The 67,174-nt window shown below is 50.3% G+C and overlaps 2 protein-coding genes across 2 annotated transcripts; both read right to left on the bottom strand.

Annotated features, from left to right (window-relative positions):
• Positions 1 to 11,284: 11,284 nt before the first annotated feature.
• SOAT2 (sterol O-acyltransferase 2) lies at positions 11,285 to 45,448 on the bottom strand. Its single transcript, XM_038752657.1, has 15 exons — positions 45,327 to 45,448; positions 43,363 to 43,418; positions 42,528 to 42,670; positions 37,811 to 37,870; positions 37,268 to 37,375; positions 33,820 to 34,111; positions 31,433 to 31,502; positions 30,207 to 30,291; positions 28,315 to 28,360; positions 28,077 to 28,206; positions 24,033 to 24,130; positions 19,608 to 19,706; positions 14,509 to 14,644; positions 13,102 to 13,247; positions 11,285 to 11,428 (listed from the first exon to the last, which is right to left on the bottom strand). The coding sequence occupies exons 1-15, from the start codon at positions 45,436 to 45,438 to the stop codon at positions 11,378 to 11,380; spliced, it is 1,632 nt and encodes a 543-aa protein (XP_038608585.1). The 5' UTR covers positions 45,439 to 45,448; the 3' UTR covers positions 11,285 to 11,377.
• A 4,855-nt stretch (positions 45,449 to 50,303) lies between these two features.
• On the bottom strand, positions 50,304 to 64,797 carry IGFBP6 (insulin like growth factor binding protein 6). The gene is made up of 4 exons (XM_038752131.1): positions 64,485 to 64,797; positions 61,115 to 61,227; positions 59,691 to 59,807; positions 50,304 to 50,621 (listed from the first exon to the last, which is right to left on the bottom strand). Exons 1-4 carry the CDS (start codon positions 64,795 to 64,797, stop codon positions 50,499 to 50,501), a joined length of 666 nt encoding a protein of 221 aa, XP_038608059.1. The 3' UTR covers positions 50,304 to 50,498.
• Between the last annotated feature and the right edge of the window lie 2,377 nt (positions 64,798 to 67,174).

The raw sequence follows: 67,174 nt of genomic DNA, 5'->3' as shown, positions 1-67,174 counted from the left end.
TCAGTACGGAGCGATGATTGATGGCTACGGAGGGGGCGGGACGGGACGGGCACAAAGCCGAAGAACTACTTTTCCCCTATTTTTTTTTTTTTTTTGCTACTTGCTAGGCGCTTACTATGCCCCAGGCACTGTATATAATGATTGCATTTGTTAAGCCCTTACTATGGGCCAGGCACTGTATACAAAGATATTGCATTTGTTAAGCGCTTACTATGGGCCAGGTACTGTATAGAATGATTGCACTTGTTAAGCCCTTACTATGGGCCAGGCACTGAATATAAAGATATTGCATTTGTTAAGCGCTTACTATGGGCCAGGCTCTGTATTGTTGTCCACAGCGGACTTGGCATGACTGACTCCATCTTGTGCATATCAACAGTAACACTTAATTTTGTGCAGACCGAAGCACTCCAGTGTTTGTAAAGTAACATTAACCAAAGTGGCCCCTCTCTGTCTGGAATGTCCCCATCCTGTGTTGACCATTATCTCCTGATAACATCTTGTAAACAGGGATTTTAACACTAACCAAACCATGACAAACAAACGGTTGTACTTTAACTTGGGATCTTGGAATGCCAAGGCCTCACGTACGGCACTACTCTCAGGAATCCTTTGTGTAGCTCGGATTTGAAACCCAATAAAAGAGGAAGAAGCGGCTGGGATCGGGGCTGCTTGTCACTCGTACCTCTCCCGGGAGGTGAACGGGCGGGTAGCCACTTTCCTTCTTTGCTGCTCTGTCTGAACTCATGTCTCCGAGTCATTTTTCCTATCTGCATCACCACCCTGGGTTCAAGAACCCTGCGGCCGATTTACACTGATTAACCTATTTTGCACCCTACTTGTCGATAACAGTAACTTCTCTGGCGACCACGAAGGGACCCTCGTGCTGTGATCTGGATAGGAACAACCTCCGTGGGTGAGAACAGCTGACTCCACCGAGCTCGAATAATCCGTAAGTAAGGATCCGCTTTTAGGGTCTGAGTCTCTCCCCTTCTCTCCTTCTGGGTTGTTAATTTGGAGCGCCCGGTGGTGTTCCGGGTTAGCGGTTTCTCCCCCCTTCGGTTAGAAGGGGCGGGGGGTTTCTCCTCCTGGGTTAGGAGTTGGTTTGTTCACCTCAGAAGACGTTCTGAGGGGGCCTAGGAGACGTCCTAGGTGTTCTTTCCGGGTTGAGCGGAAAGGGGGTTCAGGTTGTTGGAACTATGGGCGCGAGTCTCTCTAAGACTAGTTGGTGCCTGGCTAAAGTTCTCCAATCATGGGATGAGGGTGACTTGCCTGTAACTAAAGGAATGTCTAAAAAACAACTTGTAGGGTGTCACAAGGCCTGGCCTAAGTTCCGGGACCAACAGGGTTATTCTTTCTGGCCCGAGGGAGGGTCTTTTGATCCTCAAACTCTTCGCAAACTCTGGGAGGTTTTATCTTGTTCTCGGTCTGATGAAATGTGCTATTGGTATTGTTGGGCTGAAGTTAGTAAGAATCAGTCCTCTCAGACTGAAGTAGCAACATTGTCACCTGTGGCAGAAAAGGCTGCGTTGCCTTCAGTCCCGAGTCTGCAGTCCCACTCAGCGGACCTGATAGGTACCCCAGTTCCTATCCCCCCCCTGCTTATTTACCTCCGGTACCACTTCTAGCCCCTGTTCGTGAGAACTACCAGCAGATCCCAGGGGCAGGCGGGAACATCGTAGTAGCCGGAATAAGGGCTCATGTCCCTTTCAAGCCCCAAACCCTTATAACCTGGCAGCAGAATACTCCACCCTTTCAAAAAAATCCTCAGGAAGTGTATCGAAGGGTCCTGGGAATTTTTAGAACCCATTTTCCTACTTGGGCGGATGTAGAAGAGCTGCTTGAATTGTTTTTCACTTCTGATGAGCGCTCCTGTCTCAGAGCCTTGACTGTAAAGTTAGAGAACAATGGTCAGCCTCCTGTGGCTTGGCCAACAATTGAGCCTAATTGGAATTTAAATGTGGAAGCAGATTGGAGTCGCCTTAATCTGGCGCGGCAGACTCCCCTGGCAGCCATCCAAGAATTGGGCCGTAAACCCCCTAATTGGGACTCCTTCCATGGGATGATCCAGAGGGAAGGGGCAACCTCCGATGACTTTTTCACTCGACTTAGCGAGGGAGCAGAGACGCTTGTACAGTTGAATCTGAATAATGAAAGAGACGCTAGAGCCCTAGCTACTGCCTTTGTGAAACAGGGGAGGTTCGCCAATTATTTTGATAAGTATATTCCCGGGTGGGCAGCAAAACCTCTGTCAGAGCTGCGAGAGATTGCGCGTCATATACAAAATATGAAACCCACTAATGCTGCAAAGGTCCTGCTTATGGGCAACTCCTACTCCCTGGGGCGTTGCTTTCATTGTCAACAAGAGGGTCATTTTAAGAGAGATTGTCCTAAATTGCGTGGAAATAAGCGGGGTAGATACCCACGGGTTTTTCCCCCAGGTTGCCCGAACAGTACTAGACCCAATCAGGGTCTAGCCCCGAGGAATGGACCTCGTATGCCCCCAACCCAAAACACAGGTCCCAACTTTGGCCCCTTTGGACCTTGGGACCCAGAGGGACCCCAATGACTCTCAGTTCCCCTCTCATTTCCCCCAAATATGCGATCCCCTGGGCATGAGTATCCCGATGTGCATTCCCTACTGGCTGGATGCTCCCTGGGGATTGATTTCCCCGATCTGAGCCTCTATGATGAACCGCGGGTAAAGCCATATGGCATGGCTCCCGTGGTGACTGATGACCGGCTCGTCACCCGTTCCCCTGAGTCGTTCTGTGAATTGCCCATTAATACAGAGTCCTATAAATTGCTAGTTGATACGGGTGCAACCTATTCAGCGCTCCCTTCCTTTCCTCCTGGAGCCCGAGGAAAGGAAAGGATAAGTATAGTAGGGGTAGGTGGGAAAGTTCAAACTGTTTCTAGAACACAGCCCCTACAGTGCTGGTTACAGGGGATTTACATTCACCACCCGTTCCTAATCATTCCTTCCACTCCATCTCCTTTAATGGGACGAGATCTACTATGCCGTTTGAATGTGACTTTGGTTTGTGATCCGGAAGGAATTGCCTTGACTCTAGGAAGCCTCCTGGGTAAACCTGATCCAGTGCGCACTCCACCTGAACAGCTGAGTTCCCTCATGGGACTCCTGGATGCATCTCCCTGCACAGATGATCCCACTCTAAGGACATTGCCCCTGACACTGTGGAGTCGTGGTCCGTCAGATGTAGGTTTTCTTCATCGGGCAGAGCCAGTTACAATTACAGTCAGGAAGGACCGGGCACCTCCCCAAGTCAGACAGTATCCAATGTCTGCAGAAGGTAAAGCGGGTTTAGAGCCCTTGATATCTGCCTTTTTGCGTGAGGGAATTTTAGTCGAATGTCGTTCTCCTTGTAATACTCCTGTGTTGCCTGTGCGAAAACCAGGCTCCCCTCTGTCCTATCGGTTAGTCCAGGACTTGCGTGCGATTAACTCTTATGTTTTGCCTATGCATGCTGTGGTTCCTAGTCCTACAGCAGTAGTTAGCTCCGTGAGCCCTGAAGCAACCTGTTTTACTTGTATTGATCTAACTGGTGCTTTCTTTACTATCCCGGTGTCCTGTGAGAGCCAGTACCTTTTTGCCTTTACCTGGGAAGGTCGTCAACTAACCTGGACGAGGCTTCCCCAGGGTTTTGTTCATTCCCCAACTATCTTTTCGAGAGAATTGTGCAGAGCCTTATCTCCCCTCAAATTACCCGAAGGGATCAGTATGTTCCAGTATGTGGATGATATCCTTATTGCTGGTGACACGAAGGATCTGTGTAGGTCAGGTTCCCTCCAGGTCCTAGCATGTTTGCATCAGCTTGGTCTTAAAGTTAGTCGTGAGAAACTGCAGTGGTGTCAGCCCCAGGTAAAATATCTTGGGTTCATGTTGCGGGCGGGAGAAAGAGCAATCGCCCCCAAGCGAGCAAGCCTTATTCAATGCATGCCTCGCCCCACTACTAAGAGAGCCTTGAGAGGTTTTCTAGGTGCGGCTGGGTTTTGTCGAGCTTGGATTCCAGAATTTGGGTTGTTAACCAGACCCCTCTTTGAGCTCCTAAAATTGACTTCCCCAGAGCCCCTGGACTGGACTCCTGAGGCTGTAGAAGCCTTTCGGACACTAAAATCATGCCTGAGTTCAGCCCCTGCCCTGGGACTCCCTGACTACAGTAAGCCGTTCTATTTGTACATTCATGAACGCCGTGGAGTGGCCTCAGGTGTTTTGTGCCAAACTCTTGGTCCTCACTATCGACCAGTAGCCTATTATTCAGGTGTCCTTGATCCTGTCATTCTAGGTCAAATACCCTGTATCCGCTGCATAGCTGCGGTGGTAATGCTGCTTGAAAAGTCTCAGGATATCCTCTTAGGACATCCCGTTGTTGTTCGGACTCCGCATGAAGTTGTGCGCCTCCTTCGTGGAGCAGCCACCCAAGCCTTATCTGTGGCACGCCTGACTAAATATGAGGTTGCTTTATTGGAAAATCCACAGGTACATGTGGAGCGCTGTGGCTCCTTGAATCCAGCTACCCTGCTTGAGTCTTCTCCTATGACTGACCAAATTCACGATTGTGATGAAGTAGTTCGGGAAACTGTCGCTCCTCGATCTGACCTTCGCGATGAGCCTTTGTCCTCTTCTGATCTAACTTTGTTTACAGATGGCTCCTCCTTTATGGACCAAGGGGTGCGCCTCACCGGCGCTGCTGTTGTTACCCTAACCTCTGTGCTGTGGACCGGCTCACTCCCAACTTCTTGCAGTGCGCAGGCAGCTGAGCTTGAAGCCCTTACACAGGCATTATTACTCGGTAAAGGGAAGCGTGTGACCATCTATACAGACTCTAAGTATGCCTTTGGGGTCTGTCATGCTACAGGTGCTCTGTGGCAAAGTTGTGGGTTCCTCACTTCAGCGGGTCGTCAGGTTGCTAATGGGGATCGTATAGAACGCCTATTACAGGCCCTCTTGCTCCCAGCCGAGGTGGCTGTCGTCCATGTGCATGCCCACACCCGAGGAAGTGATTCCCCGAGCTTGGGCAATCGCCGAGCCGACGAGGCCTCTCGTTGGGCAGCTCGGCATGCCCCCCCTTGTATGTGAAGCTCCTGTTATGACCCTGGCCCCCACGTCTATGCCTGGCACTCTGTTGCCCTCCCTGATTACTGATAAGGAAAGAGCTGAGTGGCCTCGGCAATATGAGGCACTGGAACGGGACGGACTCTTTTGGGTCCCTGATGGACGCCCTATTTTGCCTGCTGCTGCACTGCGACCAGTTTGTCTGGGTCTTCACCAGGAGACTCACTTTGGTGCAGATGCCCTGGCAGCCACAGTTCTTCGAGTTTGGTTTGCCCCAGGTATCCATATCTGAAATCTATCGATCACTTGGAATCGAACGTTCTTTACATGCACCCTACCATCCCCAGAGTTCAGGGAAAGTGGAACGTGCTAATCGTGAGTTAAAAACCCTTTTGGGAAAGCTTTGTATGGAAACTCATCTCAAATGGCCCGAGGTTCTACCTCTAGCCCTTTATCGTCTACGATGTCGCCCCCAGGCTCCTTTAAATATATCTCCTTATGAGATGCTATTTGGTCATTCCCCGTATTGGGGAAGCCTTTCAGATCCCCGACCTCCTCCGACCCTACAGGTGGGCGATGATGCCCTGCGAGCCTATGTTTTGTCTCTCCAGGTAATTCTAGCTGAGCTGCAGGCTGCTGGAATCCTTCGTCAGCGCGTCCCTCTCACCGATCATCTGCATCCATTCATCGCCGGAGATTGGGTTTGGGTTAAGCGCATGGTCGGTAACGCTTCACTTAAGCCATCCTGGGAGGGACCCTACCAGGTTCTCTTGTCTTCCTTTTCTGCAGTTCGTGTTGCTGAGCGTCCCTCATGGATCCACCACGCCCAGGTGAAGCCAGCCGTTTTTGATGCTTCGCCTCCTGATTGTACTCCCCCACCGGTTTCTGCTGACTCCCAGGATTCCGAGCCCCACACTGTCCCAGCTTTATGGCTGCGTCGAACTTCTACCGGATGGGCCTCAGTCCTCTCCTGAAGGCCTGCCTCCGACGCGCTTCATCTACCCTGATGCTTCTACAAACCCCAACAATACCCCTGTCCAAAGCTGAAGTCACGGACATGCAGCGCCATCTGGACGCTGTGTTTCACTGAGGAGGGGGATTGTTGTGTGTGCTCAGTTGTGCCTGAATCTTCTGATGGATTTTTCTGTCTTTTCTTTTGCCTGGATTTTTGTCTTTTCCTTGTCCTACGCTTTAGGCGCCGGCTTTGCGGAAGACCTTTGTTATCCCGAGGAGGGTCGTATGTGATCCTCCCGGAGGCCGTGGGCCTCGGAAGGATCAAAGGGGGGATTGTTGTCCACAGCGGACTTGGCATGACTGACTCCATCTTGTGCATATCAACAGTAACACTTAATTTTGTGCAGACCGAAGCACTCCAGTGTTTGTAAAGTAACATTAACCAAAGTGGCCCCTCTCTGTCTGGAATGTCCCCATCCTGTGTTGACCATTATCTCCTGATAACATCTTGTAAACAGGGATTTTAACACTAACCAAACCATGACAAACAAACGGTTGTACTTTAACTTGGGATCTTGGAATGCCAAGGCCTCACGTACGGCACTACTCTCAGGAATCCTTTGTGTAGCTCGGATTTGAAACCCAATAAAAGAGGAAGAAGCGGCTGGGATCGGGGCTGCTTGTCACTCGTACCTCTCCCGGGAGGTGAACGGGCAGGTAGCCACTTTCCTTCTTTACTGCTCTATCTGAACTCATGTCTCCGAGTCATTTTTCCTATCTGCGTCACCACCCTGGGTACAAGAGCCCTGCGGCCGATTTACACCGATTAACCTATTTTGCACCCTACTTGTCGATAACAGTATATAAAGATATTGCATTTGTTAAGCGCTGACAATGGGCCAGGCACTGTATATATGATTGCACTTCTTAAGCCCTTACTATGGGCCAGGCACTGTATATAAAGATATTGCATTTCTTAAGTGCTTACTATGGGCCAGGCACTGTATATAAAGATATTGCATTTGTTAAGCGCTTACTATGGGCCAGGCACTGTATATAATGATTGCACTTATTAAGCCCTTACTATGGGCCAGGCACTGCATATAAAGATATTGCATTTGTTAAGCGCTTACTATGGGCCAGGCACTGTATATAAAGATATTGCATTTGTTAAGCCCTTACTATGGGCCAGGCACTGTATATAAAGATATTGCATTTGTTAAGCGCTTATTATGGGCCAGGCACTGTATAGAATGATTGCACTTGTTAAGCCCTTACAATGGGCCAGGCACTGTATATAAAGATATTGCATTTGTTAAGTGCTTACTATGGGCCAGGCACTGCATATAAAGATATTGCATTTGTTAAGCGCTTACTATGGGCCAGGCGCTGTATACAATGATTGCACTTGTTAAGCCCTTACTATGGGCCAGGCACTGTATATAATGATATTGCATTTGTTAAGCGCTTACTATGTGCCGAGCACTGTTCTAAGCGCTGGGGGAGACAAAAGGTCATCGGGTTGTCCCACGGGGGGCTCACTGTCTTCATCCCCATTTCACAGATGAGGTCACTGAGGCACCAATAATAATAATAATGACATTTGTTAAGCGCCTTCTATGTGCCAAGCACCGTTCTAAGCACTGGGGAGATATAAGGTGATCCGACCAACTTGCCAACTTGCATGTTGCCAACTTGTACTTCCCAAGCGCTTAGTACAGTGCTCTGCACACAGTAAGTGCTCAATAAATACGATTGATTGATTGATTGATTGATTGATCCGGTTGTCCCACGGGGGGCTCCAAGTCTTCATCCCCATTGGACAGATGAGGGAACTGAGGCACCAATAATAATAACGATGAGGGTATTTGCTAAGCGCTTACTATGTGCAAAGCACTGTTCTAAGCGCTGGGGAAGTTACAAGGTGATCAGGTTGTCCCACGGGGGGCTCACTGTCTTCATCCCCATTTTAATAATAATAATAATAATAATAATAATAGCCTTTATTAAGCGCTTACTATGTGCAAAGCACTGTTCTAAGCGCTGGGGAAGTTACAAGGTGATCAGGTTGTCCCACGGGGGGCTCACTGTCTTCATCCCCATTTTAATAATAATAATAATAATAATAATAGCCTTTATTGAGCGCTTACTATGTGCAAAGCACTGTTCTAAGCGCTGGGGAAGTTACAAGGTGATCAGGTTGTCCCACGGGGGGCTCACTGTCTTCATCCCCATCTTCCAGAGGAGGGAACTGAGGCCCAGAGAAGTGAAGTGACTTGCCCAAAGTCACACAGGTGACAAGTGGCGGAGCCAGGATTTGAACCCATGACCTCTGACTCCCAAGCCCGGGCTCTTTTCCACTGAACCACGCTGCTTCTCCGAGTGTCCCGCCGTCGACCCCCGGCCCCCGTCCTCCCCCTGGCCCGGAATGCCCTCCCTCCGCACACTCACTCGTTCATTCATTCATTCAATCGTATTTATTGAGCGCTTACTGTGTGCAGAGCACTGGACTAAGCGCTTGGGGAGTCCAAGTTGGCAACATTATAGAGACGGTCCCTCCCCAACAGCGGGCTCAAGGTCTAGAAGGGGGAGACGGACGACAAAACGAAACATATTCACAAAATAAAATAAATAGAATAAATATGTACAAATAAAATAAATAAATAAAGAGTAATAAATACGTAGAAACGTATATACATCCGCCAAGGTGGCTCTCTTCCTCCCTTCAAAGCCCTACTGAGAGCTCACCTCCTCCGGGAGGCCTTCCCACACTCAGCCCCCTCCTTCCTCTCCCCCTCATCCCCCCTGCCTTACCTCCTTCCCCTCCCCACAGCACCTGGATAGATGTTTGTACAGATTTATTACTCTATTTATTTTACTTGTACATATTTATTCCATTTATTTTATTTTGTTAATATGCTTTGTTTTGTTCTCTGTCTCCCCCTTCTAGACCGTGAGCCCGCTGTCGGGGAGGGACCGTCTCTAGATGTTGCCGACTTGTCCTTCCCAAGCGCTTAGTCCAGTGCTCTGCACACAGTAAGCACTCAATAAATCATTGTGGCTCAGTGGAAAGAGCCCGGGCTTTGGAGTCAGAGGTCATGGGTTCAAATCCCGGCTCCACCAATTGTCAGCTGGGTGACTTTGGGCAAGTCACTTCACTTCTCTGGGCCTCAGTTCCCTCATCTGCAAAATGGGGATTAAGACTGTGAGCCCCCCGTGGGACAACCTGATCATCTTGTGTCCTCCCCAGCGCTTAGAACAGTGCTTTGCACATAGTAAGCGCTTAATAAATGCCTTTATTATTATTATTATTATAAATACGATTGAATGAATAGAGCACAGACCTAGGAGTCCGAAAATACATTGAGAAGACTTGTGGCTTGATGGATCGAGCACCATTATTATTATTTATAATGTATTAGATATATATTGTAAAATATAATTTTACAGTTTATGTATGTTATTTGTGCATATTTATTCTATTTATTTTATTTTGCTAATATGTTTTGTTTTGTTCTCTGTCTCCCCCTTCTAGACTGTGAGCCTGCTGTTGGGTAGGGATCGGCTCTAGATGTTGCTGACTTGTCCTTCCCAAGTGCTTAGTCCAGTGCTCTGCACACAGTAAGCACTCGATAAATTTGTTACCCTATTTATTTATTTATTTTATTTGTACATGTTTATTCTATTTTATTTTTTTTAAAAGTTTTGTTTTGTCGTCTGTCTCCCCCTTCTAGACTGTGAGCCTGCTGTTGGGTAGGGACCATCTCTATACGTTACCGACTTGGACTTCCCAAGCGCTTAGTACAGTGCTCTGCACACAGTAAGTGCTCAATAAATTTGTTATTCTGTACATATTTATTCTATTTATTTTATTTTGTTCATGTGTTTTGTTTTGTCGTCTGTCTCCCCCTTCTAGACTGTGAGCCCGCTGCTGGGTAGGGACCGTCTCTATGTGTTGCCGACTTGGACTTCCCAAGCGCTTAGTCCAGTGCTCTGCACACAGTAAGCGCTCAATAAATACGATTGAATGAATAAATTTGTTGCTCTATTTTATTTGTACATATTTATTCTATTTATTTTATTTTGTTAATATGTTTTATTTTGTTCTCTGCCTCCCCCTTCTAGACTGTGAACCCGCTGTTGGGTAGGAACCGTCTCTATGTGTTGCCGACTTGTCCTTCCCAAGCGCCTAGTCCAGCGCTCTGCACACAGTAAGCGCTCAATAAATACGATTGAATGAATGAATGAATGAATGAATGAATGTTGTAAGCGTTCGACAGATGGCTTGCGCGGGAGGGAGCACTGTTGGGGGGGCGGGGGAAGGAACCCGTGGCGCCCCCTGGGGGCCGGGGCCGGGGCGGTGCTGGAGGGTTCGGAGGGGGGAGGAGCCCGGGGCGCCCCCTGGGGGCGGGGCAGGGGCGGCGCTGGAGGGTTCGGAGGGGAGAGGAGCCCGGGGCGCCCCCTGGGGGCGGGGCAGGAGCGGTGCTGGAGAGTTCGGGGGGGGAGCCCGGGGCGCCCCCTGGGGGCCGGGACAGGGGCGGCACTGGAGGGTTCGGGGTGGGGGGGAGCCCGGGGCGCCCCCTGGGGGCGGGGCCGGGGAAGGCGCTGGAGGTTCGGTGGGGGGAGGAGCCCGTGGCGCCCCCTGGGGGCCAGGGCAGGGGCGGCACTGGAGGGTTCGGGGTGGGGGGGAGCCCGTGGCGCCCCCTGGGGGCCGGGAAGGGAAGGAGCTGGAGGTTCGGTGCGGGGAAGGAGCCCGTGGCTCCCCCGGGGGCCGGGGCAGGGGCGGCGCTGGAGGGTTCTGGGTGGGGGGAAGCCCGTGGCGCCCCCTGGGGGCCGGGCCGGGGCGGCGCTGGAGGTTCGGTGGGGGGAGGAGCCCGTGGCGCCCCCTGGGGGCCGGGCAGGGGCGGTGCTGGAGGGTGGGGGGGAGGAGCCCGGGGCGCCCCCTGGGGGCCGGGCAGGGGAGGTGCTGGAGGGTTGGTGGGGAGGAGCCCGTGGCGCCCCCTGGGGGCCGGGGCAGCGGCGGCGCTGGAGGGTTCGGGGTCGGGGGGGAGCCCGTGGCGCCCCCTGGGGGCCGGGCCAGGGCGGCGCTGGAGGTTCGGTGGGGGGAGGAGCCCGTGGCGCCCCCTGCGGGCCGGGGCAGGGAAGGCGCCGGAGGTTTGGTGGGGGGAGGAGCCCGTGGCGCCCCCTGGGGGCCGGGCAGGGGAGGTGCTGGAGGGTTGGGGGGAGGAGCCCGTGGCGCCCCCTGGGGGCCGGGGCAGGGGCGGCGCTGGAGGGTTCGGGGTTTGGGGGTGTCTCTCTCCGTCGTCTCTGTCTGTCTCTGCCTCTGTCTCTGGTCTCTCGGGGGTCTCAGACGCGGCAGGACCAGGAGCGCGGCGTCACCAGCTCCCAGATGGTGCCCTGCGGCGGGAGGAGGGGAAGGCTGTGAGCCCACTTCTAGGCTGTGAGCCCACTGTTGGGTAGGGACTACTTCCCAAGTGCTTTGTACAGTGCTCTGCACACAGTAAGCGCTCAATAAATACGATTGATTGATTGATTGATTGAGAGGAAATACTAATAATAATAATGTTGGTATTTGTTAAGCGCTTACTATGTGCAAAGCACTGTTCCAAGCGCTGGGGAGGATACAAGGTGATCAGGTTGTCCCACGGGGGGCTCACAGTCTTCATCCCCATTTGACAGAGGAGGGAACTGAGGCCCAGAGAAGTAAAGTGACTTGCCCAAAGTCACACGGCTGACAAGTGGTGGAGGCGGGATTTGAACCCAGGACCTCGGACTCCAAAGCCCGGGCTCTTTCCACCGAGCCACGCTGCGCGGGGTGGGGCGGAGAGAGGAAATGGAGGCGGGGCCACGGCAGAGGGCGGGGGCTAAGAGGGGGCGGGGCCTGTGCGGTAGGGGCGGGGCTTAACGGCGATGTGGGAGGGGCCTGGTTTTGGGGGTGGGTCACGCCAGGACGTCATTCCGGGGCGGGGCCTCGGGGTGAGGGGGGCGGGCGTTAGAGGGCGGGGCGGGGCGTGACGTCATTCTGGGGCGTGGCCTCTGCCACATAGGCAGGGCCTCGGCTTAGGGGTCGGTGGCGTCGTGACGTCATTCCGGCGGCGGAGCCGAACGTCAGGGCGGCCCAGGTGAGAGACGGCTCTGGGGCGGGGTTGGGGCGGGGTGTGACGTCATTCTGGGGGCGGGGCCTCGCCGACGTGGGGGGGTCGCCTCGTGACGTCAGTCTGAGGGCGGACCTCGGGGTATGGGCGGGGGCGGGGCCACAGCGAGAAAGGGCTCAGGGGCGGATGAGACGTCATCGTGTGGGCGGGGGCCTCGGGGTGTGGGCGGGGTTGTGGTGTGACGTCACATTTGGGGGCGGGGCTTCTGGTGCGGGCGGAGCTAAGGCGAGACTGCTCTGGGGCGGGGTTGGGGCGTGACGTCATTACGTGGGCGGGGCCTCGTGGGTGTGGGCGGGGCCTGGCGTCTGGAGGCGGGTCGCGGTGTGACGTCACAACGGGGCGGGGGCGGGGCCTCTCGGTGTGGGCGGGGCCACGTGAGAAGCGGTTCTGGGGTCGGGACGTGACGTCATTTTGCGGGTGGGGGTTGGGCGTGACGTCATTCTGGGGGCGGGACCCCGGTCATGTGGGCGGAGCCGGGCCGCGGTGTGACGTCATGACGGGGCGGGGTCGGGTCAGGTGGCAGAATGAATGAATGAATGAATGGGAGTCGGGTGGCAGAATCAATAAATGAATGAATGGGAGTCGGGTGGCAGAATGAATGAATGAATGAATGGGAGTCGGGTGGCAGAATCAATGAATGAATGAATGGGAGTCGGGTGGCAGAATCAATGAATGAATGAATGGGAGTCGGGTGGCAGAATCAATGAATGAATGAATGAACGAATGGGAGTCGGGTAGCAGGGCTACTGACAGTGAGCCCCATGCTGGACAGGGCCCGTGTCTGACCTCACTAACTTGTGTCTACCGCAGCGCTTAGGACAGGGTTTGACCCCTACTAAGCACTTGACGGATACCTTAAAGAAGAAGGAAGGAGAGAGGAAAGGGGGCCGGGGGGTGGACGGGGGAGGGTCTCACCTCCGTGGGTGGGCAGTGTCGCCGGGCGTACCACTCCTGGCAGTACAGGCTGACCTGGATGCCCTGGCCCAGGAACAGCATCGTCCACATCAGCACGTTCCACACCGGGCCCTTCCGCCTGTCGTTCATCGTGAAATTCAGCACCCCTGAGGAGGGAGGGGGCGTCGTGCCCCCAGTTAATCGATCCGTCAATCAATCAATCCGTCAATCAATCGTATTTGTTGAGCGCCCCGCCGTTCATCGTGAAATTCGGCACCCCTGAGGAGGGAGGGGGCGTCACGTCCCCAACTAATCCATCCATCAATCAATCAGTCGTATTTGTTGAGCACCCCGTCGTTCATCGTGAAATTCGGCACCCCTGAGGAGGGAGGGGGCGTCACGTACCCAATTAAATCCATATCTGTCAATCAATCAATCTATCATTCAATTGTATTTGCTGAGCACTCTGTCATTCATCGTGAAATTCAGCACCCTTGAGGAGGGAGGGGGCGTCACGTCCCCAACTAATCAATCCATCAATCAATCAATCAATCAATTGTATTTGTTGAGCACTCTGTCATTCATCGTGAAATTCAGCACCCCTGAGGAGGGAGGGGGTGTCACGTCCCCAACTAATCAATCCATCAATCAATCAATCCATCAATCAATTGTATTTGTTGAGCGCCCTGTCATTCATCCTGAAATTCAGCACCCCTGAGGAGGGAGGGGGCGTCAATCAATCAATCCATCAAACGATCAGCGGTATTAGTTGAGCAGCCCGTCATTCGTCGTGAAATTCGGCACCGCTGAAGAGGGAGGCGGCGTCAATCAATCCATCCATCAAATGATCCACCAATCAATTGTATTTGTTGAGCGCCCTGTCATTCATCCTGAAATTCAGCACCCCTGAGGAGGGAGGGGACGTCAATTAAGTAAGTGCTTAATAAATGCCATCATTATTATGATTATTAGTCAATCCATCAAACGATCAGCGGTATTAGTTGAGCACCCCGTCATTCGTCGTGACATTCGGCACCGCTGAAGAGGGAGGGGGCGTCAATCAATCCATCCATCAAATGAGCCACCAATCAACTGTATTTGTTGAGCGCCCTGTCATTCATCCTGAAATTCAGCACCCCTGAGGAGGGAGGGGGTGTCGATCAATTAAGTGCTTAATAAATGCCATCATTATTATTATTAATCAATCAATCCATCAAACGATCAGCGGTATTAGTTGAGCATCCCGTCATTCGTCGTGACATTCGGCACCGCTGAAGAGGGAGGGCCTGTCGCGTCCTCAGTCGTTCAGTCATCGATCGTATTTATTGAGCGCCCTGTGGATCATCCCGAAATGCAGTCACGTCCCCCATCGATCGTTCCCTGGCCCCCCAAGACCCCCAAGACCCCCAAGGCCTCGGCCTCGCCCACCTCCAAAGCCAAGGAAGAGCAGCAACATGACGGGGTAGAAGAAGCCAAGGACGAAGCAGAAGATGTACTCGTGCACCAAGGCCGAAAGCAGGAACACGGCCAGCATGGCCGGCCCCCGGGACCGGATCCGGAGCAGCTGCGGCGGGGGGCGACGGGGTCAGGGGTCAGCCCAAGTCAGGCCTCCCCCGTCCTGCCGCCGGGAACCACCGGGAAGGGAGCGCTGAGCGGAGGACAAGCGGGAATGGGTTTCCACTGCAGTGGTGGGGAGTGAGGGTAGACTGCCAGGATGCTTCTTGACAAGCGGAGGCGGAAGACTTGGGGTGGGAGGGCGTCTCCTCCCCTCCAGGCCCACCCTTCATCCCAAATCGGGGGCGGGAGGTCACCTATTCCCAGCCCCAAGGCACCTACTGGACACTGCTTGGACTCCCTGGTTGAAGCAGGGGTACTCAAATAATAATAATAATGACATTTATTAAGCGCTTTCAACGTGCAAAGCACTGTTCTAAGCGCCGGGGAGGTTACAAGGTGATCAGGTTGTCCCACGGGGGGGCTCACAGTCTCCATCCCCATTTTACAGAGGAGGGAACTGAGGCACAGAGAAGTGAAGTGACTTAATTAATTAATTAATAATGGCATTTATTAATCAATCAATCGTATTTATTAAGCACTTACTACGTGTACTTAGTAAGTGCACTACGTGTATTAAGCACTTACTACGTGCAAAGCACTGTTCTAAGCGCCGGGGAGGTTACAAGGTGATCAGGTTGTCCCAAGGTGGGGGCTCACAGTCTCCATCCCCATTTTACAGAGGAGGGAACTGAGGTACAGAGAAGTTAAGTGACTTAATTAATTAATTAATAATGGCATTTATTAATCAATCAATCGTATTTATTAAGCACTTAGTACGTGCACTTAGTAAGCGCACTACGTGCATTAAGCACTTAAGTGCACTACGTGTATTAAGCACTTACTACGTGCAAAGCACTGTTCTAAGCGCCGGGGAGGTTGCAAGGTGATCAGGTTGTCCCACGGGGGGGGGCTCACAGTCTTCATCCCCATTTTACAGAGGAGGGAACTGAGGCACAGAGAAGTTAAGTGACTTAATTAATTAATTAATAATGGCATTTATTAAGCACCTACTACGTGCAAAGCACTGTTCTAAGTGCTGGGGAGTTTACAAGGTGATCAGGTTGTCCCACGGGGGGGCTCACAGTCTTCATCCCCATTTTACAGATGAGGGCACTGAGGCACAGAGAAGTTAAGTGACTTAATTAATTAATTAATAATGGCATTTACTAAGCGCTTACTATGTGCAAAGCACTGTTCTAAGCGCCGGGGAGGTTCCAAGGTGATCAGGTTGTCCCACGGGGGGGGGCTCACAGTCTTCATCCCCATTTTACAGATGAGGGAACTGAGGCCCAGAGAAGTGAAGTGACTTGCCCAAAGTCACCCAGCTGACAGTTGGCGGAGCTGGGATTCGAACCCAGGACCTCTGACTCCAAAGCCCGGGCTCTTTTCCACTGAGCCACGCTGCTTCTCAAACCACTCTGGGGGTCATCGGGATAAGTCGGGACTCAGTAGAAATAATAGTCGTGGCATTGGTTAATTGCCAACTGTGTCCCAAGCACTGTACTAAACACAGGGGTAGATAACAAGATAAGCAGGTCCCATCTAACAGGTACTAGACGCCCCTCAGTGCAGGAGGGGCGTCTAAAGCCAAACCACTTGGACCCCGAGACGGGGAGAGCTGAGAGGGAAGGGCACTAACTCGGGTGGGGTGGGGGCAACTTAGGTGGTTTTCACACTGCCAGACAGAGCTGGTTATCTTGAACCAGGGCGCTTAGTACAGTGCTCAGCACTTAGTCCTTAAGAAACAACATTATTATCATCAGGAGAAGAATAATACCGTTGCTGCTGCTGCTGCTGCTGATGGTGATGATAATAGTTAAGTGCTTACTATTCATTCATTCATTCAATCGTATTTATTGAGCGCTTCCTGTGTGCAGAGCACTGTACTAAGCGCTTGGAAAGTACAAGTTGGCAACATCTAGAGACGGTCCCTACCCAACAGTGGGTTACTATGTGCCAAGCACTGTTCTGAGCATTAGAATAGACACGAGTTAATCAGGTTGGACACTATCCCTGTCCCACAGGGGTCACAGGCTAAGTAAGAGGGAGTAAGATTAATCCCCATTTTACAGATGAGGAAACAGAGGCCCAGAGAAGTGAAGCGACTTGCCCAAGGTCACACAGCCCACAAGATCTGTCATTTATTTATTCCGATTAACGCCCGTCTCCTCCTCTAGACTGTAAACCCGTCGTGGGCAGGGAATTTATTCAGTCGTATTTATCGAGCGCTTACTGTGTGCAGAGCACTGTGCAAAGAGCCCGGGCTTTGGAGTCAGAGGTCATGGGTTCAAATCCCGGCTCCACCACTTAGCTGTGTGACTTTGGGCAAGTCACTTCACTTCTCGGGGCCTCAGTTCCCTCATCTGGAAAATGGGGGTGAAGACTGTGAGCCCCACGTGGGACAACCTGATCACCTTGTAACCTCCCTAGCGCTGAGAACGGTGCTTTGCACATAGTAAGTGCTTAATAAATGTTATTATTATTATTATTATTATTATTATTATTATTATTATTACTAAGTGCTTGGGAAGTACAAGTCGGCAACATATAGAGACGGTCCCTACCCAACAACGGGCTCACAGTCTATTGTTATATTGTCCTCTCCCAAGCACTTAGCACAGTGCTTTGCACTCAGGAAGTGCTCAATAAATACTATTGAATGAATGCTCGGTAACAGTCAATACTATTCAATATTCAATAATATTCAATACTATTGAGTATATGCCCTGTATATATGTATGTGTGTTTGTATGTATTTATTGCTCTATTTATTTATTTTATTTGTACATATTTATTCTATTTATTTTATTTTATGTTTTGTTTTGTTGTCTGTCTCCCCCTTCTAGACCGTGAGCCCGCTTTTGTCTCTATATGTTGCCAACTTGTACTTCCCAAGCGCTTAGTACAGTGCTCTGCACACAGTAAGCGCTCAATAAATACTATTGAATGAATGAATGAATGAATGACAACCTGATCACCTTGTATCTCCCCCAGCGCTTAGAATAGTGCTTGGCACGTAGTAAGCGCTTCACAAATACCATTATTATTATTATTATTATTATTATTGTCAGCTGTGTGACTTTGGGCAAGTCACTTCACTTCTCTGGGCCTCAGTTCCCTCATCTGGAAAATGGGGGTGAAGACTGTGAGCCCCACGTGGGACAACCTGATCACCTGTAACCTCCCTAGCGCTTAGAACGGTGCTTTGCACAGAGTAAGCACTTAATAAATGCTATCATTATTATTATTATTACTAAGCGCTTGGGAAATACAAGTCAGCAACATATAGAGACGGTCCCTACCCAACAACGGGCTCACAGTCTGTTTATTGTTATATTGTCCTCTCCCAAGCACTTAGCACAGTGCTTTGCACTCAGGAAGTGCTCAATAAATACTATCGAATGAATGCTCGGTAACATTCAATACTATTCAATATTCAATAATATTCAATACTATTGAATATATGCCCTGTATATATGTATGTGTGTTTGTATGTATTTATTGCTCTATTTATTTATTTTATTTGTACATATTTATTCTGTTTATTTTATTTTATGTTTTGTTTTGTTGTCTGTCTCCCCGTTCTAGACCGTGAGCCCGCTGTTGTCTCTATAAGTTGCCAACTTGTACTTCCCAAGCGCTTAGTACAGTGCTCTGCACACAGTAAGCGCTCAATCAATACGATTGAATGATTGAATGAATGAATGAAGCGGTAAGCGCTTAATAAATGCCATTATTATTATTATTATTATGTGCCAAGCACTGCTCTATATGTATATATGTTTGCACATATTTATTACTCTATTTATTTATTTATCTTACCTGTACATATCTATTCTATTTTATTTTGTTAGTATGTTTGGTTTTGTTCTCTGTCTCCCCCTTCTAGACTGTGAGCCCGCTGTTGGGTAGGGACCGTCTCTATGTGTTGCCGACTTGGACTTCCCGAGCGCTTAGTACAGTGCTGTGCACACAGTAAGCGCTCAATCAATACGATTGAATGAATGAATGAATGAAGTGGTAAGCGCTTAATAAATGCCATTATTATTATTATTATTATTATTATTATGTGCCAAGCACTGCTCTATATGTATATATGTTTGTACATATGTATTACTCTATTTATTTATTTATCTTACTTGTACATATCTATTCTATTTATTTTATTTTGTTAGTATGTTTGGTTTTGTTCTCTGTCTCCCCCTTCTAGACTGTGAGCCCGCTGTTGGGTAGGGACCGTCTCTATGTGTCGCAGACTTGGACTTCCCAAGCGCTTAGTACAGTGCTGTGCACACAGTAAGCACTCAATAAATACTATTGATTGATTGCTCCCCCTCGTCTCCCCCTCGTCCCCCTCTCCATCCCCCCATCTTACCTCCTTCCCTTCCCCACAGCACCTGTATATATGTATATGTTTGTACATATTTATTACTCTATTTATTTCTTTATTTATTTATCTTGTACATATCTATTCTATTTATTTTATTTTGTTAGTATGTTTGGTTCTGTTCTCTGTCTCCCCCTTTTAGACTGTGAGCCCACTGTTGGGTAGGGACTGTCTCTATATGTTGCCAATTTGTACTTCCCAAGCGCTTAGTCCAGTGCTCTGCACACAGTAAGCGCTCAATAAATACGATTGATGATGATGATGATGATACTCTAAGCACCAGGGTAGATACAAGTTAGGTTGGTCCACATCGGGCTCACACTCTTAATCCCCATTTGGCAGATGAGAGAACTGTGGCCCAGAGAAGTGAAGCGACTCGCTCAGGGTCACACAGCTGATAAGCGAAAGGGCCGGAATTAGAACCCAGGTCCTTCCGACTCCCGGGCCCGGGCTCTCTCCACACCGGGCCCCTCTGCGTCTCCTGGAATCCACACCGTGACCCCTGACCCTGGCTCCCGGGCGGGCCGGGCCCCCGGAGAGGGGCACCCCCTTCCCACCCGCCGTGCCCCCTTGAACCCGGTACCCGCAGGCCGTCCTGGTAGATGTAGCTGTAGAGCCAGTCATGCACAACCACGTTCCAGGTGCGATAGTAGTTGGAGAAAGACGTGGAGTTCCACCAATCCTGCGGGAGACGGGTGGGGGACTTGCTGTGATGGTGGCATTTACTGAGCGCTTACTATGCGCAAAGCACCGTTCGAAGCGCTGGGGAGGATGCGCGTTGTCCCACACAGTCTTCATCCCCATTTGACAGATGAGGGAACTGAGGCCCAGAGAAGTGAAGTGACTCACCCACAGTCACTCAGCTGACAACTGGAGGAGCCGGGATTTGAACCCATGACCTCTGACTCCAGAGCCCGGGCTCTTTTCCACTGAGCCACTTGCTATCACGGGGTCGCCCCCTTCCCGTCCCCCCATCCCCTTCTCCCTGCTTCCCCTTTTTCTTCAGAGAAGCAGTGTGGCCTAGTGGCTACAGCCCAGGCCCAGGAGTCAGAGGACCTGGGTTCTAATCCTGGCCCTGCCATGTATATATATATGTATGTATGTATGTATGTATATATATATTGGTATGTGTATATATATATACCAATATATAGCTGTATATATATATTCATTCATTCAGTCGTATTTATTGAGCGCTTACTGTGTGCAAAGCACTGTACTGAGCGCTTGGGAAGTACAAGTCGGCAACCTTATACTCAGTGGAATTTATTCAAAGAACGCATATTAGCCTCAAAACGCTCACGAGGAAATGAAGCGACCACAAGAACAAGAACCTCAGTTCTGTTCATTTATGACTTACCAATATACCAATATATACCAATACCAATATATATATTGGTATATTGGTATATATATTGGTATTGGTATATATTGGTATATATATATTGGTATTGGTATATATTGGTATATTGGTATATATATACATAAATGCCATTATTATTATTATTATATGCCAAGCACTGCTCTATATGTATATATGTTTGTACATATTTATTACTCTATTTATTTATCTTACTTGTACATATCTATTCTATTTATTTTATTTTGTTAGCATATATATACATATATATACCAATGTACCAATATATACCAATACCAATATATATATTGGTATATATATTGGTATTGGTATATATTGGTATATATGATGATGATGATGATAATGGCATTTGTTAAGCGCTTACTATGTGCAAAGCACTGTTCTAAGCTATTTATTTTATTTTGTTAGCATATATATATACATATATATACCAATATACCAATATATACCAATACCAATATATATATTGGTATATTGGTATATATATTGGTATTGGTATATATTGGTATATACATATTGGTATTGGTATATATTGGTATATTGGTATATATATACATAAATGCCATTATTATTATTATTATTGTTATTATGTGCCAAGCACTGCTCTATATGTATATATGTTTGTACATATTTATTACTCTATTTGTTTATCTTACTTGTACATATCTATTCTATTTATTTTATTTTGTTAGCATATATATACATATATATACCAATATACCAATATATACCAATACCAATATATATATTGGTATATATATTGGTATTGGTATATATTGGTGTATATATATATTGGTATTGGTATATATTGGTATATATATACATAAATGCCATTATTATTATTATTATGTGCCAAGCACTGCTCTATATGTATATATGTTTGTACATATTTATTACTCTATTTATCTTACTTGTACATATCTATTCTATTTATTTTATTTTGTTAGCATATATATACCAATATATACCAATACCAATATATATACCAATATATATATATTGGTATTTGTTAAGCACTTACTATGTGCAAAGCACTGTTCTAAGCACTGGGGGTAGATACAAGGTGATCAGGCTGTCCCACGAGGGGCTCCCAGTCTTCATCCCCATTTTCCAGATGAGGGAACTGAGGCCCGGAGAAGTGAAGTGACTCGCCCCAAGTCACCCAGCTGACAAGTGGCGGAGCCGGGATTTGAACCCACGGCCTCCGACTCCAAAGCCCGGGCTCTTTCCACTGAGCCACGCTGCGCTTATCAGCTGTGTGACCCTGAGCGAGTCGCTTCACTTCTCTGGGCCTCAGTTCTCTCATCTGCCAAATGGGGATTAAAAGTGTGGGCCCGATGTGGGCTACGGACTGTGTCCAACCTAACTTGTATCTACCCCGGTGCTTAGAGCAGTGCTTGGCACATAATAATAATAATAATAATAATAATAATAATAATAATAATAATAATAATGGCATTTATTAAGCGCTTACTACGTGCAAAGCACTGTTCTAAGCGCTGGGGAGGCTACAAAGTGATCAGGTTGTCCCATGGGGGGGGGGGGGCTCACATTTATTCATTCATTCATTCATTCAATCGTATTTATTGAGCGCTTACTGTGTGCAGAGCTCTCCGCCACTCGTCAGCTGGGTGACTTTGGGCAAGTCACTTCACTTCTCTGGGCCTCAGTTCCCTCCTCTGTAAAATGGGGATGAAGACTGTGAGCCCCCCGTGGGACAACCTGATCACCTTGTGACCTCCCCAGCGCTTGGAACAGTGCTTTGCACCTAGTAAGTGCTTAATAAATGCCATTATGATTATTATTATTATTATTAGTCTCTGCTTCAGTTCCCTCATCTGTAAAATGGGGATGAAGGCTGTGAGCCCCCCGTGGGACAACCTGATCACCTTGTAATCCCAGCGTTTAGAACAGTGCTATGCACATAGTAAGCGCTTAATAAATGCCATTATTATTATTATTATTACTAAGCACTTGGGAAGTACAAGTTGAGACGGTCCCTAAGTGCTTAACAAGTACCGTTATTATTATTATTATTCTCTGGGCCTCAGTTATCTCACCTGTAAATGGGGATTGAGACTGTGAGCCCCAAGAGGGACAGGGACTGTGTCCAACCCGATTTGCTTGTATCCACCCCAGCGCTTAGTACAGTGCCTGCCACATAGCACTTAACAAATACCACCATTATTATTATTGTTTTTTAGGGCATTTGTTACGAGTTTACTAGGCGTCCAGGCCCGTTCTAAGCGCTGGGTCTAGATACAGTGCCTGGCCCATAGTCAGCACTTAATAGATACCACCATCATTATTATTATTTTTTTTATGGCATTTGTTATGAGTTTACTAGACGTCCAGCCCCGTTCTAAGCGCTGGGTCTAGATACAGTGCCTGGCCCATAGTCAGCACTTAATAGATACCACCATCATTATTATTATTGTTTTTTGTGGCATTTGATACGAGTTTAATAGACGTCCAGCCCCATTCTAAGCGCTGGGTCTAGATACAGTGCCTGGCCCATAGTCAGCACTTAATAGATACCACCATCATTATTATTATTGTTTTTTATGGCATTTGTTACGAGTTTACTAGACGTCCAGCCCCGTTCTAAGCGCTGGGTCTAGATACAGTGCCTGGCCCATAGTCAGCACTTAATAGATACCACCATCATTATTGTTATTGTTTTTTAGGGCATTTGTTACGAGTTTACTAGACGTCCAGCCCCGTTCTAAGCGCTGGGTCTAGATACAAGTTAATCAGGCCAGCTACGGTCCCCGTCCCACATGGAAAATAGGAAATAGGAAAATAGGTATGGAATCTCCATTTTACCGATGAGGAAACTGAGGCTCAGAGAAGTGAAGCGACTTGCCTGAGGCCACACAGCGGTCAAGTGGCGGAGCCGGGATTGAGATCCAGGTGCTCTGGCTCCCCGCCCCGTGCTTATCCCTGCACACGGTAGGCGCTCGATAAATACGATTGATTGATTGATTGATTATCCCCCCCCCCCCCATGCAGCTCACAATTGAAGTGGGAGGGAGAACAGGTGTGGACGCTGCATTTCACCGATGAGGAAACAGGCCCGGAGAAGTGAAGTGACTTATCGAAGGTCACAGAGCAGACGAGTGACGGAGCCGGGATTAGAACCCAGGTCCTCGGGCTCCCGGGCCCGGCCTCTACCCACTAGGCCACGCTGCCTCCCTTCTCGCCATTTTCCCTTCCTCCAGCCCCCCACCATTCTCCCCCATCCCTCCCCCATCTTCCCTCCCCCATCCCCCTAATAATAATGGCATTTATTAAGCGCTTACTATGTGCAAAGCACTGTTCTAAGCGCTGAGCACTGTTCTAAGTGCCGTTCCCCATCCCTCCTATCAATCAATCGTATTTATTGAGCGCTTACTGTGTGCAGAGCACTGTACTAAGCGCTTGGGAAGTCCAAGTTGGCAACATATAGAGACGGTCCCTGCCCAACAGTGGGCTCACAGTCTAAAAGGGGGAGACAGAGAACAAAACCAAACATACTAACAAAATAAAATAAATAGAATAGATATGTACAATTAAAATAAATAAATAAATAAATAAATAAATAGAGTAATATTTATTTTACCCTGTAAAATAAATTTTTACTCCTACCCTGTAAAACATCCTGTCCGCGAAGCGTAGCATCTCAGCAAAAGCGTTGAGCCAACAGTGGAGGAACGCGTAGAAAATCAGCAGCAGCATGAAGATGCCTGCCAGCCAGAGAAAGGTCAGAGGGCATCAATCAATCAATCAATGGCATTCATTATTATTATTATTATTATAGTTATTATTGTTACATTTATTATTGTTGTTGTTGTTGTTATTATTACTGTTATTGTTGTTACTACTACTAATAAATTGGGGTAATTGTTAAGTGCTTACTATGTGCCAAGCACCATTCTAAGCACTGGGGTAGATACGAGGTGATCAGGTTGTCCCCCGTGGGGCTCCCAGTCTTCATCCCCATTTGACAGATGAGGGAACTGAGGCCCAGAGAAGTGAAGTACGTATTTATTACTCTATTTATTTTACTTGTACATATTTATTCTATTTACTTTATTTGGTTTATATGTTTTGTTTTGTCGTCTGTCTCCCCCTTCTAGACTGTGAGCCCACTGTTGGGTAGGGACCGTCTCTCGATGTTGCCAACTTGGACTTCCCAAGCGCTTAGTACAGTGCTCTGCACACAGTAAGCGCTCAATAAATACAATTGATGATGATGATGATGATCAGGTTGTCCCACGTGGGGCTCCCAGTCTTCATCCCCATTTGACAGATGAGGGAACTGAGGCCCAGAGAAGTGAAATACGTATTTATTACTCTATTTATTCATTTATTTTACTTGTACATATCTATTCTATTTATTTTATTTTGTTAATATGTTTGGTTTTGTTCTCTGTCTCCCCCTCCTAGACTGTGAGCCCGCTGTTGGGTAGGGACCGTCTCTATTGTTGCCAACTTGGACTTCCCAAGCGCTTAGTACAGTGCTCTGCACACAGTAAAGCGCTCAATAAATACAATTGAATAAATGAATGAAGTAATAATAATAATAATTGTGGTCCTTTTTTAAGCGCTTACTATGGGCCAGGCACTGTTCTAAGCACTGGGGTAGATACGAGGTCATCAGGTTGTCCCACATGGGGCTCCCAGTCTTCATCCCCATTTGACAGATGAGGGAACTGAGGCCCAGAGAAGTGAAGTAATAATAATAATAATTGTGGTATTTTTTAAGCGCTTACTATGGGCCAAGCACTGTCCTAAGCACTGGGGTAGATACGAGGCAATCAGGTTGTCCCACATGGGGCTCCCAGTCTTCATCCCCATTTGACAGATGAGGGAACTGAGGCCCAGAGAAGTGTGATCCCACTGTTGGGTAGGGACTGTCTCTATATGTTGCCAATTTGTACTTCCCAAGCGCTTAGTACAGTGCTCTGCACACAGTAAGCGCTAAATAAATACGATTGATGATGATGAAGTAATAATAATAATAATTGTGGTATTTTTTAAGTGCTTACTATGGGCCAAGCACTGTTCTAAGCACTGGAGTAGATACAAGGCAATCAGGTTGTCCCACGTGGGGCTCCCAGTCTTCATCCCCATTTGACAGATGAGGGAACGGAGGCCCAGAGAAGTGAAGTAAAAATAATAATAATAATTGTGGTATTTTTTAAGCACTTACTATGGGCCAAGCACTGTCCTAAGCGCTGGGGTAAGATACAAGGCAATCAGGTTGTCCCACGTGGGGCTCTCAGTCTTCATCCCCATTTGACAGATGAGGGAACTGAGGCCCAGAGAAGTGAAGTAATAATAATAATAATTGTGGTATTTTTTTAGCGCTTACTATGGGCGAAGCACTGTCCTATGCGCTGGAGTAGATACAAGGCAATCAGGTTGTCCCACGTGGGGCTCCCAGTCTTCATCCCCATTTGACAGATGGGGGAACGGAGGCCCAGAGAAGTGAAGTAATAATAATAATAATTGTGGTATTTTTTAAGCGCTTACTATGTGCCAAGCACTGTCCTAAGTGCTGGGGTAGATACAAGGCAATCAGGTTGTCCCACGTGGGGCTCCCAGTCTTCATCCCCATTTGACAGATGGGGGAACGGAGGCCCAGAGAAGTGAAGTAATAATAATAATAATAATTGTGGTATTTTTTAAGCGCTCACTATGGGCCAAGCACAGTTCTAAGCGCTGGGGTAGATACAAGGCAATCAGGTTGTCCCACGTGGGGCTCCCAGTCTTCATCCCCATTTGACAGATGAGGGAACTGAGGCCCAGAGAAGTGCAGTGACTTGCCCAAGGCCACACAGCAGACAAGCGGCGGAGGCGGGATTAGAACCCGCGGCCTCTGACTCCCAAGCCCGGGCTCTTTCCACTAAGCCACGCTGCTGACTTACCCAAGGTCATACAGCAGACAAGTGTTATTATTATTATTTTCTTGTGTCTAACCCGGCGTTTAGTACAGAACTGGGCACATTGTAAATGCCTAACAGATACTATTATCATTATTAGTGCCTGGCTGCCTCACTAGATTGTAAACTTCTTGAGGGCAAGGATCAGATTGATTAATTCCATTATACACCCGAGCGCTTAGTACACGGTGTTTCATACCCAATAGGTGCTCAGTAGACTCAGTAGCACTCTAGACTGTAAATTCGTTGTGGGCAGGGAGGGTGTCTGTTCTTCTGTCATATCGTACTCTCCCAAGCGCTCAGTATAGTGCCCTGCACACAGCGCTCAATAAATGCAATCGAGAATAAATAAATAAATGATAATAATAATAAATAAATGCAAATGAGAAGCAGCGTGGCTCAGTGGAAAGAGCCTGGGCGTCGGAGTCAGAGGTCATGGGTTCAAATTCCGGCTCCGCCAATTCATTCATTCGTTCATTCAATCGTATTTGTTGAGCGCTGACTGTGTGCAGAGCACTGTACTAAGCGCTTGGGAAGTACAAGTTGGCAACATCTAGAGACGGTCCCTACCCAACAGCGGGCTCACAGTCTAGAAATGTCAGCTGTGTGACTTTGGGCAAGTCACTTCACTTCTCTGGGCCTCAGTGACCTCATCTGTAAAATGGGGATGAAGACAGTGAGCCCCCCTTGGGACAACCTGATCACCTTGTAACCTCCCCAGTGCTTAGAACATTCATTCATTCTTTCATTCAATCGTATTTATTGAGCGCTTACCATGTGCAGAGCACTGTACTAAGCGCTTGGGAAGTACAAGTTGGCAACATATAAAGACGGTCCCTACCCAACAGTGGGCTCACAGTCTTCATTCAATCATATTTACTGAGCGCTTACTGTGTGCAGAGCACTGTACTAAGCGCTTGGGAAGTCCAAGTTGGCAACCTATAGAGACGGTCCCTACCCAACAGTGGGCTCACAGTCTTCATTCAATCATATTTATTGAGCATGTACTGTGTGCAGAGCACTGTACTAAGCGCTTGGGAAGCCCAAGTTGGCAACATCTGGAGACGGTCCCTCCCCACCAGCGGGCTCACAGTCTAGAAGGGGGAGACAGACAACAAAACAAAACATATCAACAAAATAAAATAAATAGAATAAATATGTACAAATAAATAAATAGAGTAATAAATCCGTACAAACATCTATATATATATATATATATATACAGGTGCTGTGGGGAGGGGAAGAAGGTAAGGCTGGGGGGGATGGGTAGGGACTGTCTCTATATGTTGCCAATTTGTACTTCCCAAGCGCTTAGTACAGTGCTCTGCACATAGTAAGCGCTCAATAAATACGATTGATTGATTGATTGGTTGATGGGGAGGGGGAGGAGGGGGCTCAGTCTGGGTAGGCCAAGCGCTTAATAAATGCCATTATTATTATTATTATTATTAATCGACTGACTGGCCGACTCAGTCAATACTGTGACCATTAAATTTAGACTGTGAGCCCACTGTTGGGTAGGGACCGTCTCTCTATGTTGCCAACTTGGACTTCCCAAGCGCTTAGTCCAGTGCTCTGCACACAGTAAGCGCTCAATAAATACGATTGATGATTGATGGATTGATTGAATGGTTGATTGGCCATGCCCGGGTGATTTCCTGGGCCTCTCCCTCTGTCACCCTAGTTTGTGCCCTCCATGCCAGTCCTCCCATGCCCCCTCCTGCCCAGCCTCCCCTTTCCTCACCGGGCAGGGTGGCGTGGAAGATGGAGAGGACCAGAGTTCGAGTGCTGAAGGGCTCCCGGCTCATGTTGGCGAAGACGGGGACGCAGAGGCGGCCCAGGATGAAGCAGGCGTAGAGGACACAGCCGCAGGCCTGGGGGAGGGGGCACCCCGACATCGCTTTGGGGGTCCCAACCCTTCCCCTTCTGGACCCCCCCACCCCTCTCTCCCCCGGCCCACCGCCCTCCCCACGGGGTCTGACCTGAGCAATGTTCTTGGCTACGTAATTCCACCGGACGGAGGGCGTCCTGGTTGGGGGGGACGGAGGGGAGAGATAATAATCATTATTATTATAATCACGGCATTTGTTACGGCTCACTACCTGCCAAGCACTGTTCTAAGCGCTGGGGCGGTTACAATAATAATAATAATGATGGCATTTATTAAGCACTTACTATGTGCAAAGCACTGTTCTAAGCGCTGGGGAGTTTACAAGGTGATCAGGTTGTCCCATGGGGGGGCTAACTGTCTTCATCCCCGTTTTCCAGATGAGGGAACTGAGGCCCAGAGAAATATATATACACACACACACACACACACAAACACATACATATATGTATATACATATATATACATAATATATATACATATATACACATACATATATGTATATACATATATACACTTTATATATACATATATACACATACATATATGTATATACATATACTTATATATATGCACTTAATATATATATACATTTATACACATACATATATTTATATATATATACTTATATATATACTTATATATGCTCATATATATAAGTATATATACTATATAGTATATAGTATATATAATATATACTATATAGTATATATACTTATATGTATGAGCATATATACTATATACTATATATTATATATACCATATACAATATATAGTATATAGTATATATATACCTATATATATGCTTATATATATGCTTATATTCTTATATATGAGTATATATACTATATACTCTATATATCATATATGCTATATATACTACATGTATACTATACTATACTACATATGTACTATGCTATACTATATATATACTATACTATATATATGCTATGCTATGCTATGCTATACTATACTATACTAATACTATACTATACTATACTAGTGACTTGCCCAAAGTCACTCAGCTGACAATTGGCGGAGCCGGGGTTTGAACCCATGACCTTCGACACGCGGGGAGGGGAATCCAATGCCATCGAGGTGTTTCCGAGTTAAACGAGGATGATGACGGTGAGTCCCACGTGGGACAGGGACTGTGTCCAACCTGATTGGGGTGTATCCACCCCAGCGCTTAGAACAGCGCTTGACCCATAGTAAGCGCTTAACGCGGAGAAGTGTTCTTTCCACTGAGAAAGTGCTCTTTCCAATCAATCAATCAATCAATCGATCAATCGTATTTATTGAGCGCTTACTGTGTGCAGAGCACTGGACTAAGCACTTGGGAAAAGTTGGCAACATACAGAGACAGTCCCTACCCAACAGTGGGCGCACAGTCTAAAAGGGGGAAGCAGCGTGGCTCAGTGGAAAGATCCCGGGCTTTGGAGTCAGAGGTCACGGGTTCAAATCCCGGCTCCGCCAACTGTCAGCTGGGTGACTTTGGGCAAGTCACTTCACTTCTCTGGGCCTCAGTGACCTCATCTGTAAAATGGGGATTAAGACTGTGAGCCCCCTGTGGGACAACCTGATCACCTTGTAACCTCCCCAGCGCTTAGAACAGTGCTTTGCACATAGTAAGCGCTTAATAAATTCCATTAAAAAAAAAAAAAATCCCGGCTCCGCCGTCAGCTGGGTGACTTTGGGCAAGTCACTTCACTTCTCTGGGCCTCAGTGACCTCATCTGTAAAATGGGGATTAAGACTGTGAGCCCCCAGTGGGACAACCTGATCACCTTGTAACCTCCCCAGCGCTTAGAACAGTGCTTTGCACGTAGTAAGCGCTTAACAAATACCATCATTATTATTATTATTATTATTATTAACAGATCCTATCATTTGACCCATCCAGAGTTAGAGGGGGCAGGACGGGGGGTCCGGGGGGGGTCACGGAGGGAAGGGGTCGGGCCTGAGAGGGGTGGGGCTGGGCTCTCACCTGGGGTAGCTCTCCCTGTAGATGAGCGTGGGGCAGAAGAGGAAGTAGAGGTAGCTGGAAAAACTGGGCGCTCGCGACCCTTCACCTGAAGGGAGGGGTCAGGGGTCAGAGGTCAGAGGTCAGACAGGAGGAGGGAGACTGATGTCTCCTCTAGCTACAAATCCTACAGACCATCTCGACTGTCAGCTCATTGTGGGCAGGAAACGGAGCTACGTTGTTCCGTTGTCCTCCCCCAAGCGCTTAGCACAGTGCTTGGCGCTCAATAAATACGACTGACTGACGGACCAAGCGCTTAATAAATGCTATCGTTATTATTGTGTAAGGCTCTCTGGTCCCCAGTTTCCTCTTCCCTCTTAGACTGTGGGCCCCTTGGGACAGGAAATGAGTCCTATGATTAATCAATCAATCAATCAATCATATTTATTGAGCGCTTACTGTGTGCAGAGCACTGGACTGAGCGCTTGGGAAGACCAAGTTGGCAACCTAGAGAGACAGTACAGTGGGCTCACAGTCTAGAAGGGGGAGACAGAGAACAAAACCAAACATATTAAGCAAATAAAATAAACACAATAGATATGTACAAGTAAAATAAATAGAGTAATAAATATGTACAAACATATATACATATCCCAGCGTCCAGCACAGGGTTTGTGCAGCCCTCAATCCCTACCATACAGTGCTCTGCACATAGTAAGCGCTTAACAAATGCCATTATTATTATTATTATTACCGTAATTATCATGGGAGGGGTGGCTGAGGGACCCACCTGGCTTTGGCTCGTCTACTGATTGTTCCGTTATCATCATCATCATCAATCGTATTTATTGAGCGCTTACTGTGTGCAGAGCACTGTACTAAGCGCTTGGGAAGTACAAATTGGCAACATATAGAGACGGTCCCTACCCAACAGTGGGCTCACCCAAGCGCTTAGTCCAGCGCTCTGCGCACAGTAAGAGCTCAAGATTGAGCTCTTTTCGACTGTGAGCCCGCTGTGGGGTAGGGACTGTATATGTTGCCAACTTGGACTTCCCAAGCGCTCAGTCCAGTGCTCTGCACCCAGTAAGCGCTCAATAAATACGACTGATTGATTGATTGACTGATTGAATGAGTGACTGCCAGAGAGGTTGGCATATATTGGGCAGACAGAGGAAGGGAGGGCGTTCAGAGGAGATTAGGGGCCGGGGGGCGGCTGAGAGGGAGGGAAGCCCAGTGGTCTGGGCACTCACCTGCTTTGCTGAAGAGGATGTTGGGAGTGGCCTCCCGCAGGAAGGAGTAACTTTTCATCAGAAACCGGACCTGAAACAGGGGTGAGGAGCTCTGAGACCCAGAAACTGGGCGGGCCGGCGGGGGGATTCTGCAGCCCACCCACCCTCAACCCCAAATGTGGGGCTCGACAACCCAAAGAGCCATTTGCCCAGCTCCTAAGACCACCCTCTGGACCCTAAGCTCGTCATGGGGGGAGGCTGTGACTGTTTATAATAACAATAATAATAGCATTTATTAACGGCTTACTATGTGCAAAGCTTAGGGTTAAGCTTTGCACATATTTTATAATAATATAATGATAATAATAATGTTGGTATATAAGCGCTTACTATGTGCAAAGCACTGTTCTAAGCGCTGGGGAATACTTCATATAGTTCAATACTTCAACAGCCCACTGTTGGGTAGGGACTGTCTCTATATGTTGCCAATTTGTACTTCCCAAGCGCTTAGTCCAGTGCTCTGCACACAGTAAGCGCTCAGTAAATACGACTGATGATGATGATGATGGGGAAGTGACAAGGCGATCAGGTGGTCCCACGGGGGCTCCCAGTCTTCATCCCCGTTTTCCAGATGAGGTCGCTGAGGCCCAGAGAAGTGAAGCGACTTGCCCAAAGTCACCCAGCTGACAATCGGGGGAGCCGGGATTTGAACCCATGACCTCTGACTCCAATCAATCAATCAATCAATCGTATTTATTGAGCGCTTACTGTGTGCAGAGCACTGGACTAAGCACTTGGAAAGTCCAAGTTGGCAACATATAGAGACGGTCCCTACCCAACAGTGGGCTCACAGTCTAAAGCCCTTGCTCTTTTCCACTGAGCCACGCTGCTTCTCTCATCCTACCGGACTCTCCCAAGCGCTCAGTACAGTGCTCTGCACACAGTAAGGGCAGCGCAGCTCAGTGGAAAGAGCCCGGGCTTTGGAGTCAGTGGTCATGGGTCCAAATCCCGGCTCCGCCAATTGTCAGCTGTGTGACTTTGGGCAAATCACTTCTCTATTTATTTATTTCTTTAATTTGTACATTTTTATTTATTTATTTTACTTTGTTAATATGTTTCGTTTTGTTGCCCGTCTCCCCCTTCTAGACTGTGAGCCCACTGTTGGGCAGGGACCGTCTCTAGATGTTGCCAACTTGGACTTCCCAAGCGCTTAGTACAGTGCTCTGCACACAGTAAGCGCTCAATACAGACGATTGGATGAATGAATGAATGAATGAATGAATGAACTTCTCTGGGCCTCAGTTACCTCATCTGTCAAATGGGGATTGACTGTGAGCCCCCCGCGGGACAACCTGATCACCTTGTAACCTCCCCAGCGCTTAGAACAGTGCTTTGCACATAGTAAGCGCTTAACAAATGCCATTATTACTATTAATAAAGGCCATCGTCATCATCACTTGTAAAGGACACCCCCCCATGGCTCAAGAGAAGCAGCATGGCTCAGTGGAAAGAGCCCGGGCTTTGGAGTTAGAAGACATGGGTTCAAATCCTGGCTCCACCACTTGTGAGCTGTGTGACTTTGGGCAAGTCCCTTCACTTCTCTGGGCCTCAGTGACCTCATCTGTAAAATGGGGATGAAGACTGTGAGCCCCCCGTGGGACAACCTGACCACCTTGCAACCTCCCCAGCGCTTAGAAGAAGCAGCGCGGCTCAGTGGAAAGAGCCCGGGCTTTGGAGTCAGAGGTCAGGGGTTTGAATCCCGCTCCGCCACATGTCTGCTGTGTGATCTTGGGCAAGTCACTTCACTTCTCTGGGCCTCAGTTCCCTCATCTGTAAAATGGGGATTAAAACTGTGAGCCCCACGTGGGACAACCTGATCCCCCTGTATCCTCCCCAGCGCTTAGAACAGTGCTTTGCACATAGCAAGCGCTTAACAAATGCCAATTATTATTATTATTAGAACAGCACTTTGCACATAGTAAGCGCTTAACAAATGCCACTATTACTATTAATAAAGGCCATCGTCCTCATCACGTGTAAAGGACACCCCTGCTCACCATCAATCGTATTTATTGAGCGCTTACTGTGTGCAGAGCACTGTACTAAGCTCTTGGGAAGGACAAGTTGGCAACATCTAGAGACGGTCCCTACCCAACAGTGGGCTCACAGTGCTTAGCTGCCTCCTCCTTGGGCCAAGAATTGAGCGCTGTTTGCCCAGCGCTTAGAACGTGCTTTGCACATAGTAAGCGCTTAACAAATACATCATTATTATTATTATTATTATAGCTTCACCCTCCAATCACCTTGGTTCCCCCACTCCAGTGCCCACCCCTTAAGTGCCCAGGACACGTCTGGGGGGCGGAGGGGGTCTTTCTGGCCATGCCCCCAGATCAGGCCACGTTCCCTACCTGCTCGAAGACAAGGATGCAGCGGGAGGCCGGGGACAGCCGGTACTCCAGGGCCACGTAGATGGGGAAGGCGACCAGTACAGCGGCGTGGCCGGCTGCCAGCAGTGCCCCCAGCCCGGCCGTGCCCAGCAGCCTCCAGCGCAGGGTGGGCAGGGTGGGCAGCCCCGCCACCCCCGCCCTCAGCACCTGGTAGGGCACTACCAGGGTGTAGAGGAACATGGGCAACCAGGTGGCCAGGGCCAGCGGCAGCTGCCCAAAGCTGAACATCAGGAGATCCAACTCCAGCACCAGCCTGGGAAAGAGGAGGCAGGGAGGTTGGCATCGGGAGAGCCAACCCCAGCGCCAGCCAGGGAAGGAGGCAGGGAGGTTGGCATCGGGAGACTGAACTTCGATGCCAGAAAGAGGAGGCAGGGAGGTTGGCATCAGGAGAGCCAACCCCAGCGCCAGCCAGAGAAGGAGGCAGGGAGGTTGGCATCGGGAGACTGAACTTCAGCGCCAGCCTCAGAAGGAGGCAGAAAGACTGGCATCTAAACTCAATCCTTCTATTCATTCACTCAGTCGTATTTATTGAGCGCTTACTGGGTGCAGAGCACTGGACTAAGCGCTTGGGAAGGACAAGCTGGATGGGGTGAGGCTGGATCAGGGGCCAACTAGGGGTCATTCATTCATTCATTCAGTTGTATTTATTGAGCACTTACTGGGTGCAGAGCACTGGACTAAGCGCTTGGGAAGTACAAGCTGGATGGGGTGAGGCTGGATCGGGGGCCAACTAGGGGTCATTCATTCATTCATTCAGTCGTATTTATTGAGTGCTTACTGGGTGCAGAGCACTGGACTAAGCGCTTGGGAAGGACAAGCTGGATGGGGTGAGGCTGGATCGGGGGCCAACTTGGGGTCATTCATTCATTCATTCAATCGTATTTATTGAGCGCTTACTGGGTGCAGAGCACTGGACTAAGCGCTTGGGAAGTACAAGCTGGATGGGGTGAGGCTGGATCAGGGGGCCAACTAGGGGTCATTCATTCATTCATTCAATCGTATTTATTGAGCGCTTACTGGGTGCAGAGCACTGGACTAAGCGCTTGGGAAGTCCAAGTTGGCAACATCTAGAGACGGTCCCTACCCAACAATCAATCAATCAATCGTATTTATTGAGCGCTTACTGAGTGCAGAGCACTGGACTAAGCGCTTGGGAAGTCCAAGTTGGCAACCTCTAGAGGCGGTCCCTACCCAACAATCAATCAATCAATCAATCGGATTTATTGAGCGCTTACTGGGTGCAGAGCACTGGACTAAGCGCTTGGGAAGTACAAATTGGCACCATATAGAGCCAGTCCCTACCCAACAGCGGGTTCACAGTCTAGAAGGGGGAGACAGAGAACAAAACAAAGCATATTAACAAAATAAAATAAATAGAATAAATATGTACAAATAAAATAAATAGAGTAATAAATTCGTACAAACATATATCCATCTATACAGGTGCTGTGGGGAGGGGAAGGAGGTAAGGCGGGGGGGATGGGGAGGGGAAAGAGGGGGCTCAGTCTGGTAGGCCTTCTAGACTGTGAGCCCGCTGTTGGGTAGGGACCGTCTCTATATGTTGCCAACTTGTGCTTCCCAAGCGCTTAGTACAGTGCTCTGCACAAAGTAAGCGCTCAATAAATATGATTGAATGAATGAATGAATGAATCTCTGACCATCACGGAGGGCATGATTAGGGCACAGAGACCCAAGCGTATTCTTCCAAGATAATAAAAATAATGGCATTTATTAAGCACTTACTATGCCCAAAGCACTGTTCTAAGCGCTGGGGAGGCTACAGGGTGATCAGGTTGTCCCACGGGGGGCTCACAGTCTTCATCCCCATTTTGCAGATGAGGGAACTGAGGCCCAGAGAAGTGAAGTGACCTGCCCAAAGTCACCCAGGTGACAGTTGGCGGAGGCGGGATTTGAACCCATGACCACTGACTCCGAAGCCCGGGCTCTTTCTACTGAGCCCCGCTGCTTCTGAGAAGACGAGAAGCAGGGTGGACTAGCGAATAAGAACTCAGTCCTGGGAGTCAGAGGTAAGCTCGTCATGGGCAGGGAATGTGCCCATTTATTGTTCTGTTGTACCCTAGCGCTTAGTACAGTGCTCTGCCCACAGTAAGCGCTCAATAAATGCGATTGAATGAATGAATGAATGAATAAATAGGACTGAATGACCGACTGAATGAATGACCAGGATTCTAATCTTGGTTCTTCCCTGCTGTGTGACCTTTCATTCATTCATTCAATCGCATTTATTGAGCGCTTACTGTGTGCAGAGAACTGGACTAAGAGCTTGGAAAGCACCTCGGGCAAGTCACTTCCCTTCTCTGTGCCTCAGTTACCTCGTCTCTAAAATGGGGGTTGAAACCGTGAACCCCAGGTGGGGCACGGTCTGGGAATGAACGTCTAACCTGATTAGCTTGTATCTACCCCAGCGCTCAGTACAGTGGCCGGCACGTAGCGAGCACTTAACAAATCCTAGAAAAAATAACAACAATAAAGATGATGATAAGGAAGCAGCCTAGCCGGGTGGGAAGAGCATAGACCTGGGAATCAGAGGGATTTAATCCCTGCTCCACCACTTGTCTAGTGTGACCTTGGGCAAGTCACTTTTCTTTGTCTCAGTTACCTCATCTGTAAGATGGGGATAAAAATCAATCAATTGTATTTATTGAGCGCTTACTGTGCGCAGAGCACTGTACTAAGCGCTTGGGAGGTACAAGTTGGCAACAAATAATCAATCAGTCAATCAATCAATCGTATTTATTGAGCGCTTACTGTGTGCAGAGCACGTACTAAGCGCTTGGGAAGTACAAGTTGGCAATACCTAGAGACGGTCCCTACCCAACAGTGGGCTCACAGTCTAAAAGGGGGAGACAGAGAACAAAATCAATCAATCGTATTTATTGAGCGCTTACTGTGTGCAGAGCGCTGTACGAAGCGCTTGGGAAGTACAAGTTGGCAATACCTAGAGACGGTCCCTACCCAACAGTGGGCTCACGGTCTAAAAGGGGGAGACAGAGAACAAAATCAATCAATCGTATTTATTGAGCGCTTACTGTGTGCAGAGCGCTGTACGAAGCGCTTGGGAAGTACAAGTTGGCAACAGAGAAGTGAAGTGACTCGCCCAAAGTCACACAGCTGACGGAGCTGGGATTTGAACCCATGACCTCTGACTCCAAAGCCTTCCATTGAGCCACGCTGCTCCCCACTGAGGAGGGAGAAGAAAATCAGATGACAGGTGGGTGGCAGTGAGAATAAGTCCGATTGAATGAATGAGTGAGTTTAGTGAGCGCTTATTATGTGCAGAGCGCTCTGCTAAGCGCCTGGGAGAGTGTCGCGTAAGAACAAAGGGGCCCGTTCCCGGCCCACGAGGAGCTTCCAGTCAGGAAATCACGACGGCAGCCATCCCCCTTACCTGCCCTTGTCGATGAAGTCAGTGGCCAGCGTGCTGATGATGAAGATGACCAGAGTAGCCACGAACATGTGATAGATGGTCCGAAAGTGCTCTACTTCCATCAGCTCGCTGCGACCGGTGGGAGGATGAGAAAAATCCGGCCCTCAATCCGTCGGACCGACTCCTCCTCCCCTGGGGGTTGTCTGCCCTTCCCCAACTGGAGGCCCAACGGGGCTGGGGGGAGTTAATAATAATAACGATAATGATGGCATTTGTTAAGCGCTTACTATGTGCAAAGCACTGTTCTAAGCGCTTGGGGGGATACAATGTGATCAAGTTGTCCCACGTGGGGCTCACAGTCTTAATCCCCATTTTCCAGATGAGGTGACTGGGGCTCAGAGAAGTTAAGTGACTTGCCCAAGGTCACACAGCAAACGTGGCGGAGCCGGGATTCGAACCCGTGACCTCTGACTCCAAAGCCCGGGCTCTTTCCACTGAGCCACGCTGCTTCTAACCCAGTCATCCTGGCTCTGAACAGGCCGCCCTCTGCCCCCCGAGACTCACTCCAGTAACGACATGCGGTCCACAAAGACTTTCTGCTTCCACACCGGAGCATCCTTGGTCCTGAGAGGAGCAGAGAAGGGGGTGGGGGTGGGACTAGGGTCTCAAGGCCTTACTGCTGACATTGGGCAAGTCACTTCACTTCTCTGGGCCTCAGTTCCCTCATCTGTCAAATGGGGATGAAGACTGGGAGCCCCCCCGTGGGACCACCTGATCACCCTGTCACCTCCCCAGCGCTTAGAACAGTGCTTTGCACATAGTAAGCGCTTAATAAATGCCATTATTATTATTATTATTACTGAGAGCTCACCTCCTCCAGGAGGCCTTCCCAGACGGAGCCCCCTCCTTCCTCTCCCCCTCCTCTCCCTCTCCATCCCCCTGCCTTACCTCCTTCCCTTCCCCTCAGCACCTGTATATATGTATAGATGTTTGTACGGATTTATTACTCTATTTATTTATTTATTCATTTTATTCGTACATATCTATTCTATTTATTTTATTTTGTTAGTATGTTTGGTTTTGTTCTCTGTCTCCCCCTTTTAGACTGTGAGCCCACTGTTGGGTAGGGACTGTCTCTATATGTTGCCAATTTGTACTTCCCAAGCGCTTAGTACAGTGCTCTGCACATAGTAAGCGCTCAATAAATATGATTGATGATGATGATGATGATTTATTACTCTATTTATTTTCCTTGTACATATCTATTCTATTTATTTTATTTTGCTAATATGTTTGGTTTTGTTCTCTGCCTCCCCCTTATAATAATAATGGCATTTTATTAAGCGCTTACTATGTGCAAAGCACCGTTCTAAGCGCTGGGGAGGTTACAAGGTGATGAGGTTGTCCCACGGGGGGCTCACAGTCTTCATCCCCATTTTACAGATGAGGGAACTGAGGCCCAGAGAAGTGAAGTGACTTGCCCACAGTCACCCAGCTGACAAGTGGCGGAGCCGGGATTTGAACCCATGACCTCTGACTCCAAAGGCCGTTGCACTCTTTCCACTGTGCCACGCTGCTTCTAGACTGTGAGCCCGCTGTTGGGTAGGGACCGTCTCTAGATGTTGCCAACTTGGACTTCCCAAGCGCTCAGTACAGTGCTCTGCACACAGTAAGCGCTCAATAAATACGACTGATTGATTGATTGATTGATTGGGGGTCAAGACAGGGGCAGGGACCAGGAGAGGGGCAGATTGGGGGGTCAGGGCTGGGGCAGGGGCAGACTGGGGGTCAGACCAGGGGCAGAGTGATGGGGTGGGGCTGGGACAGGGACAAACTGGTGGTCAGGACTGGGGCAGGGGGTGGGACGGGGCCTGGGGATAATAATAATAATAATAATAATAATAATAATAATAATAGCATCTATTAAGCGCTTACTATGTGCAAAGCACTCTTCTACGCTATGCGCTGGGGAGGTTACAAGCTGATCAGTTTGTCCCCCGTGGGGCTCCCAGTCTTCATCCCCATTTGACAGATGAGGGAACGGAGGCCCAGAGAAGTTGTGACTTGCCCAAGTAATAATAATAATAATAATAATAATAATGATAGCATTTATTAAGCGCTGACTATGTGCAAAGCACCGTTCTAAGCACTGGGGAGGTTACAAGGTGATCAGTTTGTCCCACATGGGGTTCACAGTCTTCATCCCCATTTGACAGATGAGGGAATGGAGGCCCAGAGAAGTTGTGACTTGCCCAAATAATAATAATGATAGCATTTATTAAGTACTTACTATGTGCAAAACACTGTTCTAGGCGCTGGGGAGGTTACAAGGTGATAAGGTTGTCCCACAGGGGGCTCACAGTCTTCATCCCCATTTGACAGATGAGGGAACGGAGGCCCAGAGAAGTTGTGACATGCCCAAATAATAATAATAACATTTATTAAGCGCTTACTATGTGCAGAGCACTGTTCTAAGCGCTAGGGAGGTTACAAGGTGATCAGGTTGTCCCACAGGGGGCTCACAGTCTTCATCCCCATTTGACAGATGAGGGAACTGAGGCCCAGAGAAGTTGTGACTTGCCCAAATAATAATAACAATAATAATGATAGCATTTATTAAGTGCTTACTATGTGCAAAACACTGTTCTAAGCGCTGGGGAGGTTACAAGGTGATCAGGTTGTCCCCCGGGGGGCTCACAGTCTTCATCCCCATTTGACAGATGAGGGAACTGAGGCCCAGAGAAGTTGTGACTTGCCCAAAGTCACCCAGCTGACAAGTGGCAGAGTCGGGATTTGAACCCATGACCTCTGACTCCAAAGCCTGGGCTCTTCCCACTGAGCCACACTGCTCCTCTCAGGTCAGGGGCAGGGGAAGGAGCAAAGTGATGGGTTTGGCCGTCTCTATATGTTGCCAACTTGGACTTCCCAAGCACTTAGTACAGTGCTCTGCACACAGTAAGCGCTCAATAAATACGATTGAATGAATGAATGAATGAATGAATAGGAAGGACTGGGGCCGGGGCTAACTAGGGGATCAGGGAAGGTGCGGGGTGAGAATAATAATAATAATAATAATGGTATTTGTTAAGCGCTTACTATGTGCAAAACACTGTTCTGATGGGGTGGGGCTGGGATGGGGCAGATTTGGGGTCAGGGCTGAGGCGGAGTGATGGGGTGGGGCTGGGGCAAGGTGATTCATTCATTCATTCAATCGTATTTATTGAGCTCTTATTGTGTGCAGAGCACTGTACTAAGTGCTTGGGAAGTACAAGTTGGATGGGGTGAGGTTGGATCAGGGGCCAACTAGGGATCATTCATTCATTCAATCATATTTATTGAGCGCTTACTGTGTGCAGAGCACTGGACTAAGCGCTTGGGAAGTCCAAGTTGGCAACATCTATTCATTCATTCATTCAATCGTATTTATTGAGCGCTTACTGTGTGCAGAGCACTGTCCTAAGTGCTTGGGAAGTACAAGTTGGCAACATGTAGAGACGGTCCCTACCCAACGACGGGCTCACAGTCTAGAAGGGGGAGACAGACAACAAAACCAAACATATTAACAAAATAAAATAAATAGAATACATGTATACAAATAAAATGACTAAGCGCTTGGGAAGTCCAAGTTGGCAACATCTGGAAACAGTCCCTACCCAACAGCAGGCTCACAGTCTAGAAGTGGGGGATGGAGAACAAAACAAAACATATTCACAAAATAAAATAAATAGAATAAATATATACAAATAAAATGTCTAAGCGCTTGGGAAGTCCAAGTTGGCAACATCTAGAGCCGGTCCCTTACCCAACAGCGGGCTCACAGTCTAGAAGCGGGGCACAGAGAACAAAACAAAACATATTTCTAGGCTGTGAGCCCGCTGTTGGGTAAGGGACCGTCTCCAGATGTTGCCAACTTGTACTTCCCAAGCGCTTAGTACAGTGCTCTGCACACAGTAAGCGCTCAATAAATACGATTGAATGAATGAATGAGTTAACAAAATAAAATAAATAGAATAAATATATACAAATAAAACGTCTAAGTGCTTGGGAAGTCCAGCTTGGCAACATCTAGAGACGGTCCCTTACTCAACAGCGGGCTCACAGTCTAGAAGTGGGGGATGGAGAACAAAACAAAACATATTAACAAAATAAAATAAATAGAATAAATGTATACAAATAAAATGTCTAAGCGCTTAGGGAAGTCCAAGTTGGCAACATCTAGAGCCGGTCCCTTACCCAACAGCAGGCTCACAGTCTAGAAGGGGGGGATGGAGAACAAAAGAAAACATATTAACAAAATAAAATAAATAGAATAAATATATACAAATATAATGTCTAAGCGCTTGGGAAGTCCAGGTTGGCAACATCTAGAGCCGGTCCCTTACCCAGCAGTGGGTTCACAGTCTAGAAGTGGGGGACGGACAACAAAACAAAACATATTAACAAAATAAAATAAATAGAATAAATGTATACAAATAAAATGTCTAGGTGCTTGGGAAGTCCAGGTTGGCAACATCTAGAGCCGGTCCCTTACCCAACAGTGGGCTCACAGTCTAGAAGCGGGGGACAGAGAGCAAAACAAAACATATTAACAAAATAAATAGAATAAATATGTACAAATAAAATGAAATAGAATACATAAGTACAAATAAAATAAATAAATAACTAGATAGCGTGGCTCAGTGGGAAAGAGCCCGGGCTTTGGAGTCAGAGGTCATGGGTTCGAATCCCGACTCCGCCACTTGTCAACTGTGTGACTTTGGGCTTGTCACTTAATTTCTCTGTGCCTCAGTTCCCTCATCTGTAAAGTGGGGATGAAGACTGTGAGCCCCACATGGGACAACCTGATCACCTTGTATCCCCCCAGCGCTTAGAACGGTGCTTTGCACATAGTAAGCGCTTAAGAAATGCCATTAAAAAAATAATAAATGAATGAATGAATCATCATCATCATCATCAATCGTATTTATTGAGCGCTTACTATGTGCAGAGCACTGTACTAAGCGCTTGGGAAGTACAAATTGGCAACACATAGAGACGGTCCCTACCCAACAGTGGGCTCACAGTCTAAAAGGGGGAGACAGAGAACAAAACCAAACATACCAACAAAATAAAATAAATAGGATAGATATGTACAAGTAAAATAAATAAATGAATGAATGAATAATAAATAAATAGAGTAGGGGTAGGGAATGGGGTGGGACCGGGGCAGACTGGGGCGGGGAAACCGAGGCAGGACGAGGACCAGGGTCAGGATTGGGGGTTCCCCTTTGCCCCCCATCACCTGCCACGGTTCTGGAGCGGGGCCGGGGCCGGCAGCAGACCCCCTCCGCGTGTCGGGCAGGACCGGACCCCTTCTCTCACAGCTCGGTCCAACAGTTCGGCCAGCTGCACCTGGGCCTGCTCCAGCAGCTCCATCTTCACCTCCTGCGGGGTCAAGGCCGGCTGAACCTTGACCCCCCGACCCCCGACCCTCAGCCCCCTTCCCCGCCCTTTCACCCACCACGCCGACCCCTCGCCTCTCTGTCTGCTATATTCGTCTATCGGCCTCTCTCAAGCACAGCGCCCTGAGTGCGGCCTGGCGATCGTATCTGTCGAGCGCTTAACGGTGTGCACAGCGCTATGCTAAGCGCTTGGGAGAGTCCAATAGAACTGAAGCGGCGGGGCTCAGTGGAAAGAGCCCGGGCTTGGAAGTCAGAGGTCATGGGTTCAAATCCCACCTCCGCCACTTAGGTGTGTGACTTTGGGCTAGACTGTGAGCCCACTGTTGGGTAGGGCCCGTCTCTATATATTGCCAACTTGGACTTAGTCCAGTGCTCTGCACACAGTAAGCGCTCAATAAATGCGATTGAATGAATGAATGAAGTCTCAGTTCCCTCATCTGTAAAATGGGGATGAAGCCTGTGAGCCCCCCGTGGGACAACCTGATCACCTTGTATCCCCCCAGCGCTTAGAACAGTGCTTTGCACATAGTAAGTGCTTAACAAATACCATCATTATTATTATTATCTGTAAAATGGGGGTTAATAATAATAATAATGGTGTCCAGTGCTCTGCACACAGTAAGCGCTCAATAAATACGATTGATTGATTGATTGATTGATTACACCCAAACTCACCTCCATATGTCGAGTCCACTGCAGCAGGTCGGGGGCTCCCTCCTGCCTGGAGTCTTCTGTGGGAAGGAGTGGGGGTCCCTGAGTGGGTGAGGGACCCACCCCGGTCTCCCGTCACTCTCCCCGCACCAACCCCCATTCCTCCCACCCGCCGTGCCCAGGGATCACAGCTTCGACACTGTGAGCCCATCGGTGGGTAGGGACCGTCTCTATATGTTGCCAACTTGGACTTCCCAAGCGCTTAGTACAGTGCTCTGCTCACAGTAAGTGCTCAATAAATACGATTGAATGAATGAATGAATGCAAAGCTAGCCCGGTGCCCCCTCCCCTCCTTTCTCTTCCGTGGGTAACGTCCAAGCCAGGCCCTCTGCCCCCTTCTAGACCATGAGCCCGTCGTTGGGTAGGGACCGTCTCTATATGTTGCCAACTTGTACTTCCCAAGCGCTTAGTACAGTGCTCTGCACACAGTAGGTGCTCAAAAAATACAATTAAATGAATGAATCCGAAGCTAGCCCGGTGCCCCCTCCCCTCCTTTCCCTTCCCTGGGCAACGTCCAAGCCAGGCCCTCTGCCTCCTTCTAGACCAAGAGCCCGTCGTTGGGTAGGGAGCGTCTCTTTATGTTGCCAACTTGGACTTCCCAAGCGCTTAGTACAGTGCTCTGCACACAGTAAGCGCTCAATAAGTACAATTAAATGAAAGAATGAATCCGAAGCTAGCCCGGTGCCCCCTCCCCTCCTTTCCTTTGTGTGGGCAATGTCCAAGCCAGGCCCTCTGCCCCCTTCTAGACCATGAGCCCGTCGTTGGGTAGGGACCATCTCTATATGTTGCCAACTTGGACTTCCCAAGCGCTTAGTCCAGTGCTCTGCACACAGTAAGCACTCAATAAATACAATTAAATGAAAGAATGAATCCGAAGCTAGCCCAGTGCCCCTCTCCCCTCCTTTCCCTTCCATGGGCAACGTCCAAGCCAGGCCCTCTGCCCCCTTCTAGACCGTGAGCCCGTCGTTGGGTAGAGACCGTCTCTATATGTTGCCAACTTGGACTTCCTAAGCGCTTAGTACAGTGCTCTGCACACAGTAAGCGCTCAATAAATACGATTGAATGAATGAATGAATGCAAAGCTAGCCCGGTGCCCCCTCCCCTCCTTTCTCTTCCGTGGGCAATATCCAAGCCAGGCCCTCTGCCCCCTTCTAGACCGTGAGCCCGTCGTTGGGTAGGGACCGTCTCTATATGTTGCCAACTTGGACTTCCCAAGCGCTTAGTACAGTGCTCTGCACACAGTAAGTGCTCAATAACTACAATTAAATGAAGGAATGAATCCGAAGCTAGCCCGGTGCCCCTCTCCCCTCCTTTCCCTTCCGTGGGCAACGTCCAAGCCAGGCCCTCTGCCCCCTTCTAGACCGTGAGCCCGTCGTTGGGTAGGGACCGTCTCTATATGTTGCCAACTTGGACTTCCCAAGCGCTTAGTCCAGTGCTCTGCTCACAGTAAGCGCTCAATAAATACGATTGAATGAATGAATGAATGCAAAGCTAGCCCGGTGCCCCCTCCCCTCCTTTCTCTTCCATGGGCAACGTCCAAGCCAGGCCCTCTGCCCCCTTCTAGACCGTGAGCCCGTCGTTGGGTAGGGACCGTCTCTAGATGTTGCCCACTTGGACTTCCCAAGTGCTTACTACAGTGCTCTGCACACAGCAAGCGCTCAATAAATACGATTGAATGAATGAATGGAACCACTGCCCCCTGAGAAGGGTGGGCAGGGCGAGAAGAAGGGGTAGGATTGGGGAGGGGGCGTCTCAGGCTCCAGGGATGCTCTGATCCCCCCCCCTTCATCCATCAACCGATCAATCCGAGGTATTTGTTGAGCGCTTACCGTGCGCAGAGCACTGTACTGAGCGGTTGGGTGAGTCCAATTCAGCTGAATCAACAGACAGGTTCCCCAGAAGGAGATTTTGGCCCCGGCCCAGCTCACCTGAGAGGGCCCCCGCGTCTCTCTGGTCCCCACCGTGGCCCCGTCGGTGCCGGGGCCCGGGGCCTTGGGGGCCACCAGACCCCCCGGGCCTCTCCTCCTCCTCGGAGGCCATGGAGGGTGCCAACGGGCCGCCGGTTCCGGGCTGCCCGACGGTCTGCCCTCGGTTGCCCGGGCTGGGATGTCAGCTGACACCGGGCGAGGGCGAGGGGGTGGTTAAAGTCCTCTCCCGTGGGGCTGGGGTGGCCGCTGATTAGATTATTTTATCTTGCGGGGATGGGGGCTTCTGCCGGACTCTGCCCTCCACCCCCGCTGTGCCAGTGAGTGGGTGGCGCGGGGCACGGAGAAGCAGCTCGGCTCAGTGGAAGGAGCCCGGCCTTTGGAGTCAGAGGTCATGGGTTCGAGTCGCTTGTCAGCTGTGTGACTTTGGGCAAGTCACTTCCCTTCTCTGGGCCTCAGTTCCCTCATCTGTCAAATGGGGATGAAGACCGTGAGCCCCCCGTGGGACAACCTCATCACCTTGTAACCTCCCCAGCGCTTAGAACGGTGCTTTGCACAGAGTAAGCATTTAGTAAATGCCATCATTATTATTATTCTCTGGGCCTCAGTTTCCTCCTCTGTCAAATGGGGATGAAGACTGTGAGCCCCCCGTGGGACAACCTGATCACCTTGTAACCTCCCCAGCGCTTAGAACGGTGCTTTGCACAGAGTAAGCACTTAATAAATGCCATCATTATTATTATTCTCTGGGCCTCAGTTCCCTCATCTGTCAAATGGGGATGAAGACTGTGAGCCCCCCGTGGGACAACCTGATCACCTTGTAACCTCCCCAGCGCTTAGAACGGTGCTTTGCACATAGTAAGCGCTTGATAAATGCCATCATTATTATTATTATTAAGCGCTGGGGAGGTTACAAGGTGATCAGGTTGTCCCACGGGGGGCTCACAGTCTTAATCCCATTTTCCAGATGAGGGAACTGAGGCCCAGAGAAGTGTAGTGACTTGCCCAAAGTCGCACAGCTGACAAGTGGCGGGGCCGGGATTTGAACCCACGCCCTCTGACTCCAAAGCCCGGGCTCTTTCCACTGAGCCACGCTGCTTCTCCAAGCTGTGTGACCTTGGGCAAGTCACTTCACTTCTCGGAGCCTCAGTGGCCTCGTCTGTCAAATGGGGATGAAGACCGGGAGCCGTACGTGGGAAAACCTGATCACCTTGTAACCCCCCAGCGCTTAGAGCAGGGCTTTGCACATAGTAAGCACTTAACGAATGCCATCATTATTATTATTATCCCAGACTCACCCTCCTCCCACCCTCCGAGGTCCCAGCTGGGGCTCCCGGGATCGCGCCCACTTCTAGACTGTGAGCCCACTGTTGGGTAGGGACTGTCTCTATGTATTGCCGACTTGGACTTCCCAAGCGCTTAGTACAGTGCTCTGCACACAGTAAGCACTCAATAAATACGATTGATTGATTGATTGATCGATCTTGTCTCCGTCCGGCCCCCTGTCCCGGGCCCCCCCTGCCCAATTCCCACCCAACCCAAGCCCCCTTTCCATTCCAGGCCCGTTGTTGCCCGCACTTCCAGAACCCTGTCCCGGACCCTTACCCATTTTTTGCCCATTGTCCTCTCTGCCCTTCCCAGCATCCCGGCCTGGGCCTCTAATTCCTTACCCCCTCCGCCCCCATTGTCCCGCGCGATCCCATTATCCTGGACCAGACCCTTACCCATTCCCACCCCCTCCAGCATCCCCCTTTGGGGCCCCAAAAAAGAGCCCGGGCTTTGGAGTCAGAGGTCATGGGTTCAAATCCCGACTCCGCCAATTGTCAGCTGTGTGACCTTGGGCAAGTCACTTCACTTCTCTGGGCCTCAGTTCCCTCATCTGTAAAATGGGGATTAATAGGAGCCCTTCCCAGACTGAGCCCCTTCTTTCCTCTCCCCCTCGTCCCCCTCTCCATCCCCCCGTCTTACCTCCTTCCCTTCCCCACAGCACCTGTATGTATGTATATATGGTTGTACATATTTATTACTCTATTTATTTATTTATTTATTTATTTTACTTGTACATTTCTATCCTACTTATTTTATTTTGTTGGTATGTTTGGTTCTGTTCTCTGTCTCCCCCTTTTAGACTGTGAGCCCACTGTTGGGTAGGGACTGTCTCTATGTGATGCCAATTTGTACTTCCCAAGTGCTTAGTACAGTGCTGTGCACATAGTAAGCGCTCAATAAATACGATTGATTGATTGATTGATTAAGACTGTGAGTCCCCCGTGGGACAACCCGATCACCTTGTATTCCCCCAGCGCTTAGAACAGTGCTTTGCACATAGTAAGCACTTAATAAATGCTATCATTATTATTATTATTATCCTCTGCCCACTGGGCCGGACCGCGGTGGAAGGGGAATTAGCCTTGACGCTGTGACCGTGAGCCCCACGTGGAACAGGGAAAGGGACTACGTCCGACCCGCTTTGCTCGTCTCTACCCCGGCGCTCAGTACAGAGCCTGGCACCTAGTAAGCGCTTAACAAATACCATCATTATTATTATTATTTTCCCCCTTTTAGCCTGTGAGCCCACTGTTGGGTAGGGACTGTCTCTATATGTTGCCAACTTGGACTTCCCAAGCGCTTAGTCCAGTGCTCTGCACACAGTAAGCGCTCAATAAATACGATTGATTGATCATCATCATTATTATTATTAGAGTCTCAGGAGGTCGTGGGTTCTAATCCCGGCTCCGCCGCTTGTCCGCTACGTGACCCTGGGCAAGTCACTTCGCCTCAGTGACCTCACCTGGAAAGTGGGGATTGAGACTGCGAGCCCCTCGGGGGACAGGGACTGTGTCCAACTCGATGTGCTTGCATCCACCCCAGCGCTCAGTACAGTGCCCGACACAGAGTTAAGTGCTTCACAAATGCCACAATTATTTTTATTATTGGTGGTTGAACTGGCTTTGGCCTTGCCCTCTTTAGCAGCCCCGTAATTTGGGGTCTGGGGCAGCATCCCAACCGCCTTTCCTTGGGCATCTGAGGTAGGGAGGCGCCCAAACAGTCAGACCTGGCACGGCCCTGGCTTTCCCACCTCGGCCAAGGGAGAGGAATACGGAGGTGCTTGTGGACATGGGAGAGCTGGGCTCTGGGAATTGGGGTGGGGTCCCCTCTTTTCCCCACTTCCCCATGAAGAAAAATCCTCTCAGATCCCATTCCCGGATGAACGCCGCCTAGGAGGAGGCGAGGACCGGCTGGAAGGACAAAGATCAGGGCATCGGGCCCGACTCTCTCTGGATTCCTGTTTGCAGCAGGAAGGATTGAAGTTAGACTTTAGAAGGAACGCCCGGACGGGCGGGGTGTCGCCCGGCCCCATCTTGCCTGCCCAGGCTGGTATGAGGCGGGAGCCAAGGATGGGAGCGGGGAGCGGAGAGCCGGATTGGCATTAGCAAGCAGTGTGTGTGTGTGATGATAATTATGGTATCTGTTAGGTGCTTACTATGTGCCAGGCACTGTACTAAGCGCTGCAGTACACTCCCTTCTGCGTCGCCCTGGCTCGCTCCCTTTGTACAGATTTATTGCTCTATTGATTGCACTTGTCCATATTTACTATTCTATTCGTTTTGTTAGCGATGTGCATTTCTAGAGTGTGAGCCCACTGCTGGGTAGGGACCGTCCCTAGATGTTGCCGACTCGGACTTCCCAAGCGCTTAGTACAGTGCTCTGCACACGGTAAGCGCTCAATAAATACGATGGAATGAATGAATGAATTTAGCTTTAGGTCTCTTTGTTCCGACGACTTGCCACCCGTCCACATGTTTCGTTTTGCCGTCCGTCTCCCGCTTCTAGACTGTGAGCCTGCTGTTGGGGAGGGACCGGCTCTAGATGTTGCCCACTTGGACTTCCCAAGCACTTAGTGCAGTGCTCTGCACACAGTAGGCGCTCAATAAATACTACTGAATGACTGAGAATGAATGTTCTTCCCCCCTCCCCGCCCTTATGTCCCTAACTGTCATTTTATTCATTTGCATCGATGTCTGTCTCCCCCGTCCTCCCCCTCCAGACTGTGAGCTCACTGTGGGCAGGGAATGTCGCTGTCTATTGTATTGTACTCTCCGAAGCGCTTAGCACAGTGCTCTGCGTGCGGTAAGCGCTCAATGAATACGATCGAACGGATGGGTGAATGTGAAGGGGAGCAGGAGACGGGGCGCAGAGACATAAAGACGCCCCCCGCCCCGAACTTTATTCCCGGCAATGCCCTGCTACAATACCATTATGGGTAGGGACCGTCTCTAGATGTTGCCAACTTGTACTTCCCAAGCGCTCAGTACAGTGCTCTGCACACAGTAAGGGCTCAATAAATACAATTGATTGATTGATTGAAGACCCCCCAGCCCTTCGTCCCCTCCCCGCTCCTGGTCCCCTCTCTCCATCCCCCATCAGCTCAGTCGATCACCCGGTGGCATTTAATAACAATAACAATAATTTCGGTATTTATTAAGCACTTACTATGTGCAAAGCACTGTTCCAAGCGCTGGGGAGGATACAAGGTGATCAGGTTGTCCCCTGTGGGACTCACAATCTTAAGCCCCATTTTCCAGATGAGGTAACTGAGGCGCAGAGAAGTGAAGTGACTTGCCCAAAGTCACCCAGCTGTCTCCCTCTTTCAGACTGTGAGCCCACTGTTGGGTAGGGCCCGTCTCTATATGTTGCCATCTTGTACTTCCCAAGCGCTTAGTCCAGCGCTCTGCACACAGTAAGCGCTCAATCAATACGATTGATTGATTGATTGATTGAAGTGACTCGCCCAGAGTCACCCAGCTGACAAGCGGCAGAGCCGGGATTTGAACCCGCGACCTCTGACCCCCAAGCCCGGGCTCTTTCCACTGAGCCACGCTACTGTGTGCAGGGCGAGTCCAGTAGGCTGGAGTTGTCGGACAAGACCCTAGCCCGCCAGGAGCTCACAGGTCGGAGGGGGCAGCCGCTCAAGCATCATTCATTCGGTGGTATTTATTGAGTGCTCGTGGTGCGCAGAGCGCTGTACTGAGCGCTGGTGGGAGTACACGCAGGACTCCTCTCCTGGCAATAAATATAAGTCAGGCGGGCCCTTCACCGGGAGGTCCCCCGGCCGGAGGGGATGGGGAGAGCCTTGGCTCCCTGCCGCCCACCCCAGCCCACCCCGGCGCCCCCTCAGCTGGAGGGTCCCGGCGGGCAGACGGAGGGACTGTCGGGGCCCGCCGGGCTGGGGACGGGCTGACCCTTCCGGTCCACGCACCAACAGGGGCCTCGACGCTGTCCCGTGGAAGATTTACACTGCGGAGAGACGGAGACAGAGACGGTTGCAGGGGGGCGGACGCAGAGACGGAGACAAGGACGCCGTCGGAGGGATGGAGGCGACCTGAGGGGGACAGGGGCCGTCTGAGGGGCAGAGTCGGAGGCCGGCCGCTCCAGAGCCGGTGAGTCCGTCGATCGCGTTTACTGAGCACCTACGGGGTGCAGGGCACTGGACTACTGTTCTTGGGAGAGGACAATACAACAGTAATGATAACAAAGTCCCAAGAGAGGCAGTGGCAGAGACATATTGGTAACTGATGATCAGGCCAAAAGTTCTCACTCTGGGCTTCCAGGCTGTCCATCCCCTGGCCCCTTCTTCCCTCCTCACCTCCCTTCTGTCCTTCTCCAGCCCAGCCCGCACCCTCCGCTCCTCTGCCGCCGCTCACCTCCTCATTCAGTCATTCATTCGTATTTATTGAGCGCTTACGGTGTGCAGAGCACTGGACTAAGCGCTTGGGAAGTCCAAGTTGGCAACATCTAGAGACGGTCCCTACCCAACAGTGGGCTCACAGTCTAGAAGAGGGCCTCGTTCTGGCCCGTCCCGCCGCCGTCGACCCCCGGCCCCCATCCTCCCCCTGGCCTGGAATGCCCTCCCTCCACACATTCATTCATTCATTCATTCAATCGTATTTATTGAGCGCTTACTGTGTGCAGAGCACTGGACTAAGCGCTTGGGAAGTCCAAGTTGGCAACATTATAGAGATGGTCCCTACCCAACAGCGGGCTCACAGTCTAGGAGGGGGAGACGGACGACAAAACAAAACATATTCACAAAATAAAATAAATAGAATAAATATGCACAAAGAAAATAAATACATAAATAGAGTAATAAATACGTAGAAACGTATATACATCCGCCAAGCTGGCTCTCGTCCTGCCTTCAAAGCCCTACTGAGAGCTCACCTCCTCCGGGAGGCCTTCCCACACTCAGCCCCCTCCTTCCTCTCCCCATCCCCCCTGCCTTACCTCCTTCCCCTCCCCACAGCCCCTGTATAGATGTTTGTACAGATTTATTACTCTACTTATTTTACTTGTACAGATTTACTATTCTATTTTATTTTGTGAATATGTTTTGTTTTGTCATCTGTCTTCCCCCTCTAGACTGTGAGCCCGCCGTTGGGTAGGGACCGTCTCTAGATGTTGCCGACTTGGACTTCCCAAGCGCTTAGTACAGTGCTCTGCACACAGTAGGTGCACAGTAAATACGATTGAATGAATGAATGAATGAACTGACTCCCTGCTTCTAGACTGTTAGCTCACTGTGGGCAGGGAATGTCACTGTTTCTAGTTGTATTGTATTCATTCATTCATTCATTCAATCGTATTTATTGAGCGCTTACTGTGTGCAGAGCACTGGACTAAGCGCTTGGGAAGTCCAAGATGGCAACATCTAGAGACGGTCCCTACCCAACAGTGGGCTCACAGCCTAGAAGGGGGAGACAGAGAACAAAGCGAAACATATTAACAAAATAAAATAAATAGAATAAATAATATGTACAAAGCGTTGAGTATAGTGCTTTGCCCACAGTAAATGCTCAATATGACTGAATGAATGACAGAGAGAAACACTCCTACAGAGACAGAGAATAATATTATTATTAGTAGTAATAATAATAATAATAATAATAACAATAATAATGGCATTTGCTAAGTGCTGACTATGTGCAAAGCGCTGACTGAATGAATGACAGAGCGAAACACTCCTACGGAGACAGAGAATAATATCATTATTATTATTAATAATAGTAATAATAATGATGGCATTTGTTAAGCGCTTACTAGGTGCAAAGCGCTGACTGAATGAATGACAGAGAGAAACACTCCTACAGAGACAGAGAATAATATCATCATCATTATTAATAATAATAATAAAGATGATGGCATTTGTTAAGCACTTACTAGGTGCAAAGCGCCGACTGAATGAATGACAGAGAGAAACACTCCTACAGAGACAGAGAATAATATCATCATTATTATTAATAATAATAATAATAAAGATGATGGCATTTGTTAAGCGCTTACTAGGTGCAAAGCACTGACTGAATGAATGACAGAGAGAAACACTCCTACAGAGACAGAGAATATCATCATTATTATTCATAATAATAATAAAGATGACGGCATTTGTTAAGTGCTTACTAGGTGCAAAGCGCCGACTGAATGAATGACAGAGAGAAACACTTCTACAGAGACAGAGAATAATATCATCATTATTATTAATAATAATAATAAAGATGATGGCATTTGTTAAGCGCTTACTAGGTGCAAAGCGCTGACTGAATGAATGACAGAGAGAAACACTCCGACAGAGACAGAGAATAATATCATCATTATTATTAATAATAATAATAAAGATGATGGCATTTGTTAAGCGCTTACTAGGTGCAAAGCGCTGACTGAATGAATGACAGAGAGAAACACTCCTACAGAGACAGAGAATAATATCATCATTATTATTAATAATAATAATAAAGATGATGGCATTTGTTAAGCGCTTACTAGGTGCAAAACACTGACAGAATGAATGACAGAGAGAAACACTCCGACAGAGACAGAGAATAATATCATCATTATTATTAATAATAATAATAAAGATGATGGCATTTGTTTAGCGCTTGCTATGTGCAAAGCACTGTTCTAAGGCTGGGGGGGATACAAGGTGATCTGGTTGTCCCACGGGGGGCTCACAGTCTTCATCCCCATTTTCCAGATGAGGTCGCTGAGGCTCAGAGAAGCTCCCAAAGTCACCCAGCTGACAACTGGCGGAGCCGGGATTTGAACCCGCAACCTCCGACTCCCAAGCCCGGGCTCTTTCCACTGAGCCACGCCGCTTCTCCGATTCATTCAGTCACTCATTCGATCACGTTTACTGAGTGCAGAGAATTCATTCATTCATTCATTCATTCAATCGCATTTATTGAGCGCTTACTGTGTGCAGAGCACTGTACTAAGCGCTTGGGAAGTCCAAGTTGGCAACATACAGAGATGGTCCTTACCCAACAATGGGCTCACAGTCTAGAAGGGGGAGACGGACGACAAAACAAAACATGCGGATGGGTGTCAAGTCGTCAGAACAAATAGAATTAACGCTAAATGCACATCATGAACAAAATAAATAGAATAGTAAATATGGACAAGTAAAATAAATAGAGTAATAAATCCGTACATACATATATACAGGTGCCGTGGGGAGGGGAAGGAGGAGAGGAAAAAGCAGCGTGGCTCAGTGGAAAGGGCACGGGCTTTGGAGTCAGAGGTTGTGGGTTCAAATCCCTGCTCCGCCACTTGTCAGCTGTGTGACTTTGGGCCAGTCACTTCACTTCTCCGGGCCTCAGTTCCCTCATCTGCAAAATGGGGGTTGACTGAAGGCATCAGAGAGTGGCAGAGACAGTCCAACAGAGGCAGGCAGAGAGATACGCTCGTACTCAGGGAGAGACTGAGACCATCGGAGAGAGACCGAGATAGCTAAGAGGCAGAGACGGCCCAAGAGGTACACGATTACAGAGACAGTCAATCAATCAATCAATCAATCGTATTTAATCAGTCGGAGAGAGAGAGACAAAGTTCAAAGACTAGAAGCGAGCTGTGGGCAGGGAATGTGTCTCTTACATGGTACTCTCCCAAGTACTCTCCCTGTATATATGTATACATGCTTGTCCATATTTATTACTCTATTTATTTATTTATTTATTTTGCTCATACATATCTATTCTATTTATTTTATTTTGTTAGTATGCTCGGTTTTGTTCTCTGTTTCCCCCCTTTAGACTGTGAGCCCACTGTTGGGTAGAGACTGTCTCTAGATGTTGCCAACTTGGACTTCCCAAGCGCTTCGTACAGTGCTCTGCACACAGTAAGCACTCAAAAAATATGATTGATTGATTGATTGATTGCTCAGTGCAGTGCTCTGCATGCTGTAAGTATTCAGGAAATATGATCGATTGATTAAGAATAATAATAATGATGGCAGAGATATATTGATATGTGACTCCCCCCTTCTAGACTGTGAGCCCGCTGTTGGGTAGGGACCGCGTCTCTATATGTTGCAAACTTGTACTTCCCAAGCGCTTAGTACAGTGCTCTGCACACAGTAAGCGCTCAATAAATACGATTGAATGAATGAATTGTTGGACTGTACCAAGGATGTATTCATCCCCATTTTCCAGATGAGGTAACTGAGGCTCAGAGAAGTGAAGTGACTTGCCCAAGGTCGCACAGCAGACATGTGGCGGAGCCAGGATTTCGAACCCACCACCTCTGACCTCCCAAAGCTGGGCTTTTCCACCGAGCCATGCTTCTTCTCTATTAAGCACTTACTATGTGCAAAGCACCGCTCCAATGCGCTGGGGAGGTTACAAGGCGATCAGGTTGTCCGGGGGGCGGGGGGGGGGGGGGGGCTCACAGTCTTCTTGGGGGGGTGGATACAAGGTGATCCGGTTGTCCCACGGAGGGCTCACAGTCTTCATCCCCATTTTCCAGATGAGGTTGCTGAGGCTCAGAGAAGCGACGTGACTCGCCCAAAGTCACCCAGCTGACAACTGGCGGAGCTGGGATTTGAACCCGCGACCTCCGACTCCCAAGACCATCGGAGAGAGACAGAGATAGCTAAGAGGCAGAGACGGGCCAAGAGATACATGATTACAGAGACAATCGTAGAGAGAGAGACAAAGTTCAAAGACTAGAAGCGAGCTGTGGGCAGGGAATGTGTCTGCTATATGATACTCTCCCAAAAGTACTCTCCCTGTATATATGTTTGTACATATTTATTACTCTATTTATTCATTTATTTTGCTTGTACATATCTATTCTATTTATTTTATTTTGTTAGTATGTTTGGTTTTGTTCTCTGTCTCCCCCTTTTAGACTGTGAGCCCACTGTTGGGTAGGGACTGTCTCTAGATGTTGCCAACTTGGACTTCCCAAGCGCTTCGTACAGTGCTCTGCACACAGTAAGCGCTCAAAAAATACGATTGATTGATTGACTGATTGATTGCTCAGTGCAGTGCTCTGCATGCTGTAAGTATTCAGGAAATATGATCAATTGATCAAGAATAATAATAATGATGGCAGAGACATACTGATATCTGACTCCCCCCTTCTAGACTGTGAGCCCGCTGTTGGGTAGGGACCGCGTCTCTATATGTTGCAAACTTGTACTTCCCAAGTGCTTAGTACAGTGCTCTGTACACAGTAAGCGCTCAATAAATACGATTGAATGAATGAATTGTTGTACTGTACCAAGGATGTATTCATCCCCATTTTCCAGATGAGGTAACTGAGGCTCAGAGAAGTGAAGTGACTTGCCCAAGGTCGCACAGCAGACATGTGGCGGAGCCAGGATTCGAACCCACCACCTCTGACTCCAAAGCCTGGGCTCTTTCCACCGAGCCATGCTGCTTCTCTATTAAGCGCTTACTATGTGCAAAGCACCGCTCAAAGCGCTGGGGAGGTTACAAGGCGATCAGGTTGTCCCACGGGGGGCTCCCAGTCTTCATCCCCACTTTACAGATGAGGGAACTGAGGCCCAGAGAATAATGATAATGATGGCATTTATTAAGTGCTTACTATGTACAAAGCACTGTTCTAAGCGCTGGGGAGGTCACAAGGCGATCAAGTTGTCCCACTGGGGGCTTACAGTCTTAATCCCCGTTTTACAGATGAGGGAACTGAGGCCCAGAGAAGTGAAGTGACTTGCCCAAAGTCACCCGGCTGACAGTTGGCAGAGCCGGGATTTGAACCCGTGACCTCTGACTCCAAAGCCCGGGCTCTGAAAGAGAATTCCTCATTCTCTCTCTTTCCCTTCTTTCTCTCACTTTTTCCTCTCTTTCCCCTCTTTCTGTCTCTCTTTCCCTTCTCTCTCTACCCCTTCTCTTTCTGTCTCTTTCCCTCTTTCCTTTCTTTCTCTCTCTTTCCCTTCTGTCTCTCCCCCTTCTCTCTCTTTCCCTCTTTCCTTTCTTTCTCTCTCTTTCCCTTCTGTCTCTCCCCCTTCTCTCTTTCCCTCTTTCCTTTCCTCTCTCCCCCTTCTCTCTCTTTCCCTCTTTCCTTTCCTCTCTCCCCCTTCTCTCTCTTTCCCTCTTTCCTTTCTCTCTCTTTCCCTTCTCTCTCTCCCCCTTCTCTCTTTCCCTCTTTCTCTCTCTCCCTCTTTCCCTTCTCTCTCCTTCCCTCTTTCCTTTCTCTCTCTCACCTTTTCTCTCTTTCCCTCTTTCCTTTCTCTCTCTCCCCCTTCTCTCTCCTTCCCTCTTTCCTTTCTCTCTTTCCCTTCTCTCTCTCCCCCTTCTCTCTTTCCCTCTTTCTCTCTCTCCCTCTTTCCCTTCTCTCTCTGTCTCTCTCTTTCTCTTCTCTCTCTCCCTTTTCTCTTTCTCGCTTTTTCCCTTCTCTCTCTCTTTCCCTTCTCTCTCTGTCTCTCTCTTCCCCTTTCTCTTCTCTCTCTCCCTTTTCTCCGTCTCTTTCTCACTTTTTCCCTTTAATAGCTCTTTAAAGGGGGCTCTTTAATGGGGATGAAGACTGTGAGCCCCCGGTGGGACAACCTGATCACCTTGTAACCTCCCCAGTGCTTAGAACAGTGCTTTGCACATAATAAGCGCTTAATAAATGCCATCATTATTATTATTATTCACTGTGCCTCAGTGACCTCATCTGTCAAATGGGGATTCATTCATTCATTCAATCGCATTTATTGAGCGCTTACTGTGCGCAGAGCACCGTACTAAGCGCTTGGGAAGTACAAGCTGGCAACATATAGAGATGATCCCTACCCGACGACAGGCTCACAGGCTAGAAGGGGGAGACAGACAACAAAACCAAACATGTGGACAGGTGTCAAGTCGTCAGAACAATCAATCAGTCAATCAATCAATCGTATTTATTGAGCGCTTACTATGTGCAGAGCACTGTACTAAGCGCTTGGGAAGTACAAATTGGCATCACATAGAGACAGTCCCTACCCGATAGTGGGCTCACAGTCTAAAAGGGGGAGACAGAGAACAGAACCAAACATACCAACAAAATAATATAAGTAGGATAGAAATGTACAAGTAAAATAAATAAATAAATAAATAAACAGAGTAATAAATATGTACAACCATATATACATATATACAGGTGCTGTGGGGGAAGGGAAGGAGGTAAGACGGGGATGGAGAGGGGGACGAGGGGGAGAGGAAAGAAGGGGCTCAGTCTGGGAAGGCCTCCTGGAGGAGGGTGAGCTCTCAGCAGGGCCTTGAAGGGAGGAAGAGAGCGAGCTTGGCGGATGGGCAGAGGGAGGGCATTCCAGGCCCGGGGGGATGACGTGGGGCCGGGGGTCGATGGCGGGACAGGCGAGAGCGAGGTACAGTGAGGAGATTAGTGGTGGAGGAGCGGAGGGTGCGGGCTGGGCTGGAGAAGGAGAGAAGGGAGGTGAGGTAGGAGGGGGCGAGGTGATGGAGAGTCTTGAAGCCCAGGGTGAGGAGTTTCTGCCTGATGCGCAGATTGATCGGTAGCCATTGGAGGTTTTTGAGGAGGGGAGTGATATGTCCAGAGCGTTTCTGGACAAAGATAATCCGGGCAGCAGCATGAAGTATGGATTGAAGTGGAGAGAGACACGAGGATGGGAGATCAGAGAGAAGGCTAGTGCAGTAGTCCAGACGGGATAGGATGAGAGCTTGAATGAGCAGGGTAGCGGTTTGGATGGAGAGGAAAGGGCGGATCTTGGCAATGTTGCGGAGCTGAGACCGGCAGGTAGAATTAGCTAAATAAATAGAATTAACGCTAAATGCACATCATTAACAAAATAAATAGAATAGTAAATATGGAAAAGTAAAATAAATGAAGACTGTGAGCCCCCGGTTGGACAACCTGATCACCTTGTAACCTCCCCAGTGCTTAGAACAGTGCTTTGCACATAGTAAGCACTTAAATGCTATCGTTATTATTATTATTATTATTATTATTATTATTATTATTATTAATCAAAAACTTGGTTGAGCCAGGGGGAAAAACAGAGATAGTCACCGATGGAGGTTGAGAGAGAAAAGACCAAGGAAGTTTAAGGCCCAAAGACCCCCAGAGACCTCCAGAGGGGCAGAGACAGTCAGAGAGACACAGAGAGAGATCCAGGAGGCCGAGAGAAGGGGAGAGGGGGAAAACTGAGTTAGGGGGCCAAGACAGCGAGAGGCAGATGGGAGGGCGGGCCTCAGTTTCCCTCTCCTGCGAGAGGGGTGGGGTGGGGGGGAGGGGGCGTCTGGGATATGCCTGCAGTTGTAAGAGAAGGTTTAAGTAATAAAAATTGTGATTATTACTACTAGTAATAATCATGGCATTTCATACAGTGCTAAGCGCTTAGTACAGTGCTCTGCACAAAGTAAGTGCTCAATAAATACGATTGAATGAATGAATTTGTTAGGCGCTTCCTATGGGCCTGGCGCTCTAATATGTACATCACCTGTATATATGTATATATGCTTGTACATATTTACTACTCTATTTATTTTACTTGTACATATTTATTCTATTTATTTTATTTTGTGAATATGTTTGGTTTTGTCATCCGTCTCCCCCTCCTAGACTGTGAGCCCGCTGTTGGGTAGGGACCGTCTCTAGATGTTGCCAACTAGGACTTCCCAAGTGCTTGGTCCAGTGCTCTGCACACAGTAAGCGCTCAATAAATATGATTGAATGAATGAATATGTATATCACCTGTATATATGTTTGTACATATTTATTGCTCTATTTATGTATTTACTTGTCATATTTATTCTATTTATTTTATTTTGTTAATATGTTTTGTTTTGTCGTCCCTCTCCCCCTTCTAGGCTGTGAGCCCGCTGTTGGGTAGGGACCGTCTCTAGATGTTGCCAACTTGGACTTCCCAAGCACTTAGTCCAGTGCTCTGCACACAGTAAGTGCTCAATAAATACGATTGAAGGAATGAATGAATGAATGAATGAATGAATGAATGGGGGGGTCAGGGGTCGCAGGCCCAGGCCTGGAGCGGGATGGAGGATAGGGATGGGGGTGGGATGGGGGTGGGATGGGGATGGGGAGGGGTGGATGGGGGGGTCCTGTCCTGACCTGTCTCCGACGGTAGTGTCCTCGGTGGTCGCAGTTGGGGATGTAGAGGTCTCCCCCACGGAAGACAGCGGCCTGGAGCCGGCGCAGCACTGCGTCCAGGTGGCGGCGGCAGGGACCCTGAGTGGGGGGGACAGGGATGGGGGGCCCCGGGGGGGGGCTGGGACCTGGGGGGGGGGCGGGGCCGGGGGGAGGGGGCCGAAGGGGGCTGGGGGCTTGACATCTGGGGGTGGGGAAGGGGGCTGGGGGCTTGACACCTGGGGGAAGGGAAGGGGGCTGGGGGCTTGACACCTGGGTGGGGAGGGGAAGGGGGCTGGGGGCTTGACATCTGGGGGAAGGGAAGGGGGCTGGGGGCTTGACACCTGGGTCGAGAGGGGGCTGGGGGCTTGACACCTGGGGGAGGGATCTGGGGGCCCAGGACTTGGGGGAAGGGGCTGGGAGCCTGACAGACACCTGGGGGAAGGGAAGGGGGCTGGGGGCTTGACACCTGGGTGGGGACGGGGCTGGGGGCTTGACATCTGGGGGAGGGAGAGGGGGCTGGGGGCTTCACACCTGGGGGAGGGAGAGGGGGATGGGGGCTTGACACCTGGGAGAGGGAGAGGGGGCTGGGGGCTTGACACCTGGGGGAAGGGAAGGGGGCTGGGGGCTTGACACCTGGGTGGGGAGGGGGCTGGGGGCCCGGGACTTGGGGGAAGGGGCTGGGAGCTGGACACCTGGGGGAGGGAGAGAGGGCTGGGAGCTGGACACCTGGGGGAGGGAGAGAGGGCTGGGAGCTGGACACTTGGGGGAAGGGAGAGAGGGCTGGGAGCTGGACACCTGGGGGAAGGGAAGGGGGCTGGGGGCTTGACACCTGGGTGGGAAGGGGGCTGGGGGCCCGGGACTTGGGGGAAGGGGCTGGGAGCTGGACACCTGGGGGAGGGAGGGGGCTGGGAGCTGGATACTTGGCGGAAGGGAAGGGGGCTGGGGGCTTGACACCCTGAGAAGGAGGTGGGGACTTAGGGCCCGGGACTTGGGGGAGGGGAGGGGGCTAGGGTCCTGGGAAATACGATTGATTGATTGAACTGGGGGAGAGGAATTGGTCTGGGGGCCTAAACAACTGGGGGAGGGGGGGGGGGAGGGCTGGGGGCTCAGGAATTAGGGGAAGGGGAGGGGGTTGAGTGGTCGACACCTGGAACAGCTGGAGGACGAGGAGGAGGAGGGGGCTGGGGGCTGGGGGAGGGGGTTGGATCCCCCCGGCAACCCTGGAAAGAAGTAGGGGAGGGCCTCCTGGGTTGGGCAGGCGAGGCGAGGGGCTGGGGTCTTCTCAGGTCCCCCCAAACTCAGAGTCTCATGGAGGGGAGGGGGCTCCGACCGTCCCTGGGGGGTGGGGACCCCAGAGCCCGAGATCCATCGTAAGGGCCGCTTTGTGGGGGGAGGGTCGCACCCACCATCTCGGGGTCCTTGTCCCCCGCAGTCCCCGCTCCTGCTCCCTCCCCTGCGGGGGCCGCCTCCCGGGCCCGCTCTCCTCCCTCGTCCTGAGGTCCGGTGGGGTCGGGCCCCTCTCCTGCGGACAGCCGGGCGGGGGGCGGGGGTCAGGGGTCAGAGGTCACGGCCGGGACACACACACACACACACACACACACACACACACACACACACACACACACACCCCCGCCCCCCGAATCCCCCATCCATCCATCCATCCATCCATGCATCCCCCCATCCATCCTCCCACCCTCGGTCCCCGGGCCGCGGTGGGAGGCGGGCGGGCGGCCAGGAGGGGGCGCGCGCAGCCCGGGCCCGGGCCCGGGGGCGGGGGGGGGCGGGGGAAGGAATCTGTGTCCCTGCCCTGACCCCCCCTCCTCCTCCCCCCCTCCATCGCATCCCATCCCTTCCCATCGCATCCCATCCCTTCCCATCCCAACCCAGCCGGTGACTCACCCGACACGGGCCCAAAAACCCTGCCGCCTCAGTCCCCCGGGCCCCGCTCCTGTTTATTTTCCGGTGGGGGAGAGGGGGGAGACCCCCGTGGGGACCCCAAAACAAACTCTTTTTCTGGCTTCTTATTACGCCGTTGTCCTTCCACTCCTCCTCCCCTTCCTCCCCCTCTCTTCTCCCCTCCTCCTCTTCCTCTCCTCCTCCTTTCCTCCCCTCCTCTTCTCCTTTTCTCTTCTTCTTCCTCTCCTCCTCCCCTTCCTCTCTTCTCCTCCTCCTCCTCTTCTCTCTTCTTCTTCCTCTTCTCCTCCCCCCTTCCTGTCCTCCTGCCCTTCCTCTCCTCCTCTTCTTCTCCTTCTCCTCTTCTCCTCCCCCTCCTCTCCTCCTCTTCTCTCCTCTTCTTCCTCTCCTCCTTCTCCTCCTCTCCTTCTTCCTCTCCTCCTTCTCCTCCTCTCCTTCTTCCTTTCCTCCTCCCCCTCCTCTCTTCTCTCCTCTTCTTCTCCTCCTCCTCTCCTCCTCCCCCTCCTCTCCTCCTCCTCCTCTTCTTCTTCCTCTCCTCCTCCCCCTCCTCTCCTCCTCTTCTATCCTCTTCTTCCTCTCCTCCTCTTCTCCTTTTCTCTTCTTCCTCTCCTCCTCCTCCCTTCCTCTTCTCCTCTTCTTCCTCTCCTCCTCTTCTTCCTCTCCTCCTCCTCTTCTTCTTCTCCTTCTCTTCTCCTTCTCCTCCTCTTCTTCTTCCTTTCCTCCTCCCCCTCCTCTCCTCCTCTTCTCTCCTCTTCTTTTCTCATCTTCTTCCTCTCCTCCTCCCCCCTTCCTCTCCTCCTCCTCTCTTCCTCTCCTCCTCCCCTTCCTCCCCTCCTCTTCTCCTCTCCTCTTCTTCCTCTCCTCCTCCCCTTCCTCACCTCCTCTTCTCCTCTCCTCTTCTTCCTCTCCTCCTCTTCCTCCTCTTCTTCCTCTCCTCCTTCCCTTCCTCCTCCTCCTCTTCTCTTCCTCTTCTCCTCCACCTGCATCTTGGAAATCTCTTCCTGTCTAACGCCCCGCGTCCCTCTGACCCCGGTGACCTCTCCCGCAGCGCCCCCCCCACCAGACTCCCCCCAGTCCGGGTCCCCGGCCCTTCTCCTCTGGGATCTCAAAGCGCAGAATGGCCCTATTGGGGCAGAGAGTGGGCAGCGGGGGGGAGCAGACTAGCGGGCCCAGGCAGGGGGAGAAGCCCACCCGCAGCCCCCTCCTCAGCCCGTTGCCCACCTCCCCTGCTCCCACCCCTCCTACAGGGGCGCCAGGGCCGTATGGCCGCTGGCCGTGCCCAGGGTGGGGCATCTCGCCCTGCCCAGTGTTGGCACCCCGGTGCCCCCCACCTTGACTCACTCCTGCGCCCCACCCTCTGAGTCACCCCAGCCCCCCCCCCCCCGGCCCCCTCTGCCGGCCGGCCCCCGGGCCGGGGGTGGGGTGGAGGAGAGGGAAGGCCCTCGCCCCGACCCCTGACCCCTGACCCCTCGCCTCCCCCCCTCCCCCCGACCCCCTGGCTCCCCGCGGGATTCCCTGGCCCGGATAGCGGGTAGCGGCTCCAAAGGCCTCTCGTTCGTTCTGCAAACGCTCAGAAGTTGTGCCGGCTCGTCCCCAGTCCCCCACCCACGCCCTCCAACAGGAAAAACTGGGAGCTCGAAATCCTGGACTACTTTCTCCTCCCCCCAATATCCCCTTCCCCTCCTCACTTCCTCTCTTTCTTTTCCTTCTCACCCTCATCCTCTTCCTCATCTTCTTCCTCCTCCTTCCCTTCCCCCCTCCTCCGCTTCCTCCTTTTCCACCTCATCTTCTTCCTCCTCCCCTTCCCCATTCCCCCTCCTCCTCCTTTTCCACCTCATAATAATAGTAATAATTTTGGCATTTTTTAAGCGCTTACTATGTGCCAAGCACTGTTCTAAGCGCTGGGGTAGATACAAGGTCATCAGGCCGGACACAGCCCATGTCCCTCAGGGGGCTCACAATCTTGATCCCCATTTTCCAGATGAGGGAACTGAGGCCCAGAGAAGTGAAGTGACTTGCCCGAGGTCCCAGAGCAGACATGGGGCGGAGCCGGGATCAGAACTGACGACCTCTGACTCCCAGGCCTGTGGTCTTTCCACTAGACCATGCTGCTTCTCTTCCTCATCTTCTTCCTCCTCTCCTTCCCCTCCCCCCTCCTCATCTTCTTCCTCCTCTCCTTCCCTTCCTCCCTCCTCCTCTTCCTCCTCCTCTCCTTCCCCACTCCCCCTCCTCCTCTTCCTCCTTTTCCAGCCCATCTTCCTCCTCCCCTTCCCCCCTCCCTCTTTTTCCACCCCACCTTCCTCCTCCTCCCCTTCCCCACTCCCATTCCTCCCCTTCCTCCATTTCCACCTCCTCTTCCTCCTCCCCTTCCCTCTTCCTCCTTTTCCACCCCATCTTCTCCTCCTCCTCCTCCCCTTCCCCACTCCCCTTCTTCCTCCTTTTCCACCTCCTCTTCCTCCTGCCTCCTCTCCCTCCTCTTCCCCCCACCTTCCTCCTCCTCCTCCCCTCCTCTTCCACTCCACCTTCCTCCTCCTCCTCCCCCTCCTCTTCCACCCCACCTTCCTCCTCCTCCTCCCCTTCCCCACTCCCCCTCCTCCTCTCCCTCCTCCTCTCCCTCCTCTTCCACCCCACCTTGCTCCTCCTCCCCTTCCCCACTCCTCCTCCTCCTCTCCCTCCTCTTCCACCCCACCTCCTCCTCCCCCCTTCCCCACTCCCCCTGCCTCCTCTCCCTCCTCTCCCCCCCCACCTTCCCCACTCCCCCTGCCTCCTCTCCCTCCTCTCCCCCCCCACCTCCCCCACTCCCCCTCCTCCCCTTCCCCCCACCCCACCTTCCTCCCCCTCCTCCCCCCCCCTCCCCCTCACCTGGCGGCGGGGCGGGCGCCCCCCTGTCCCCGGGCTGGCAGCGGCCCCGGCCGAGGAGCAGGGCCCGGAGCGGCGCCCCGTCGCGGGGCGGGGGCCGGCACTGCAGGCCGGGCCCGCAGCTGGCGGTGTAGACCCCGCAGGGCTGGCCCAGCCTCCGCGGGCCCCCGCCGTCGCCCGCTTCGTCGCCCGGCCGGCAGCCCCCCGACGGCGGCGGGGCCCCCTGCCCGCAGGCCGGCCGCGGGGACAGCGGGGCCAGCGGGGCCAGCGGGGCCGCCAGGGCCAGGGGGAGCAGAAGGACCCACGGCGGGGGCATGACACCGGGACCGGGACCGGGAGCGGGACCACGAGGAGCAGGACCGGGAGCAGCGGGAGGAGAGGAGGATGTCCCGGGAGGAGGATGTCCCGGGAGGAGGATGCCCCGGGAGGAGGAAGAAGAGGAGGATGAGGGCGTCCCGGCCGGCCCGCAGCCGCCCAGAGACAGCCCCCGTCTCTGCCGGCCTGTGGCCGCCCCACGCCTTAAGAACCAGGTGAAGGGGGGCGGGGGGCCGGGGCATCCCCCTCCTGGGTCCACCCTCCTCGCCCTCCTCCTCCTCCTCTCCCCCTCCTCCCCATCTCTGTTTATTTCCCATTAAAGAGAATTCCTCATTCTCTCTCTTTCCTCTCTTTCCCCTCTCTCTGTCTCTCTTTCCCCCCTCCCTCTACCCCTTCTCTTTCTGTCTCTTTCCCTTCCCTCTTTCTCTCTCTTTCCCTCTTTCCTTTCTGCCTCTTTCCCTTCTCTCTCTCCCCCTTCTCTCTTTCCCTCTTTCCTTTCTCTCTCTTTCCCTCTTTCCCTTCTTTCTCTATGTCTCTTTCCCTTTCTCTTCTCTCTCTCCCTTTTCTCGCTTTCTCACCTTTTCCCTTCTCTCTCCCTCCCTTCTCTCTCTTTCCCTGTTTCCCCTCTCTCCCCCTTCTCACTCTGCCTCTCTCTTTCCCTTCTCTCTCCCTTCTCCTCCTCCTCCTCTCCTCCTCCTCCCCATCTCTGTTTATTTCCCATTAAAGAGAATTCTTCATTCTCTCTCTTTCCTCTCTTTCCCCCGTCTCTTTTTCCCTTCTCTCTCTACCCCTTCTCTCTGTCTCTTCCCCTCTTTCCTTTCTCTCTTTCTCTCTCTTTCCCTTCTCTCTCTCCCCCTTCTCTCTCTTTCCCTCTTTCCTTTCTGTCTCTTTCCCTTCTCTCTCTCCCCCTTCTCCTCCCTTTCCCTCTTTCCTTTCTGTCTCTTTCCCTTCTCTCTCTCCCCCTTCTCCCTTTCCCCCTTTCCCTTCTCTGTCTCTCTTTCCCTCTTTCTCTTCTCTCTCTCCCTTTTCTCTCTCACTTTTTCCCTTCTCTCTCCCTCCCTTCTCTCTCCCTTCTCTCTCTTTCCCTCTTTCCCCCTTCTCTCTCTGCCTCTCTCTTTCCCTCTTTCCCCCTTCTCTCTCTGCCTCTCTCTTTCCCTTCTCTCTCCCTTCCCCTCCTCCTCCTTCTCTCCTCCTCCTCCCCATCTCTGTTTATTTCCCATTAAAGAGAATTCCTCATTCTCTCTCTTTCCCTTCTCTCTCTCCCTTCTCCTCCTCCTCCCCATCTCTGTTTATTTCCCATTAAAGAGAATTCCTCATTCTCTCTCTTTCCCTTCTTTCTCTCACTTTTTCCTCTCTTTTCCCTCTTTCTGTCTCTCTTTCCCTTCTCTCTCTACCCCTTCTCTTTCTGTCTCTTTTCCTCTTTCCCTTCTCTCTTTCCCTCTCTTTCCCTTCTGTCTCTCCCCCTTCTCTGTCTTTCCCTCTTTCCTTTCTCTCTTTCCCTTCTCTCTCTCCCCTTCTCTCTTTCCCTCTTTCCTTTCTCTCTCTTTCCCTTCTCTCTCTGTCTCTCTTTCCCTTTCTCTTCTCTCTCTCCCGTTTCTGTCTCTTTCTCACTTTTTCCCTTCTCTCTCTTTCCCTCATTCCCTTCTCTCTCTCCCCTTCTCTCTTTGCCTCTCTCTTTCCCTTCTCTCTCTCTTTCTCTTTCCCTTTCCCTTCTCTCTCTCCCCCTTCTCTCTCTGCCTCTCTGTTTCCCTTCTCTCTCTCCCACTTCTGTCTTTTTCTCTTCTCTCTCTCCCTTCTCTCTGTCTCTTTCTTTCCCTTTTTACCTTCTCTCCCCCTTCTCTCTCCTTCCCTTCTCTCTCTCTCTCTTTCCCTTCTCTCCCCCTTCTCTCTGTCGCTCTCTCCCTTCTCTCTCTCTTTCTCCTTCTCTCTCTCTCCTTCTCTCTGTCTCTTTCCCTTCTCTCCTTCTCTTTCTTTCCCTTCTCTGTCTCCCTTTTCCTTCTCTCTCGCTCTTTCCTTTCTCTGTCTGTGTCTCTCTTTCCCTTCTCTCTCTTTCTCTCCGCCCCTCTCCCACCCTGTCTGTCCCTCTCCGTTCCCGGGAAATCTGCCCGGAATTTGAGCCGATACCTGGGAACGGGGGCCGAGAGGACGGGAAGGGGAGAAAGGGGTCTCCTGCAGGGGTGTGGGGCTGAGGGAAGGAGAGGGCCAAATCCAAGGCGGAGGCTCGGGTGGGGGGGGGGGGGGACAAACAAATAATTGGGTCTGGGCAAGAACTAGGGGGAAGGTGGGGAGAGGCCCGAGACTGGTGGGAAAAAGCTGAGGGGCGATTTGAGGGTCCTGGGGGGCGGGGGGGGGGGGCGGCTGGATGGGGACAGAGAAGG

This window comes from Tachyglossus aculeatus, chromosome 10, assembly GCF_015852505.1.
Source record: "Tachyglossus aculeatus isolate mTacAcu1 chromosome 10, mTacAcu1.pri, whole genome shotgun sequence".
Classification (NCBI taxonomy): domain Eukaryota; kingdom Metazoa; phylum Chordata; class Mammalia; order Monotremata; family Tachyglossidae; genus Tachyglossus; species Tachyglossus aculeatus.
The sequence above is the reverse complement of the archived record's forward strand: the minus strand, read 5'-3'. Positions and strand labels throughout refer to the sequence as shown.

What these genes read in the sequence shown, in the direction of transcription:
- SOAT2 (XM_038752657.1), bottom strand. Translation starts at nt 45,438, where the DNA reads ATGGCCTCCGAGGAGGAGGAGAGGCCCGGGGGGTCTGGTGGCCCCCAA. An exon ending in AGTGGACTCGACATATGGAG is followed by an intron (nt 42,671 to 43,362) that starts GTGAGTTTGGGT and finishes TTGACCCCGCAG; the next exon opens with GAGGTGAAGATGGAGCTGCT. An exon ending in CATCCTCTTCAGCAAAGCAG is followed by an intron (nt 30,292 to 31,432) that starts GTGAGTGCCCAG and finishes CCCTCCCTTCAG; the next exon opens with GTGAAGGGTCGCGAGCGCCC.
- IGFBP6 (XM_038752131.1), bottom strand. Translation starts at nt 64,797, where the DNA reads ATGCCCCCGCCGTGGGTCCTTCTGCTCCCCCTGGCCCTGGCGGCCCCG. An exon ending in GGCGCCCGCCCCGCCGCCAG is followed by an intron (nt 61,228 to 64,484) that starts GTGAGGGGGAGG and finishes TGTCCGCAGGAG; the next exon opens with AGGGGCCCGACCCCACCGGA. An exon ending in GGGACAAGGACCCCGAGATG is followed by an intron (nt 59,808 to 61,114) that starts GTGGGTGCGACC and finishes CCCCCCACTCAG; the next exon opens with GGTCCCTGCCGCCGCCACCT.